General features: G+C 31.8%; 1 protein-coding gene and 1 long non-coding RNA gene across 2 annotated transcripts; both read right to left on the reverse strand.

The window, feature by feature from the left end:
* Positions 1 to 30,130: 30,130 nt before the first annotated feature.
* Positions 30,131 to 33,133, reverse strand: LOC18593098 (putative laccase-9). The gene is made up of 6 exons (XM_007020147.3): positions 32,975 to 33,133; positions 32,704 to 32,855; positions 32,363 to 32,607; positions 32,092 to 32,217; positions 30,501 to 31,448; positions 30,131 to 30,361 (listed from the first exon to the last, which is right to left on the reverse strand). The coding sequence occupies exons 1-6, from the start codon at positions 33,065 to 33,067 to the stop codon at positions 30,228 to 30,230; spliced, it is 1,698 nt and encodes a 565-aa protein (XP_007020209.3). The 5' UTR covers positions 33,068 to 33,133; the 3' UTR covers positions 30,131 to 30,227.
* A 7,301-nt stretch (positions 33,134 to 40,434) lies between these two features.
* LOC18593099 (uncharacterized) lies at positions 40,435 to 42,172 on the reverse strand. Its single transcript, XR_001928983.2, has 2 exons — positions 42,125 to 42,172; positions 40,435 to 41,103 (listed from the first exon to the last, which is right to left on the reverse strand). It is a non-coding gene; the product is annotated as an uncharacterized LOC18593099 (long non-coding RNA).
* Positions 42,173 to 72,089: the final 29,917 nt, after the last annotated feature.

Raw genomic sequence — 72,089 nt, forward strand, 5'->3', positions numbered from 1 at the left:
ACATAGTTGGGCTACCCTTGGGGTGAAGCAAAAATCTTGCATATTATGGCAACCCGTTAGCTATTGCCATCACCCATCGTCACAGACCGTTGCTCATCGACGTCGAAAAATTTCAAAATTTTACAAAAAATTCATCTCGATCTCCCCTACCCTTTTATCATATTACGTTTTACGAAATACTCTCTTTTTATCCTAGATCTAAGAAAAACGAAGCTAAAATTATTTTTGTTAGTTTTTTGTTTGTGGTAATTTGTTGCTAGATCTAAGTTGTATCATTTGTTTTCTCTTCTTCTTTTTTTGTTGTTGAGTTCTTTCTTTCTCTTTCCTTTTTTTTTGTTGCTCTATGTTCTTATTTATAGGCCGAATGAAGGTTTTGAAAACCTTCGTCCCACACCTACTACCATTGGCAGTGCCTTGGGTGCTACCAATTGTAGCATCCTTGTCACCAAACCCTTGTTTCTTTAAAAAATTTCCCTTCCTCTACAAATCGGGAAAGGTAAAATGGCAACGGTAAAAATGCTTGCTTGGAAATAGGTAAACTCTTCTTGGGGAAGAGGGAAGGCTGTCATGGAAGCCAGCTAAGTTGGCTGCCATGCCAAGCATGGCAACAAGGTCAAAGTCTTTAACATTTTCCTTTTTTTATTTGATTTTTTTATTTATTATTATTTTTAATATTTTTTTAAAAATTTTGATTTTTTTGGTATAAGGTCCTTTGGGTTTTAAAGGTTAATAGTGTCTAATTTAAAATCACACTTAGATTGATTTTGAGCTTCAAATGCTCAAAATGGCTCAATTTTAATTAGGTTTAAAACCAACTTGACCTAATAGCATATAGCATGATGTAAAATAAACTATATGAATGAAAATAAAATTGTTTAGACAAAATGAATTCTCTACACCTATCTTATACAACAAAATAAGCAAATGACTAACCCTCCTCATCTCGATTAAATGCAAAACTATACCTAAAATGGGGAGTTAACAAATCTATTTACAAAGAATTGGACAAATACTGATATGAATGATCAGTTGATATTTGTAGGAGAAACTACTAATTATCTTTTTCCAAGATAGTTGATAGGATTGTGAACTTATATGCACTAAATCATTCTGATTAGGTAGTGGTGTGATACAGCACAAATGAAAGCTGTCGTTTGAAAAAAAAAATTCAATGGGCTAAATTTTCCAACCTTAACGAATTTAGTGTTGGAGATGCCAATCATTGTGAGGGCATATAAAATGGTGGAAAAATTGAATGATAGGTGCTAGGATAGGCGATTAAAGGAAAGACAGGTAAGCTCGTAAGAATGGACAAAATGGTTGGATAAGACTAGAGAAATGGAGAAAGAGCCTCCATTCGATGTTTGTAGATAACTTGAGCCCAAGAGTTATGTTGAGGTAATTGAAAGAGATCTTTGATCAAGCAAGGGTGGTGGTGAATGTTTCCTTACCAAGGGCCCATCAGTAAAGGATGATTAACTTTTCTTTTATGAGTTGTAGATGAGGAGATGGATTGAGCTATATTCATATTGCATTGGAGGATAGTAGATGGTAAGAAAGCTGTGGTGAAAGTTGTTGATAAGCAGATAGGGAGAGATACATAAAGAGGTAAGTTAAGAAACTCACAACACGAGAAAGCATATAGAGTTTACAATGTTGGGTCTTTTAAAGATGTATTCTTGTGAGATAATCAGATTGATAATCAAATTGAGAAACTAGAATGTAATCGAAAAGTTGAGATTGGTGTGGGAAAGGAAAGGAGAATGGTCTTGAGAAGATGGAAAGTTCATATGGGAACAAAGGTTGTCGAAAAGAAAGGAAAAAAAGCATAAAGAGTGTAAAGAGTAAACAAAAAAAAAATTAAAGTTTGGATATCGAAATATGAAACTAGAGTGGCTTAATAGGAGTGCAATTGGAATTCTCCACGAAGTTTCCTTATTTAGACATGTGCAGAAGGGTCTAAAGAGGGAGGGCATGATGGCCCAAGTCATAATAGTAGGAGGGTTACATGTGTTGGTAACTTTCAAAGATAAAAAAAAGAGTAGACCTTCTATTATCCATTTAAAGAGAGATCTTTGATTTGTGGTTCAATGAAATTGAGCCATACAACTCACTTGAGAGTATTCGTGGTTTGGGTGAAACTTAAAAAGGTGTCGATACATATTTGGCATCGTTAACTCTTTAAGGTTGTGGGTGATAGTTGGGGTTAGCTCATAAAGATTGATAAGGATACAAAGGATAGTATAAGGTTAGATTAAGGGAAATTATAAGTGAGAATGGAGAGTCTAAGGAAAATCACGACATACACAGAGATTTAGGCAATGAGAGGTTTTTCTTTGTTAAAGCTTTCATTATCGAGGGAAAAAATATAGTGGTTCCAAAGTGTTAAGAAACCAAAGACTTAGGGGACAGTGCTAAGGTGTCTAACAACAACATATAGAGGTGGTGAAAAGAGGCTGAGGAGTACGACTCTCCATTGAAATGTGACGATGACCCTAAAAAAGTAGTATAGGAAAAGTTTAAAAAGTCAACATTGATGCAGGACTATGGAACAAGTTTAAGGCTCTTAAGTTCCACTTACAAGCTTTCTATCTCTAGCCATGCAAAGGGTGGGTCCATGGGAGACATGTCCAAATTTGGTGAAAGTGAAAGGTGGAGATGAAATGACAACTCTTGATATGAAAGGAAAGTCTTGTAATTCAAATGTGAATGTCAACATGCTTCAAATTGGGCCTAAGAAATGTATTGAAAAGCCTAAAGAGCCTGTGATGGGAGAGGAAAGTTTAAACAAAATAAAGGCAAGCCTAGAACTAATAGAAGTTTGGACAAAGATAAGGTTAATTGGAAAGAGCCAAGCCAATGAGTGTAATGGGGCAAAAGGGTGTGGTATTAGGCTTAATATTATTGGAAGTAGATGTAGGACCTCATTAAAGAGATTGGATAAGAGGCTTATTAATCAAAAGGAGGAAGCCCAGAAGAATGTAGGTTCAATAATGGGCTTACATGGTAGTAGGTAATAAGTAAGATGTGACGACCCGAACTCGAAAGTTCGTGACCAACCAACGAGACCCGAGCAAGCCTCAAAATTTCAAATCATACACACATAGCTAAGGGTTTCTAATCCACATATTCATATAATCTTTAAATTCAAATACATAAATGTTGCCCCTTGGCACAAAAGTTATACACTATTTAATACATTATCCATAAGGCCATACATTGGCCAATAAGTAGGTTTGTACTTTACAACCTTTAACACAAGTTCAAATGGCACGTCATGCCTACATACATAACAACTAAACTAAACTCCAAAGGCAAGAGTTCATGATAGACTCAGCGAAGTGGAAATGTCAGGATGGGAACTTGCCGAATGCCAAAATTGGTTTGTTGATGGACAACTTTTGCCACGCGATCTTGTGGCCTATTTATCTACACATGGTACAATAAGTGGATGAGTCATCTAATACTTAGTGAGGAGTGCAGATAAATCAAACAAATATATTAGACAAATATATATTTAATGCACTATCAGTGCAATCAAATATTTTAACAAACATCTCCAAGGTTAGGGGTATATCAATCATCCCTAAGGAGTCTTCACAAGTAGTGTATACCATTAGGCATATCTTCAAAGCCATTTAAAGTTATTCTCCATAGGCACACCGTAGTTTCCAGAGTATTATATCAAATTCAAATCAAATTTATTTAAGCCTATCCATGGCTATGTCATATCACTCATAAATTCAAACCATAATCATAAAGTGGGTCTCCACTAGACATCATCAAATCACATACAGTGACCAATCGGTGGAATAAAATCATGCTCAGGGCTAAGTTGCTGGCGAAGAATCAAATCACGTCCATGCCAAGGCAACGAACGAAGAATCAAAGTCATCATTCAAAGTAGTCTTAAACTGGTGGCATCATAAACATAGTCATCATTCGAAGTAATCTCAATAGATGGCATCAAAGGACTATAAGTGGGAATCATAGGTGGGACTAATATCATCGTCCCTATTTACCACCATCTTTGCAAGCACACATAGTCTCAGGGCGTAGGACTCCACTCAACCTCAAATTAAATCAATGTCTAGAATTCTCAACCTAGAATGGAACACAAATCCACAATAAGGCCATCATGCCTTAGATATCTCAAATCCCACAATTCACATCAAGGATTACTTTTATGGACTCTAAGCGTCTCTAGCTTAATATTTCATCTAGGAGTGCTTAACTCTTTAAGGCATCAAATATTTCTAACCCTTCATAGGGTTCAAAGTCTAGAGTGAGCTACTCTTAGACGTCCATCACATCCACTTGACCTCCTAGTCTAGGCTCGAACAATATAAGTCACTATGTGGCTTGCACTAAGGCACACAAATTCACATATATATTTGTTCTCTAACCTAGGCAGGTTCATCTAGGCAATTATATTCATATAGACTATTCTAGTACCACGACAGCACACTAACAATGCGATAAGTATCACATGCTTTTTAAACAAAACCCACTCACAAAGACAATCGAAGGCGCGTTCCACCACCAAGCTTTAATTCTTAGCCTCCAATTGTTTTTTAGCTCACCAACAACTTAGGTAGCTCCAATTTCCCCTTAAACACATCAAAACATCCAAATAATATTTATTTCCTAGCTTTCGAAAATATCTAGCTTAAAAAATAACCAAATTCAATATATGAGCTCAAATCTTTACCTTTGTGGCTAGGTTGTCCAAATCTCAACTCCAAATCCCCAGCAACTCAATGGAGAAAATCTCACCAAAGCTCGACGAAACTGATGCTAAGTTATTAACCAATTAAATTAAAAATTAATTTGTAAAAATGCTTAATCTTACTTCTAGAAGCATTTCTCAAGTTTCAATCTACGACAAATAGCTCCAAAAATTGATTTGAGAGGTTAGAGTTCAGGGTTTAGAGAGCAAGGGGTTTTTCTCTTTTGTTTTAAGGCAAATGACGCCTTCAACCCCTTTTATTTCATTTTGTTTTGTTTACAGAATCATTTATCGATAGATGAGAGGCATCTATCGATATATTCCTCTAACAATTTTAGGCGTTGACCTTCATCTATCGATAGATTGTGCTCTAAAAAATGAACTTGTTAAAAAGGGTATGTTGAGTGAAGTAATGCTATGTGCGTATTGAGTAAAGTGGGTTATGAAATTGTTGAACATCTTTTTTTTTTTCCATTTTAAAAAGTCTTGGAAAGGGGGGGCATGGTGTAGAGGGTGGAATGTAACTTGGAGTGCACTAAATGACTCCAAAACTTTTCTTGTGGCTTGGAATATAGCTTATTTAAATGAGGGTGATCAAAATATTTGGGACATGGCCTTTTATTCTTTGGTCTAGACGGTATGGTTGCTGCGTAATGAGATCATCTTTAAAGAAAAACAATGGTATGCAAGTCGAGCGATGGATTTGGTGAGGTTATAGGTAGCCAATTGGGAGAAAGCTGAGTGGCCAGATATGAGAGAACTTTGGCTAAGACATCGAAGAGAGTTAAGAAGACCAGGAGCAGTGTGGAGTGAAGCCCACCCATTGCGAAATGGATGAAATTCAACTTTGACACTACTATCAAATGATGCCCAAGGGTTGCCAATATCGGGGAGGGTGATGAGGAAGACTGTTTAGAGGTAAAAGCCACTTTTTCTAAATCAATTGGCCTTGAAGATGCTAATTTTGCTAAGCTAATATCCATTAATGAAGCCTTTACTATTTTTGTGGCTTCAAAATAGGATGAGACTCATGCAATCATGGTGGAAAGTGACTCCATGAATGTTGTCCAATGGGTTACATCACCTAAGTTAGCACCGTGGCAATACCGAACATTGATCTTAAAGGTAGAAAGTTCAAATAAGAGAGTTAAAGCATGGAATGTACAACATACACTTAGGGGTGCTAATCACTTGGTTGATGAATTGGATAAGGAAGGGGTTGGAAGGGAAACTTATCTACTTAATGTCTTTCCTTCAATGTATTTATGTTGGGATAGTGGCTGATGGTATCTTTTGTCATCTTTCTAGGCCATTAAAGCTCTTTTGTTATGGTGGAAAAGCTACACATCTATAAAAATGGTTATGTCTGAATCTTGGGATTATGTGGTGGTTGGTATTTAGCTGCCTTTGTTGAGGTGCAGGTGTGCACAAAAAAATGACTCTAGATACTAAAACTATGGTTAGTGGAATTAGAACTTTGTTGTTTTGGGTTATGCTGCTGTTTTTGAGTATGTCATTACTGCTGATTCATTACGAGTGCACTCATGGTGACAATTACTGGTACTTTGTTTCATGTTGGGAGGTGAGTAAGTTACTATTTTGCTGCTAGTTTATTATGTAGGAAAAAGTTTCCCCTTCTCATTGGGGTTTGTTATATAGATGCATAACTTGCTGTCGTAACGTGCGGGTTCGAGAACCCAACCGTCAGACATGAATGTGAAAACTCTAAAAAATTTAAAATTAGGAGTCGCCACCAATCTTTTTTACAAGGTGCAATTGGCCACCTATTGACTCGATTCTAATCAATGAAGTCTTAAATTAATTTTAAGCCCACCGAAAAGAATCTTAAACTGGTCTACATTTTTTTAGATCTAAGTTCGGGAGTACGGTTACACTCGGAGAAGGATTAGCACCCTTGGACGTTCGTTCTATGAACGGTACATTTTTTAGATTATCCTATTAGGCTTTAATTTTTAATTTCACTATACTTCCTTAGTTATTATTCTCTTATTTTATCTTTTATTTAACCTAAAATGAAATGCAAATGGGAGGCAAGATGAGATGCATGGCGTGAGATAAAAATGTTAGACGAATAACCTTTTGTTGAGGACGTTCTCTCGAATCCGCCCATCATACTGGTGGGATCCGGGGTGTTCTCTCATCTAGGGAATTATTCGAAAAATTCACCTTTGCAAACTCGACGAATAAATCCCGTCATCTGGGTCATCATACGTTTTCTTTTAAAATAATATTTTTGTGCATAATGAACCTAATACGAGCAAAAGCCTTTTATTAAAGATATTTCTCGAGCCCTCCCATCATACTGGTGGGACTCGGGGTATCTTTTCAGCTAGAAAACTTTTCGAAAAATACTCGCCTTCGCAAGATCTTCGAAAAATCCCATCATCGGGGTTTAAACTCGAAAACAGAAATATTTATATGCAATGATATGCATGATGCAATATATATGCTATGATAATACAATTATCTATTTTATTGTTATTTTTATTATTATTTTTTTGTCATTTTTATTATTTAATTATTATTATTATTTTATTTTATTCTTTATTATCATAGTTTCTTTTTATATTTCTAATTATTATTTTGTTTTATACTTTACATTTTTTATTCTAAGTTTCTCTTGTATTTCCCGTTTATAAATTATTTATGGTTCCATGTTATTTTAGTGGACAAAAATTTTATTATTTTTTACTATTCTTTATTGTCGTATTTTTATATTATTTGTTATTTTTATATTTTTTATATTTTGATTATTATATTATTATTATTATTTTTGTAAGCAATCTTTTATTCAAACCTCATACCTAAAGTTTTATATCTATGTTTAATTCCATTTTTTACTTTCTATTTTATTTCTTTTATATAACATTTTATTAATCCATAATTTATATCACTAGATATTTAATGTTTAACTTTGAAAATATTTATTGTTTTGGAATTTTCTTGTTGATAATTTATACTACTTGTCTATTTATTTAATGCCATGGATATTACCTTTTCATACAATTTATATATATATACATTTGAATCATTATTATTTTTTTTATTTTTTTATTATTATTTTTTTATTATATTTTTTAATATGATTTTTGTAGAGTTAAATTTACATATATAAAAATTTCGGGATCTTGAAATCGAGGCTCTCCCATCGTGCTGGTGGAACCTTGATTCGGATTCCGAACCTAGAGAAAATTGGCCCGGGATTGCGACTTCTCACGTCCCAACCGATCATCCCATCATCGGTGTTGTTTACTTGTCCTTAATGTCATGATATTTTTTAGGAGTTAATTCTCTAAGGTTGATTCTCTTACCTATCTTATTATAATTATCTATCTGATTCTTCCATTTTTAATACTTGACATAATATTTTTTATTATTTGTTTTAGTTAGCTAATTACTTTAAAGAAAAATCATACTATTATTCTCATCTTTGCATCTTTGTTCACACTAATTTTCCTAATCCTAAAATATAATTTGAAAATTCCAAAGCACTATACCATGATTGTTGAGCCTTGTTGCATATCATTAAATAATAGATTAAGCCCAATAAATTGAAAACACAATAAATTGCAAGAAAGAGGTTTAAATTTTACCTTGTTTGGGCTTAGAAGATAACCCAAGTGGTTTGTTGCAATCTACCGGAGTCCCTTTTTCCAATAGCACGGTTGGAAAATCAAAGGAGTGATTTTACTCCTCTTAAAAACGGCACCGTTTTGAGCTTTACTATCCTAAGAATAAAGCTTTCTCCCTTCCCCTTTACTCAGCTTTTCCTACTCTCTCAAAAGTTGTCGAACTCCTCTTTCTCTCTAAAACTCCAACGTTTCCTCTTTGCCGAATTTTTCACCCTCACACCGGCGAACTCCTCTTTGTCACCAATCTGCAGGTGGCCTCACGGGTTCCCCTTTGGCGTAACCAACCCACCCTTCGACTTTCCCTTTGGGCGCAGATCGGTTTTGTCTCTTCTCCCTCTCCCATTGCTCAACGACGGCACTACAACTCAGGCTCCCTAATCGATGACAGCAAAACCCTCAAGATTGGTCTCCTAACCGGCGATACCCCAAAAATCCCCTCCCTAGTCGACAGTAACAAAACCCCCCTAAAAAAATGAACCAAAAATTCACCAAAAAAATTCTCCCTCTCTCACTGTGTGTATCTTCCAAATTTTTTGGTATATATTTTGATATATTTCTTTGATTTTTGTGGATTGTTGTGGCTGCTAGGAAGCTTAGCTTAGGATTTTTGGGTGTACCGATTATTTGTTCTTGTGGCTAGGGATTTGTTGGCTGCTAGAGATTAGGAATTTTTTTTTTTTAAGGTTTGAATGCTCGTTTTTTTTTTTTGGCTTCCAATTGCTTTTGCTACAGTGGGGCTTTATACACTCGGCTTTTTAGCCGAGTGTAGTGCCTCCATTACCCTGCCAGACGTGAATTTTTTGCATCTGGCAGGGTGAGGGAGGTGCCTGGTAGGGTGCGTCCGCACCCTGCCAGTCTTACCCCTCTCTCCTTTTTTTTATTTTATTTTACTTGCTGTTCATTTTTTCATTTATTTTTAATTAATAAAATTTATTATGATTTTCTTTTTTTATAGTGTCTACACTTGCTGCTGGAACTAGCGAAACAACTAGTATGGTGTACTAGTTTTTCTCTCATGGGCTGGTTGTAGTATAGGATTAGATGGGATGGCTGTTTTTTTATCTGGTTTGGGGATATGCCAATAGTAGATAAGTGTTTCAGTATTTAGATACCATTGGTGGGAGGGTAATGCAATTGTAAATAATGATATTCATAAGGTATACTTGAAGTTTTGATGCCCATATACTATATTTTATGAGTTATAAAGGTTTCAAACCTTCTTTTTGTATATTCGGGGATTCTTTTCCTATTATCATTGAAATCTAAAACTTAAAAAAAAAAACATATACAATGGTGTAAACCAGGTCTATTCTTATTCAAAGGGTTAGAATTATATTTAGCATTTCTTTAATTAGTTCAAGTTTCTTTTCGTTTTTGATCTCCATTTCTTAATTTAATTAGTTTGTTTAAACAAGACTGATAACTAGAAATGATGGAAGAAAGTGGTGTTTATCTGTAAAGGCCAATATTAGTTGGATTAGAAGAAGGAAGTAGTTTTTATGAGTCTCTATGTGTTTCAATTTGGAGGAAATTATGAAAGATAACCTTCCTCATAAGCCCAATTCAAAAATATCATTTTTTATAATTTTAACTATTTTTAGCCAATTTTTGGCATGACTTAACAACAATACACTTTAAACAATTTCAGACAAATTAAAATAGTTTCAGTTTTCTCTATCCCGCCATCCAGACAAAAATTTCAAAATTAAATCTCGATTTCTCTCTCTGGTCAAATACTATCTATCTCACCATCTAAAGAGTAGAGATGACATCAAGCTATTTCTTATTTTGTTTTATTTTTTTAAATGGTGGATCTTGGAGTTCTCAAGGACAATGAACAACGATTTTGCTCTTCTATGGTGATTGCAAGCAGCATGATGGATGTGGTAACTAGATGCTTTCTGGTGATGACTTGCTTCGAAACGTGTGCTGCGATGGAGATGCATGTGTTGATGAGTTGGATCGGATTCGTTAAGATGATCTCCTCCAAAATGCTCAAAATACTTAAATGTTTTTCTTTCTGGTAAAAAATACTCCACAGATAAATCGTCTGGTGAGAAAAGTTTGAAGAATATGAGTCGGTTTGAAGTATAGACCTAAACATACTTGACCCGTTAATAAGTTTTGGGTTGAGATGAGAAGCCACATAAATGGGTCGATTTCATTAAAAGTAATTTTGTCCAAATTTTAATTCTCTTGGCTAAAAATAGTTAAAATTATAGGGAGGTCTATTGTCAGAAATACCTTATGTATGAGGCCCATTTAAAAAAAGAACCCTTCAATTTATCAGTCTATGTGCTTTAGTTTTATCAGTCGATATGTTTTAATTTCTTAGGGTTTATGTGTTAAAATTTATCAATTTATCAATCTCTATTTAAGGGATTCTGTTATCACGCTATCTATCCGTCTATGAAAAATGTTACATTTTAGTTTAACCAACTTCTATAACTAATGGACAATATTAGCTACTGAGTAACAAAAAAAAATTCATTATTGGAGTAAGGCATCCAAGTTGGACAGTAAACTGAGTCCGAAGAAAAAAGAAGCGCACCTAAACGACATCGGTTGGGGCGATTAAAAAGAAAAAAACCTAGTTTTGTTATTATTCAGGAGTTCTTAACCCAAATATTCTGCCAAGCTTTGTCTAACTATTTTTCTCTCTACTCTCAATCAATGAACAGAAGAGAAGGAAATTCAAAACAAGTGCCTAGGCAATAACAGCTCTAATTTTCATTAAGAAGCTATCTTGGGAGTCTACTCACTATCAAAATGATGGCTCTTTCTCGTACCTTTTCACGCCTGTATTAGCTAGATTTGTTGAAACAGCTGCCTATTCGTTTCCTACTGTTTTCAATTTATCATCATAACTGTTGGTTCTAGGAAGTCCTAAGTGTATCAGCGCAGTCTCCATCTTTAACAGGTCGAGGATATTGCTTTCTTCTGGAGAAAGAAAAGATGTGGAACCGCTATTAATTGCTTAGAACCTTTTTAAGGCTCTTCTGAGTGTTTGATTGCTTTAGACCGAATCTAGTTCTAAATATCACACGAGATCAATGTTGGATCAAGGGCATCCAGAGAAAAATATGGGCTTTGGTTGAGAAGTGGAGTCCTGCAGTAATGAGTCGAGAATACCATGTCCAAGGGACGAAAATATTAGGACAGTAAATGCAGGCACTGCCACTTATGGCTCACAAGATACGTCTTAGATTTCAAGCCCACTCCACTAAGTCAAATTGGTTTTTGAGATCCTGCAGGTGTTGGTGCTGGGCAATAGCTTGCATTATTAAGCTTGGAAATATCAGTGGTGGCATATTCCTTTTCGCACTGTTGCTTATAATTTATTTTATGCCTTGAAAATCACTTTATAAAATTTGGTCTCTCATTTAACTCTATAACCACAGCTTTTGAACTTTTTGAGCCCTTCCTTGTAAAATTTTTAAATCATTTCTTTACAAAAGATCCCATATATCATTTCATGATAAATTATTCTCAGCAGCATTCTATTGAAGTTTTACAATTTTATGTTATGCATTATGTTAAAGTGACGTTTGATGTCTTATAATATAATTACATTGTAGAAAATGTGATTACTGGGAAGATAATATTATAGCATTTGGTTTATAAATACTTTATTGAGAATATAATATTAATTTTTAAAATTACACTTATATATTAAAATACAAGTTTTATATACTTGTATGTTTTTTTTATTGTAATTTTTTATATGATATATGATATCATCTCTTAAATAAATTTTTAATCTCATATATTATCATTTTGAAAAATTACCCCTATGTATTATTATTTTGAAATTTTTTTATAAAATTAAAAATATTTTGAAAAAAATTAAAAAAATAAAAAAACGAAAAGATAATTTTTGAAAAAAAATTGAAAGTAAAAGAAATATTTTTTATTTTAAAATTTTTATTAAAAATTACAGAGAGGAAATAATTATTATAACTTTAAGAAAGTATGAGCACAAAAAATAATATCTTTTATTTTTCAAAAATTTTGAATATACTTTTTATTTTATGGATTTTCTAATTTTTAATAATTTCTTAAAAATCAAAATTATTTCTATTTTTTTATCAATCTAGAAACTTTTTAACAATTAAAAATTATTTTTAGATTTTTTAAAATTTTTTTGAATTTCTAAAAATAATATATTTTTAAAAAAAATTACAGATTTTTTTTCAAAAATTTAAAAATTATTTCTAATTTTTTTAAGTGATAAAATTAAGTTTTGAAATTTTATTAATTGATTTGCCTATTTTCTTATATAAATTGTAAATTTTTTTTTTTGGAAAAGTGATTTGTAATTTTTTTTTGAAAGGTCTGTAATTTTATTACTTTGAGCCATAGGCCAAATAACCATGAGCTTTATGGAGTATATAAGAAACATAAAATAAAAAGAGAAATCCCAATACAAATTAGGGCCCATTTTGGGGATAATTGGGTCCAGTTGGACTGTTAAACAAAACTCAGCCCTACCTCCTAATTTTGAAAACAACCAAGAGAATTAAGTAAATCCTCCCAGCTCTTATCAAATCATCTAAGGTGAAATAGAAGACCTAACAATAGAAATAATATTAAATATTCCTCTCTTCTACCTCTCTCTACAATGTTTACCAAAAATAAATAGAAGACCTAACAATAGAATAGTCATATATGAGATTTTTTTGTTCTTACAAAAATTAAGAGAAAATAAAACTCAAAATTCAAAATTACATTTAGATACTATTTAAAAGTTTTCTCTCTTCTTTACCAAAAAAAAAATTTAATATTAAATACATCATTTTCTTTTTTTTTTTTTAGGAAATTGAAGCATCATAATCTAATTGCTTGCTAGATCAACAAAAATCTAATTCTATTACTACCATACGAAGTTTGATAGCTGTTCTGTTTTTGTATAGATTTCTTTAATTTTAACATCTGAAATTATATATAAGCTTGAAGCAAACTTGTTTGACTTTGGTTTATTTGGTGATTGAAGATGACATGAATATCTTTTATAATAATTTTAACTAAAATTAGAGTTTATATAATTTATTTTTCCATACAGCTTACCAAACAGTTTTAACTTAATTTTAAAAACTATTATTTTTCATAAGAGCTTCATAATAGCTTTTAAACTAAAAAAAAAAAAGAAAACTAAGCCAAACAAGCTTTCAATCCTACTACTTGGATAAAATTTTACTCTCTTGAAATTCCATCCTTAGCTAAACCATCAACCAAACAATTAGATTCCCTTAAAATGCGATTCACCCGCCAATTACCAATGGATGATTAAAGGCAATCAATGTGAATCATTTTGTTTTTTCAAAACCTCTAAGGTTAATTAGAAGTATTATTAATCCACAACACTACATTTTGAGAATAAGACACAACCATAATTAAACATTTTCCTTCTTCAAAAATTTATTAAATAGGAAAAATGCTTCCTTAATAGCTATTACCTCAGCTTGATTAGCATCAGAGACTCCCACTGATATAGAAAACCACATTTTGATTCATCCCATAGGATCCCAAAGAATTGTGCCAATGCCAGCCTCTCTCGAGTTTCCAACTAGTGCTCCATCCACATTAAATTTTATCCATCTTGACTCTAGTGCCTTCCAATGCACTAATGGTCTATCAAGCTTCAATTTAATAGCAATTGAAACAACCTTCGGATTTTCAAAAATATCCTTAATTAATTCCATCAACTCTGGCCATTTAGATTTGCTCCAAATAGTTATTCACATTTTAATCATATCATAACACTACCTCATATCTTAAGCCTTGCCCTTGAAAACTATATCACTATAGAACACCCATATAAATCATGTAAAAGCATAGAAAGCCATGATCCAAATTTTCCATTTATCAACATAAGCACATATAGACCTCCACTCAAGAAAAATTCTCTCGGATTATTGGGAGAAATCCAATCAATCTCCCATTCAACAAACCACAACCCCCATACCCTTCAAATCTCCACACATGAAAAAAAACAAGTGATTAATACTCTCAATGCTTTGTTTTCATAACACATGTAAAGCTTATTCCTCTCTGATTAGTTGTCTTTTGGCTAGTTCAGATTTAACCGTAATTCTCTCCTACATTAATTGCCACACAAAACCTCCACCACATATGGAGCATATCATAACCAAATTTTCTTCCAACAAATTGAAGAATCAAAATAGCAAGCCAAACGGTAAAAAGATTTAGAAGTAAACCTGCCACTCAGAGTAGCCTTCCATATAAGCTCATCTTTAAAGCCATCTCTTAGAAAATATTCTCTTAAGTAGCTTCATAAACAAGAACATTGCTCAAATTCCCACTCCAACAATTGTCATCTAAGTTCAATCTTCCTTTGCCACCTATTGTCTGTCCATTTTCGTGTTCACATAGCTTGCCACCTTGATTTATAGCTAGAGCAAACAGCCTTGGGAAAGCCGTCTTTAACATCATATCCTCCAACCGCATATCATGCTAGAATAAAATTGACGAACCATCACCTACAATTACACCCAGATTAGCAATAACCTGTAAAAAAAACTTATTAGTAGGTACTAAACGAGATATGCTTTTTTTCCATAATTTAGAACAATTACGAGTAATAGCAACTTTAGGTAACAGAACATATAAATCATAGTTGTTCTTCGTTGCCATGATTCTTCTCCACAGGCCATCTTTTTCATTCCCATATCTCCACAACTATTTAGTAAGTAGTCCTCTATTTTTGATTTCCAGATCCACCAAACCCAATCCTCCATCTTCTTTATAACAACATACGTTCTCTCAACTAATAAAATGTATTCCCTTATTAGATTTACACCTTCCCACAAAAACTTATATTGAAGCCTATCCAACTCATCTTTAATCCCACATGGCAATATAAAGAGAGTTATAAAGAAAATGGGTAAACTATTAATTATTAACTTCAATAAGGTGACTCTAGCTCCATGAGATATGAATTTAGATTTCCATCCCTCCAATTTTTCCTCAACACAAGCCACTAAAGGCTTCCAAATTTTTAAAGATAATAAATTACAACCCAGTGGTGATCCTAGATAAGTAATAGGAAACATACCAACCTTGCAATTTTTTTGGCTGCCTAATGATTTAAATCATCATTATTAACACCAACACCAAATTGACAACTTTTCTGAAAATTAATTTTTAGCCCAAACTTATCTTAAAACATCTCCGACCATGTTTCATGTTTATCAATTCCTCGATATCTGGTTTACAGATCAACAAAATATCATCCATAAAGTGTAAATCTGTAAGATGAGAACCTTGAACACCAATAGGAACACCACAACAAACATTACTCACCTTAGCTTTCACCATCAAACAATTGAAAACTTCACCAACCAAATTAAACAAGAACGGGGAAAGGGGACATCCTTATCTCAAGCCCTTTTGCAATTTTATAGGTTTTGTGGGAGGCCCATTTATCAGAACAAAGACATAGGCCATTGTCAAGCATTCCATTATCCACCCATCTTCTACCAAAACCCATACTTTTCATAGTGGACTCTAGAAAATTCTAGCAAATACTATCATAGGCTTTTTCAAAGTCAACTTTTAGTAATAGTCCACCTTTATTGTTCTTGTTCATGGAATCCACTAATTCATTTGCAATTAATACTGAGTCTAGCAATTGCCTACTAGAAATGAAAGCAAATTGGTGCTCACCCACAACCTTACCAATTACCTTTCTCAATCTATTTCCCAATAACTTAGCCACAATTTTATAAACACAGCCCACTAAACTAATAGGTTTAATTCACCAATTTTATTAGGATTCTTCTTCTTTGGAACCAAAGTTATAAAACTTTCATTTGCACCACGATCCAAACAACCAGTATTATAAAATTGGTAATAAAAGCCATTACTCCCCTATCACAACCAGCCATTTAGTCTTGAAAAAGTTTAGATTGAAGCCATTCGGACCAAGTGCTTTATTCCCATCACACTCATTTAGTACCTCCCATACTTCAAACTCAAGAAAAAAGGCTTTCAACTCAAGCACTGGTTGTTCGTTCAGAGATTTGATTCCACACTGAAAATCTACACTCTTACAATTCTTCTATTAGAAAAATGTTTTTGAAAGTATTTGTCAACTTTTTTTTTTTATTAACACAAGTTTTTCAATTACAATATTCTTCACCATAATGGTTTCAAGTTTATTAGAATGCTTTCTTTTTGAAGCCATACCAAGAAAATATTTCATATTCCAATCCCCTTTAGAAACCCACTTAATCTTCTACTGCTATTTCCATTATCGTTCATCCATTTTGTATAGTTCCCATAAATCTACCTATTTTTTAGAACCTTATCTTTATTGCCCACATCACTAGAGTTACTCGCCCAATCAACCTCTATCTCTTGAATATTTTCTTCTAGAACCTCATGAGAACTCTATTATATAGAGTTATTTAGCCACATTTTGGATAATAAAATAGCTAAGTCCTTTTGTTTTAAGTCGATTTTAAATAGTTTTTATGTTTTTAGTTAATGAGTTTAAAGCATGTTAACTTGTTTCAATTCAAGTAATTCTTGTTCATTTTCATGTTTAAAGTCTTAATTTAAGCCACTATTGATTTAGTCCTTGTCTTTGCAGGTTTTCAAATGCATAAAGTTAAATGGTGATGAACTATGCAACGGAGACTAAGTGTAGATTTCCACTAAACATGATGCCGTAATTTTAGCATAACGCGAGCTATAGAGTTTCAATCAAGGTGATGCTTAGACCATTGAAAAGCTAAGAGGCAAGCCTACAATGTTCATATTTACTATTTTTCCCAAATCAGCCTCAAGTAGGAGACAATCGTGTTGCAAGATGAGGTACTATAATAGTTTCTACACCAAGGCAGCATAAAGAAGTAGTGCCACGGCCTTAAAGGACTCAAGGTCACAATGCCCAAAGGAGCAACATTGCTTCCATCAAATTCCCAAGAACTCAACATCACGACAGCCATGAAGAAGGGCCACGGTGCTGGTTGAAAGTCTAAAGAAAAAAAACAAAAGAAGTGCAGAGCGCCACAGCGCTCAAAGAGGAAAGGCACAGTGCTCTGACATGTTTTACTAAAACATAATCATTCAGGATTTTATTTTTAGGGTTTTTTTTTTTGCTATAAATATGTGATTTTCAGCAACTGAAAAAAGAAGTCTTAGAGGGAAACAAATGACAATTTAGAGAGAAAGAAAAAAAGTTTTACAAAAGAGGAAACTAGAAAAAAATGAAGACGATTGAAGATTAGAATCGATGGCAACCTTGTTCTTTATTTTAGTTTTTCATGTCTTTCCTATTCATTTATTGTAGAAATGATTTATTCACTTGAAATTGTGATGTTTTCTGAAGAAATGATGATGAACTAAAGTCTTTTTCTAGGATTATGGTTTATTTCAATATGTAGTTTGAATCTATGATTTTTCTTTGCTTAGTATTAATGGGTATTGTATGGTTTATTCAAATCTATATGCAATGTTTTTACTGCTTGATCACCAGTTGAAATAATTAGGTTCTCTAAATGCAACTTGACAAAGAGAGTTTAAAGTAGACCATTGATTAGAATAGTTTAAGTTTGATTCACTTAGAGATTAAGTGATAGATTCATATTTGGGACAAGCATATACCTAAATATCGTAGGTAGCTAAATTAGAACATAAACTTAATAAGCTTTTCTTAACTAATATGCATAGACATATGGGATTAATTTTGAAAGGTATGTGTGCCAGAATCTTGACAGAGACTCGTACATAAAATCGAATTCTAGGTTAGCTGTTCACCCCATTAATCTAAGTTTAAAGGAAAAGATTAAATTGAAATGAAATATTGAGAGACGCCATGACCCTAGGTTTTTAAAGTAATAGTTTTTTTAGTAAAATTAAAATTTATATCCTTAGCTTAGTTTTAGTAGTAAATTTTACATTAACTAAGTATTCAAAATCGAGTTGCTAGGATAGGATAAATTTTGTTAAAATTTAATACCTAGTAAAAGTTTAAGGGTAAATCTCTCTGGGATACGATACTTGACTTACTTTTATATTACTTGTATGATACAAAAACTTGTGTGCACAAAATGGACAACAAGTTCTTGGTGTCGTTGCTAGGGTTCGCATTTCCTATTTATTTTGTTGATATTAAATTAAACAAAATTGTCTTATTTCAAGTTTTTCCTTGTTTTGTGCGTGTTTTTCAGGTGCGCCTTAGCATTGTATGAGAAGAACAAGAAATTTGGAAATTATCTCTTATGAGTCAGAAATCGAAAGAACATTTCGAAGACTTACTCGAAAGAAAAATTTACAAGGTTCTGGTTCTCTTAATATAATGGCTGAACAACAGGGACAACGACAAGTCCAAAAGAGAGTAGTTGAAGAAAATCGCTAGGTGAGACACTATGTTGTTCCTTTGGTAGAAGGTTAACCATCAAACATCAGAAGGCCAACCATTCAAGCACATAATTTCGAGATCAAGCCGGCCACCATCACTATGATCTAGACATTGATTCAATTTAGAGGTTTTCCAAATGATGATCAAAACGCTCATATATCAAACTTCCTAGAGATATGTGATACATTTAAGCACAACAGAGTTACAGATGATGCGATTCACTTAAGACTATTCCTTTTCTCATTGTTGGACAAGGCGAAGGTGTGGTTAAACTCGTTACCAACTGGCTCAATTATAATATGGGATGACCTTGCTTAGAAATCACTTGCCAAATTCTTTCCTCCAGTAAAGACAACAAAAAATGAGGAATGATATTACTTTGTTTACACAATTTAATGGTGAGTCGTTGTACGGAGCCTGGGAAAGATACAAAAACCTACTTAGGCGCTATCCTCATTATGGTATTCCAAAGTGGCTCAAAGTGCAAACGTTTTACAATGGATTAAGTGGTCAAGTGCAAACCACCATTGATGCTGCTACTGGAAGAGCTCTCATGGCGAAGTCCATTGATGACGCATACAACCTAATGGAAGAGATGACATCAAACAACTACCAATGGCCATCAGAGTGATCTATGCATAAGAAAGTAGCTGAAGTTCTCGAAGTGGATGCCATCATGGCATTAACTCACAAGTAACTGCTATAACTTAAAAATTCAATTCTTTTGGCACTAATCTCATTCAAAGTCCTTTTGTAGTTTATGAATATTATGAAGATGGACATACTAGTGATTAGTGTCCAGGTAGCAACACAAAATGCTCCATTTGTGTGGAACTGACAACAACACAACCCCTTCTCCAACACCTATAATCCCGGATGAAAAAACCATCCAAACTTCTAATGGGGAAACAATCAAGGAGCATCAACTTCAAGGTCGAACATTCTTCCTGGTTTTCAACAGCAATCAAGAGCCTCCATTCTGGATAAAAGACCATCAATGAAGGAGTTATTGGTGTAGTACATGGCCAAAACAAACTCCCTAATTTAGAGTCAAGTAGCCGCGTTAAGAAACCTTGATATGCAAGTTGGACAATTGGCAAGCTCAATAAGCAACAGAGCTCAGGGGACTTTGCTTAGTGATACAAAGGTAAATCCAAGGAAGGAAAGTAAGGAACATGTCGAGGCCATCACTCTGAGAATTGGTAAAGAAGTTGAAAGTAATTCCAAGCAAGTTGAACAACTAGACAAGTCTGATGAGAAAGAAACAGAGATAGTGATTTCCTACAAGTAGAGTCAGGACAATAATGCAAAGGCAAACCTACCACCACCACCCTTTTGTCAACACATTCAGAAACAAATGCTTGATAGGCACTTCCAAAATTTTTTCAAGGTATTCAAAAAGCTTCACATCAACATTCCTTTCACTAAAGCTTTAGAGCAAATGCTTTCATATGTTAAGTTTTTAAAGGACATATTGACAAAGAAGAGGAAATTAGAAGATTTTAAGATAGTTGAACTTACTGAGTAGTGCAGCACTATAATCCAGAACAAGTTTCCACCAACGCTTAAAGACTTAGAGAGTTTTTCTATCCCTTGCTTAATTGGTAATTTTAATTTTTTTGAAAGCATTATGTGATTTAGGTGCTAGTGTCTCAATTATTCTTTTGTCTAATGTTAGAAAACTTGGACTGAAAGAGATTCAACCTACTACAGTCACCATGCAGCTAGCAAACAGGACAATAAGGCACCCATTTGGGCTTATAAAGGATGTCTTGATTAAAATGGGGAAATTGTACATTCTAGTGGGCTTTCTTGTACTAGAGATGGAAGAGGATTGAAAGGTTCCAATCATACTGTGACGTCCATTCTTGGCCACCGTAGGCTCATTCATCGATGTAAAATAAGGTAGAATAACTTTTAGAATTAGAAAAGAGGTCGTTGAATTTACTATTTTCAATGCAACTAAGTACCCTTCCTTTATAGCTCATTGTTATAGAGTAGACTTAACCAATAAAGGTAAAGGTAAGATTACTCCACCACTGCCACTTGAGTGAGCACCAAGCATTAGTGCTGAACTAGCACCTTCAACCTATCTTGATTCTGAGGTTGGGCAACAAGTCTTGTTACTTTCTAAGTCCCACTTCAAGCTTTTTCCATGGAAACATAAAACAATATGGTTAGGCTCTTTTAAATTGACTAAGGTCTATCTTTGTGGGATAATGGAAATTGAGAATGTTGCTACTGGAGCATTCATGGTCAATGGATTAAGCCTCAAATCGTTTGTTGTGGATAATGAAATACCAAATAGGGTGAGAGTTTAGCTAAAGATGATAAAGAAAACATTGCTTGTGAAAACAATCTAAGTTTTCTACACTTAGATAATTCTTACTTATTCAATTTTTTTTAGTGGACTTTTATTTTTAGTTTTATTGTATTTTCATTATTGTTTATAAATTTTATTGTCTTTTTCGTGTTTTTTTAGGTTTTTTTTCTTTTTATTTTTGCTTAGTATTTAAAAAAAATTAAAGCCAGCACTGCAACGTTGGAGTAGCACTCTAGTTCCATAATGGAACCCAACGCTGGAGTGCTGCAACACTATCCATGGAACGTTGCAGCACTATACATTTAAAAAAAAATGGTAAAAGGCAAAGGGCTTGGAGAAGCGCCACAATGCACCAAGTCCGACGCCTTGGCATTGTGTTGAGCCCATGGCCTTATAAAAACCCCCTTTGCTCCATTTTTTAACCCTAGCCTCAGATTTTTCAACCATTCTCTCCCAATTTGCAAAACCTTGACCCCTTCAACACCCACCCACTCCAAAACAACTTCAAAACATCAATTTCCTTGCATTATAACTCAAGTTTGGAGGATTTTAGAGTATTTGTCCTTCTTCAAAGTCCTTAAAGTGCAAAAAAATTTTGTAGGTACTTTGTTAATAATATGGATTGCAGTGGGAATGGCATCTCCCGATACATACAACGGGACATTTGATGGGTGTAATAGAGCTTTTGCTACAACTAGAATATGTTGATGCTTCCTTCAACAACTTCATTTTGTTGTGGAGTATCTATATAGGATAAATGATGAATTATTCTAATTTTGCATAAAAATTAGTTAACCTAAACTCTTGTTCGTTATCAGACCTACGACACTTAATGGAAGCATTAAATTGCCTTTGAACCAGATTGCTAAACATCGGTATAATTCTTGAAACCTCTTACTTATTTTTCATTAGAAAAATCCATATAAAATTAGTGTAGTCATCAACAATTGTCAAAAAATACCTTTGACCAAATAAAGTAGTGGTTTCATATAGACCCCAAATGCCCATATGAACTAATTCAAAAGTTGTTTTTGAGCTTTGCACATGAAAAAGAAAAAAAAAAAATAAAGCTTTCTTTGCTTAGCCAAAGGGCCAATTTCGTATAACAAATCATTTGTGCATTTAATATCTTGAAAAGTTTGATGAATTACATTAATTCTCTCCATAGAAGCATGTCCTAGCCTAAAATGCCAAAGATCAAAATCTCTATGTCTTGGCTTAGAGGAATTAGCAAAAAAACTATAAGGAAACTTGACAAGTTTTTCAAAACAGAATTATGAAGGATCTTAAACATCTTTGATATCCTGCATTAGATACAAGCTTGGAGATACTCTAACAACCCTAGTCACTATCCAAGTGGCAATATCTTAAATAATACAATGTGTGTCAGTGAAAAGAGTACATGTTTTCTTTGATTTAGTCAACTCACCTACTGAGACAAGGTTAAATTTAAAGACAAGAACACACAAGACATTTTGAAAAGTTAAGAGAAGACTCAATCTAATTGTTCCTATATGAGGAATAGTAGCTTTACCATTGTTTGGTAGTTGTACAAAATAGTTTTTCACAAGTCTAGTTGAAATGAAACTACTCAAGGAATGAGAGTTAAGATTAGTTACTCTTGAGTCCATGATCCAATTATCTTGTTTTATCATGAGACTATTTGTATTCTTAAATCTAGGTGGCATATTATTTGAAGTATTGAAGCATGGATGGTTTGAAATAATACCTGCAAATGCTAAATTTACAGAGAATGTTTGGCTTGTTGGTTGTTTGGTGAAGTATTTTTACCATCAATGCAATTAATAACATTCTCAAAATAAATAAACAAATATTAAGGAAATATAAGAATAAAATCAAAAGTTAAGGTTAACATAGGATAACACATGAATAAATGGTACTGTTCGTGGAACGGGCGTCACTGAGGGTGTTAATCCTTCCCCATGCATAATCGAACTCTCAAACTAACTCTAAAAATTTACAGACCAGACTATTGTTCTTTAGACGGACCTAAAATCAATTTAAAACTTTGTCGAATTGAATAAATTTAATAGGTGGCCAATCGCACCTAAACAAAAAAGATTGGTGGCGACTTCTAAATCTCTACGTCTAGCAGTCGAGTTCTTAAACCTGCACGTTACGACACTTTTATTCTTCCATTACTTTCAATCAAACTCTTATATTTTTATTTTAGATTAAATAAACCCTTATGACTAATGGTTGACTACTTGTTATTAATCAAAATATCACTTGTCATTTTATACTCATATAATGCTAACATGGAAAATGAAAAATATTGTATAACCATGTCAACATATCACATCAACATTGCACGTTATCATCTATTATGATATGTCAACGTACCACATCAATACCACGTGACATAAAATGATAAATGACATTTTGACTAATAATTAGTCAAAATCTAATTATAAAAGTTTATTTAAATCAAAATAAAAATATAAGAGCTTGATTAAATATAATAAAAGAATAAAAATTTATTTAAATTTTTTAAATAATTTAAAAAATTTTTAAAATATTATAACTAAAAAAATTTTAGCTTTGAGCGTGGGATACACGGGAGAAAAACCTTGAATGACACTTTTCCGCCATGTACCAGAAAATGTTAAATGGGACAAAGGCTAAAAACAGTCTTTATGTAAATTCGTGCACCTTAATATAATTTATTTTTGGCCGACATGCACCTAATACACTTAATATTCCTAGTTGAGTCTATTCAACATGCACATGCATAACGTGTCGCATCAATAATTGCTAATCTTTCGTCCTTATGCAAACAAATAGAGTATAATCCTGTATTAAAGACAAGTCAACAACATAGAGACAGTTTTATGCTACATTATATAATGTTCCCACGTTTTTATTACCTTCTGCACTTGTATTTAAATCGTAGTAGTGCCGGGCTGGTAAAGAAAAACGAAGGGGCGGCCATAATTAGTTATGCGAAATATGGAAAATTAATTAATAGGCGTTTTCAATGTGAAATAGAACTTCTAATTTTAAATCTCTTTTTCTTCGCAAGAGATGAGAGGTTAAATAGGATAGGTCTAGATACTAAGTAGAGATGTCCACATGTCAAGTTTTTCGTCTCTGTTGTCTGGTCTATAAGCTCGGCCTAACTAAAGTTACATTTGGGTATCAATTTTTCAGATCTAGATCAACCAGGTCCACCTCGATGAGATTATTTTATTAATAAATAATAATATTTTTATTGATTAAATTTTAAAATATATTTACAATTAAGTACAATATTTGAATAATTTTTTAAACTATTTAAAAAAATTAAATAAACTCTTATTCGTTTATTATATTCAATTAGATTCATGTATTTTTATTTTAAGTCAAATAAACTCTTATAATTAACGGTTAACTAATCATTATTAATTCAAATATCACTTGAGGCTAACATGACATTGACGTGACAGTAATGTGAAAGGTGAAAATACCGCATGATTATATTATCATATTATATTAACATACCATATTATCATCTATTATGACATGTCAACGTTACATGTTATATAATAACAAGTGTATCATATAATGACAAGTGACATTTTAACTAATAATCATTAATTAATCATTATTTATAATAGTTTATTTAGCTTCAAATAAAACTACAATGGTTTAATTTAACGCGATTAAAAAATAAAGATTAATTTAAATTTTTTGTAAATAGTTTAAAGTTTTTTTAGATATTACATATTAATATAAAAGTATTATATTATAATTTTAATAATAAAATAATATGTAAATGAATTAGATCTGAATCAAGCTTAAATTATTAAAAGGGAAGCTTGATAAACCTAAGGACACCTCTACTGAGCTAAGGGTTTATCCTACTTTTAAATATTATTCGATAGATTATAAGTTAATAATCTATTTTTACTATATGTCAAGCCCCACTAAGGTTTTGAATTTCACAATAAAAAGCTAGGTCCTCTTCATTTTTATAAACCATTCCTCTTGTTTCAAGTTTGAAGTTTAAGATCTCGAATATAGAGTGTCAAACTGTAATACTGGTTGAGGGATGCATATCCGTTTGTAAGTCACCATAAATCAATAATAGTTATTGTTATATTATTCTCTAAATCTAATTTTATAATAAATTCTAAAATAGTATAAGAATTGTTTGGAAAACTATTTAGAGATATTTTAATGTATTTTTAATTTTTCAATAATAAGAGAATTGTTTCACTCCATAAACACATGAAAGAAGTCAAACCATATAACTTGTGTTTTTCTGATTACTTGATTTTTTAATAATGAGAATTTTTTTTGGATAATTTTTATATAATTTTGCACTAAAATAGCATAATTGTCATGTGGATTGGCCTTTATAGCCATATTCATTCAAATTTCAAACGCAACCTAGTTTTTTTATTTCTTTTAAGTGCCTAAATAGCTCTAATTAGCCACGGATAGTGGTTCTTTTCTCGTCTTTAATATTAGAAATTACTTCAATTATGGTGTGAGTGTTTATGGACTAGACCTGTCCATCACCTGATTACCCTCCAAGGGCCAAGCCCTTTGCGCCATATTTGGGCTTGGAATTCAATCTGAATCTGACCCAACCATACCCAATATTATCATTTAACTAAATAAAATTCATGTTCCCAAATCTCAACTCTTTTACATTTTGTTTGTTTATTTTTTTAGATATCTAAATCTATATTTTTTTAAACACTTAATATTTTAAAATTATCTTGTATAATTTTTTTAACTCTTTAACATTAAAAGTCGTAAAGAATCAAATTTATAAAAGAATTAAAATTATAAAAGAATTAAAATTTTAACATAAATATAATAAAATTAATTTTTTTCTTGAATTTGGCAAAAATCAAATAGTGGAAATAAGTTTAAGTAAAAAGAAAACTGCATAGATACACAAAGCTGAATGAACTGATAGATTTCCTCAAAAATAAAGTGTGAATTTAAATTATTTATTTTGTTTTATTTTTTATCAAAAAACAGTTTAAGTTTGTTTCATTTTGATATAGTGATAATTTTATAGTCTCTAATATGATTTAATTAAGTGGATTAGGCTTCAATATTAAATATGAATTTAAAAATGTAATCTTAAGGTAAAACCTTAAATTCCGTAATAGATAAAATTGAAGATTTCCCGTATAAAAGAAATGTTAAGTTTCCCCTCTTATTTACAATAATACAAAATTATCATCCATGAAATATTTACCAAAAAAAAAAAGAAAAATCATAGTACACTAAATACCCTACAGTTAATCTAATCAACACTATTTTTGTTATCAAAACTCAAAATAATAAATCAGAAATTAAATATGTTTTGTATTTTAAAATTTCACTATAAAAATTTTGAATAAAATATAAATTATTTGTAAATATAAACCGTAGATGTAAAGTGGGTCGTAGATGAGCACCTCAAACGTGGACAAGAAAAGTAACTCAACATCACTATTATTGGCATTTAATGAGATAGCATCAGCTATCAATGACAAGATGTCAGTTGCGGGTCCAAGTCACTGGCCATGTTCAACATCTTACCCAAAGGGAAAGGTAGGTTGGAAAAGGTCGTGGTAGGTTTTGTCTTCACATGCTCACCGGTGAAAATCTCGCTTCAATTAATGCTTTGATTGTGCCCATTATATTTAATATAAGGTGAATCTGTGTTTTTTTTTTATTTAAAAAAGGTAGATTTAAATTTTATTTTTTAAATATATAATTATATATCAATTAATAAATTAATACTTGATCTTTTGCTTTTTCTCTTTTCTTTTCTTCTTTCCATTAATTTTGGACACGCCTGTGGAAGGATGCAAAAGTAAGGGAAGAACAATTTTCGCGGTTTTGCCGTATGAGACGTGGGACTTCATGGTTAAGATTTTCAATCACTAATCTCCACTTCCTTGCCTTAACAAATATTCTACACTCCCACTAAATTGGAGTAAAATTTTGTTAAAATCAACTTAATCAAATTAATGGATAAAATTTGGTTAATTCGTATAATTTAAATTGATAAAAAAATTTGATTAAATCGGATTGATTTGATTGAAAAATTTTAAAATCGATTAATCAATTTGACTTTAAATTTAATATATTTTAAAGAATTGTCTTACATGTATGCACTTAAGGATTTGGACAAATATATATTTATAGATATATAACATAATCTCATTAATATTTAATTTTTTTATTTTTTTTGTATATAAATATTTAATCCATGTCTATATTTAAATTTTCAATAAAAAAGATCAATTTGTATTATAAAATCTTCATTTAGATATTAATATTATTGATATAATCATATAAAACATCTATATAAAATTAAACATAATGAAAATTATATAAAAATTTTAAGTTATTAATATATTATTATAACTTATTATATTGTAAATGTTGTATTGAGAAACTATAGGTTGTTATCAATATATTAATATAACTTCTTAGTGGGGTAAGAGACATTATTGTCATTGTTGCAGTTTTCACATTTACAATAGGGTAACGATTTATAGTTTCTCAATTCCTGTCACAAGGCATTTAATTTTGTGAAAAATTCATCAATTGACTATTCCCTCGTGAAATGTTACATAGTGATAATTGAAAATTACAAATCCTTGCATCATCCGATTATGAAAACTTTTTTTGGAGATTCTCAAATCTGTGATGTTGAATTCATATAAAAAAAATAATCGCAATTGGTGGGATGAATTCCAACAATCATGCTACCACCAAGTTTTTAATTATACCTTCAAGGTACATTCAAATCGTCTATAGCCCTAGGCTCTTGAATTGAGCATGCATAAACCCAAACTTAATCGTAATTGAGAGAGCCAGAAAAAATGATCAACTCCATGCAACATAATTAGTCAAGTTGAGTTTAGGTTTGACTAACACAAGTACACTGATATGTATGGTGAAGGAAATAAAGGGAATGAGGATCTTCTAGTGGAGAATTGATTGATCTTAAGTAATTAAACTAGAATGAAGAACAAAAGAATAATTAACTAATTTATCATTAACCTGCCTAACCAACCATCATTAGGACGTGTAAATCATTTTCCATTCTTCTTATAGTCTTTATCAAAATTAACTTTCCACATCATTCCAAAATTCCACACTCCCTACTTTTTTTTCAAGAAAATTAAACTAAATTACTTTTTTTTATCAAAAAAAAAAGGGAAAGAAAACATGCCAATTCCACACTAACCCAACAAATTAAATCGACTTTTGTCTTAAAAATGGATAAAATTTTAATCTCAAAATAGGTAAATTTCAATCTTTATCTAAAACAAGATACTTTACAATACATGAGGACCATGTTGTAATTTAGGCATAGCTATCATATGGCTTGCGTCAAAGGCAAAACCGTCCCCTACGTGCCATTGGTCATCAAGAAAGTCATGTGAATAAAAAATAAACGACTACTTTATTTACTTTTGTAGCATTAAACGACACCAAGAAATTGCTATATTACATTACTATGATCTGTAACCTTCTCTACAACTTTACTGGCCTGCCTATATGGGAAACCGCGTTGCATAAATCAAAAGCAATGGAAACCAATGACCCTTTAAGCCACATATATATATATATATATATATATATATATATATATATATATATATATATATATCTATATACACACACTATTACCAATAGAAAAAAAAAGTTGGGATAAGGAAAGAATATTTAAACCATGTATCCTAGTTGAAAATTTTTATTTAGGTGCTGTATGGGTTATGAGTTGTAACCCAAAATTTGATAAATCAAAAGCAATGGAAATCAATGACTCTTTAAGCCATATATATAAATACACACACACTATTACCAATAAAAAAAGAGTTGGGATAAGGAAAGAATATTTAAATCATGTATCCTAGTTGAAAATTTTTATTTAGGTGCTGTATGGGTTATGAGTTGTAACCCAAAATTTGAAGTCATTTTTCTAGTTTAAGCTGGTTAAATGCTTTTCACTTGGCATTAAGATTATGGAGTAAAAAGGTTTCAACTCTTAGCCCCTTTCAAATTTATATTTATATCCTTTCTTTTTAAATTTAGAAATACTTAAAGTAAAAGTTTCAATAAAAAATAGAAAGGAAAGAGAAATGGATAATAGCATATCAGCATTCATATAAATACTAACTAAATATATTTGCATAATATCTACAAAAATTCCTAAATTATTTTTAAAAAATTCTCTTTTATTGTATTTAATTAAATCTTTATACTTTTATTTTAATTCAAATAAATTTTTATAATTAACGAATGATTAATTATCATTAGTCAAAATATCACTTTGTTGACATGTCATTGTAGATAATAATGCGGCATGCTAGTGTGAGATGATGACATGATTGTATGATATTTTTTACTTTTCATGTGAACATTATATATGTATAAAATGACAAGTGACATGTTGATCCATTAATTATAAAAATTTATTTCGTATAAAATAAAAATATATAAACTTGATTGAACATAATAAAGGTTTATTAAATTTTTTTAATAATTTTTTAATTTTTCAAATATTATGTATTTTTAAAAATATTTGAATTTAAATATTTTTTTTTCAAATAATAAGAAGGCGAATAATGCATGTGATCATACAGCAGAGTGCCAACAGCATTAGGTACAAAAAAAAAAAAATGAAGCCCCTGAAAAGTAAACAGCTACATCATAGATATTAAAAATGGTACCAAAAAATGTAGCATCATCATTTCATTCCTCGGAATAAAAACAAAAACCTAGATACCAATTCTAATCCGAAAGCCACGGTTCTTATGTCAACATCTTGTCAAGTCTATGTGCCCCTTTGTAAGATTTATTCTTGTCTAGAAAAGCCATTGCTAGCTTAACTTTTTTTGATTCTTGGGAAATACTAGCCTAAGTGCTAGCTTATAACTTTCGTATTCTTTCTGAAGTAAAAACATTAGATTTAATTCAAAGCTTCCTCCTTTAGCATCTTGCAAAGGAATGGACAAGTCTTTCGCTCTTAGCCAAAGCCATTTTAAGATAGGTTTTGTTAAACAATGGACGAATAATTAAATTCAGAAAATTTTATTTCAAACTCAGTAAGACTTTTATTGAAGCCATGCACTCCATGTTAACAACCCAATGTACTGAACTGAAGAAAAATTAAGAACAAGGAGGCATATAGGAAGGTGGTGGACGCATGCTTGTTTCCTTGGTGCCTCCATTCTTCACTATAACAGCAGTGCTCATTCCCCAAGTCGTATGCCGCTCGAAATGGCAGTGCATGAACCACACCCCTGATACAAAAGAAAAATTAATAAACATGGGGTTATTGCATAAATCAAATATGTTATGTTATGTGTAAGTATATAAGTTGCTTTTAAAGGAAAATGTGTAAGTATATAAGTAGGAAGAGAGAAGAGAAGAAATATATACCAGGATTGTCAGCTTTAAATCTAATAGCAGACCATCCTTTTCTAGGGACTGCAATGGTGTTGACTTCTGGTGGATCAACCAAATTAAACCTGCCTGGGTCAGTGCCATTGTCAAAATCTGCGGAACCCGTTCCAACCAAGTAAAAGCTGTAGCCATGAAGATGCATGGGATGATTCTGCGTGGCTCCTATATTCGTCCCTTGGAACACAATTTCCACATCATCACCATAATTCAATGTTATCACCTGCGTTCCTTCCTCTGTAAATGCAGACATGTTCGCCACTGTCGTGTAGTTAAAGGGAGTGGGCGGCTTATTTGGCAAATCATCAACAAGATGGTTCAAATTGTAGTTGTTGTTATAATATTCTTGCAGCAGAGCGGTTGATGGCATCACAAAGCTATTGTTGTTCAAGCTTGCTGCCAGCTTATTATTGCCATCAACGGTACAACCTGTTGAATTGGGGCAAGCAAATAGATTCACAGATACTGTCATGAAGATTTGTCTAGTGATGTTTTTGGGGACATTGATTGGGTGAGCTTTATCTGCTAAACTCTTCAAGCGAACAACGAAGAGTTGTGCAGATATTGAGTCACTGATATTAGGAAACGTTGGAGTAGGAATTGTGCTTGGCGTTGTATAATTTCCACTATATTTGATGAGAGCCCTAGAGGTGGTGTTGTCATATGAAGAGTCAGTATCAAGAAAAGGAGTAAGAACCATGTAGTAGTGACTTGCTGCTTGGTTTGCTGTAACCAAAACGTCCATTGTTTGGCCTGGGGTTATGAACAAATAATCAGTGGAAAAGGGTTTGACATATGCTCCATCGGATCCGACAACCGTCATGTTGTGGTTTGCAATCGCGAAGAACATTTCTTCATTCAGGATAGAGTTGACAATGCGGAGGAGATAAGTCTTGCCAGTCTTAACCAACAAAGTGTACATTGTTTCTGCAACCAGAGACGAATCGTATTGGCATTAATTCTAATTTGAGCCAAATTCAAATAGTAGAAAATGAAGGATGCTATCCCTGCATCAAGTTGACTGTTAGGTAGTGCCTTTTTGAACTTGAATTAACTTCTAGCAAAATCTTGATAATTAAAATTATGAATCTAGCTTGACCAAAATCACTACTCATGCCAAAAGTATTATAATTGGATAGTTAGATGAAACTAGATTACCAGAACTGGAGATTTTAAAAGTAAGATGGATCCAGGTCGACACAAGTTGTATATCTTAACCACAATACTATACATAGACTCTGATAACGGTAAGCTGATTTTTCCGTAGTAAAATGCATTTTATGCAAAAATTTAAAGAGTGCCATATGACCCAACCACCCATCAGCTTAGTAATAACCAGCCAGTTGTAGTAGGTACAGTCTACACAGTTCTAGGTCCAAGAATCTCTCTATTCCTCCCTAATTCGCCATTAATTATCTGACAATAGTACTGTCATGTTTAAAGTCATACTAATATTAACTTGTGAGGACTCAAAAGCAGAGATAATCCTGAGAGGAAAATCATGGATATAAGAAGAAACATATATGATTCTCCTTGTTCGGATTGTTTTGATTTATATATATATATATACCATTAGAGCAGTCGTACAAGTCTCCAGGTTCACCGTTGATAGTGTAAGCATCTGAAACGTTCGGATCACCGCCGGTTGACAGAGCTTCGTCTAATACATCCATCACTTTCGATTTGTACCATGAGGCTGCCATCAAGAACAAGGTGTTGATTAACAGTTAGCAACAAACACCACGCTATCAACAAAAACAGAATTGATAGGGAAAAACTTTTCATTAATTTAAACTTATCAGCAGGCTCTGAATCATGCTGATCATCAGTCTTTCACCTACAGAATATGATTGTTTGGTCTCCATCAGGATTACGGAAGGGATAACTGGTTCCCTTGGCCGGAAAAATTTTGATGGCACCATGAACCGTGGCTCTCGACCAGTCACTATGGGCATGCCACCAGAGTGTTCCTTCCTCTGTAGACAAATTGATCTCCTGTGTGAAATTTCCTCCAGGTTTTATTGGGCATTGTGTAATGTACTCTGGACCATCTGACCATGGATTCCTCGGCATTTTAACTCCATGCCTGCAGATATCAAAATTTTCTCAATCTGGTAAACTTTTTCTTTTTTCTTTTTGAATTTAAACATAAGAGATTGTTTGAGAGAAAATATCAATATACCAATGAATAGTGATACCATATGGTCCGCTATTCTGAACAGTGACAAAAACGGTATCACCTTTCTTAGCATGAATCTCTGGCCCTGGAAATCTGTCGTTCACAGTAAGAACTGTGGATGTTTCACACAGCTTTGTAAAATTAGTCTCCTTCACCTGCAAGTATTATTCCCCCACAGATTATCAAACCCAACTTTGTATTAGATTCTAGGACTTTGCTGTGATCCAAACGTGACAAAAATAAATACTAGCATCTTGAGTAGCTATATACTTACAACCCAGTGATAGCTACGAATAGCACCCTCAGCATTGCTGAAAAGCAGAGAAGCAAGAAACATAAACCCTAGAACCCCCGAGATTAAACCCATCTTTGGTGAACTGTAACCTACGGTTTGTGTTAATCTCCAGCTTACTTGTATGAGCTATTTATAGAAAAAGTTTGATGCTTATTATCATTTTTTTATAGTTGGGGTTGGGGAAACACAATAGTAATTAAATCTTCCAACAAAAAAATATCATGAAAACATTGGACCGACATTACGCAACGTCCCATTCCATTTTTAATAAGAGAACATGTTCTAATAATTATCGATATTTTCATATGGATGAATGACAAGAAAAAAACTCTTATATTTTGAAGTTGTGTATATTACATAGGTGAGTGAGGTGTATATATAAAGCTAATCATATTCGTAATTTATATTCTAATTAACTAACAGTAATGTAATATAATTCTTAATTAGATATTGTAATTTAAATAAATAATAATATTGTTCTGCAGCAAATTTAACTGAGTTGGACATCAGGGCCCTGTAACTTTGACATTGAATACAGGGATAAATTGTCAAAAAGATGGCCCAATGTACGTTGGTTTCATTACTTTTTTCATCTTTTTCCAGTTTACACGTGAAAAGTCTACGCGAAATAATCATCTTGCTTTCTATAAAATAAGCTCTAATTACCTCGAAGTTTCAATTTGAAACAAGCAAATAAAATATTATAAATTCCAAACCGTGTTAAAGGCTACATTTTTCTGGTGTGAACTTAAGCAGGAAACCAGCTAGCTCTCCGCGTACAAGTTAAACTTGAGCAATTCCTGTTTACTCGAAGTCGCTTCCTGCGAGGTTCAAGAGAAAGTCCATCACTGTAGTTTCCATGGAGAATCCCTGAAAGAAAATTAATTTCTTTGGTAATGCTTTTACGGTGTGAACTTGAAGAGGAGACTTGCTCTGCCTACAAGTCAACTCAAGCAAATAACTGTAATTCTAAGTAACTTCATGTGTGAGGTGAAAGACAAGTCATTCACTTGAGATTCTTCTCAAGATGCTGAATCCCTTCTATATAATTAATAACTCTACCTATCTGAACCATTTGTTTATCATAAAAATAGCATTATGATTTGAACTTTCACCTATTGCCACTTGCATAACTTGAGCCAAAAGGCCATCTGAAGCGCATTAATTGCATCTCCACTCTTTCTCACCTAGAGGGGATTTAGATATTTAACTTCGGGCCTTGGGGCAAAGTGCAATAGTGGGAAAATGTTGTTGAATCCATTGATGAAATTTTAATTTCCTTAGTTTTTTCCTCCCACTACATATACTCATCAATTCCAACCCCATTTTTTCTCACCCACTGAAACAGCCAGTCATTTAATTGTTAATTTTTTGGTTCATATATAGACCTAAATTCTTGAGTGTTAGACCTCGAGATTTTTGACATATTATCAGTGATTTTTTCTCATCATTTATCATTTCAAATTTTTTCCGGTATAGGCCAATCTTAAATTGTCATTTTATTTTAATTCGTTCAATTTTATTATTATACTTTCAATTTCGTTAATTTTTTTATAAAAAATAATGAATCAATTGAAATTTGCAATTTGCATGAATGAAATATTCCATAAAATATTTTCATTCAATTATTTTTTGTCCAAAAATGAATGATATTGAATGTATAGTGACAAAATTCAACATTAAACTATAATATAATGAAAAATCTTCAATTTAATCCATAAACTAAGTTTTTGGACAAAATGTTTTTGCCAAGATTTATTAGTTAAATATACAAAGAATCTGCAAATTGAGACGTAATTGTAATGTGGCTACGAGTCTATAACTACTCGTTAATGGAAGCAAACTCAAATTGGTACTTATGTATTTAGTATCAGTAATCAATCAAATTATACTTTTCAAATATTAAATCTTATTTTTGAGAAATGATAGTGATGGTAACTGCAATATTACTAATTGTTTCTTTTTTTTGTTGTTAGTTAAGGAAGAAGAGAGAATCCAACATATTCCATCATAAAATATTATCTCTTGGCGGTTGTCATTGCACCTTGGTCTTATGTTTTATCATTATCTCTCCATGGATTTGTAAATGTCATTGAGTGTGAGCGTATGGTATTTCCTTTATTTTTGTATAAAAAAAATGAGGGATTCAAATTTAAGTTCTTTAATTAGGAGATACATGTACAATTTTATCATTAAAACAAATATTTAAGTACATCTTCTTTTCTCTTATTCAAAAGAATATATATATATATATATATATATATATATATTAATATAAACAATATTTTATTTATTCATTTTTTGAAAAGCATACGAAATTTTATTAAAAAATAAATTTATAAAAATTATTTGAAAAACGATAGTGATGGTGCACTGCTAAAGAATGGACATAAGACTCCCTTCTTTGCTTGACCTGCAATATATACAACAAATAATAAATCAATCCGATTGCAATGAAAGCAATCCGATTTAAAAAAAAAAAAAACTCAAAGAACAAATTGAATCATCTCACCATAATCGAAGTTTTTTAATTGGAAGAAGGAAATTTGAATTCTATTTTTTAAACAAGAGATCGTATATCAATCAATGAGTTAAATGCTCAAATGCATAACCATAATCAGAGTTGAATCTTGTTTACATCAAGACACCGTAACAAAAACGTGTCCCCTATTCCCTTTGTCAGACACCCATACAATTCAGCATCCAGTAAAACCAACCAGTCGCCAGACAGACAGACTTCATCCCCAATCTCACAATGAAACACATACCACGACACACCAATTTAACATTAGACTTCTGTAGCATAAGAAGGGTAGCCAACTTTCCAAACACATGCAGTGCATGCCACCGACGAAAGTCCCATTGATGTTACTATTATCACATAAAATATAATTATTATTCTTGAGATTTGATTTATTTATAATTTATGTCATGCTTCTAGTTGGACACAATGCTGCCATCATAAATGTAAGACAAATTAACACGACTCAAAACATATTTCTTATTAAAAATTCACTACTTCCCTCTTTTCCAAAATTGAATATCCACTTTCACTTTTTTTTCCAATCAAACAAAAATAACTTTGACCATTATTTATTATAATTTTATTGGTAATTAAAATTTTTAGAAGTAAGTTTTTAAAACTTCTAAACTCAAAATTTTCAAATCTTAATTATTTTTTGAACTTTCAATTCCAAAACTGTAATATAAAAAATTGTTGTCAAATTGGTTAAGTTTGAATTAAAAACTTGTGAAGTGGATATTAAATCTGAAATGGAAGGAGTATTATATATTTTATAACGGAGAATAATTTGGATTTGATGCCTCAAGTTTAAATAAAAGATCTTAAGGTGATGAAGGGTCCAACAAACAAGTGTTTATAATGCTGTTTATAGATAGTTAAAAATATTATTTTAAAAAGTATTTTTTTCATTTCATATTATATATATTTCAAATATCATCTTAATTAGAATTAGTGGCGAAGTCAGGATTTTATGGTTGAGGGGTGAAGACAATGTCTATAAAATAGTTATATTAGAAGTTCAAACATATAAAATAACTTAAATGGAAAAAATTCATTTGAAAATTATAGAAATAATTCCAACTACGTGTTAAGCACAAAATGAAGACATTTTTTTAACAACTATTGCAAGCTAAGATTAGGCATCTTTAATTGAGTTTGACGATCTTTCATAGAGTTGAAGGCATCTATCACTGAATCAATATCAAAACCTTAAATGATTTCCTTTTCAATGAGAATGAGTAACAAATTTTTAAGAAAATCATCAGACATTTTATTACAAGTCTCGTTTTTAACGACTTTTATAACTAAAAATGCACGCTCTGATGTTATAGTGGAAACTAGAATAGTCAAGACAAGTTGGATTAATCTGTCAATAAGTAAGTAAACTTTTTATATTCTCGTCTTCTTTAATACTTGACATAACTTAGAAAGTATAGATACATCTTTCAAAGTATGATTATGAAGAATGTCAAGTTTGAATAAATCCAATTGATAGCTTAGATACATTTTATCACACTCAATAAAGCCATTAAGGTAATATTTATTTGGAAAATTGCAAATACTTCTAACATCAAACAATTTGAAATCATTATGAGGGTCCAAAGATGTGCTAAGAGTGAGCAACTTCATCACATTCTCATTAAATCTGAAATTCAATTCTTGCAAGAGTGAGTCAATGGCAATTAGAAGTAAGTCAACTTGGTAAAAGTGCTCAATTGTGGCATGATCCTTTTAAAAACAAACTTTACCTAATTTATATCTAGCCCTCACATCAAAAATCTCAAGTTCATATTTCTCACAAAACTTCTTCATTGACACAAGCAAAGGTTCCCATCCATTTTCTCTCAATGGTTGGAGATGCTTTTTAGTAAGTGATTCTAAACAAATTACATTTAGTATGTCTTGGCACTTAAGTTGTAAAGCTTTTGAGGAGTCATTTGTTATCTCTAACAACTTCTTCGTAAGATGCAAGATAAATACAAATTCAACTGACATATTAGTATGTTATAAAAATTATAAAATAAGGAATAAAATTATAAAATTATTGTAGCGGTAAAATTATAAAATTCTAAAAAATAAGGATATGCTATAAAATAATTGTAGGTAAAAAATTATAGAATTAAAAAAAAAGAATTATAAAAATTTAAAAATTTTTAGTGGGCGAGGGCTCCTAATAGCACCCTCCCCTCTGCCTCTGACTATAACGTAGTGACACTTCTCATACCCAGCAAATAATGAAATAAATAATATGTTCTGTGGTTGTCAGTTTAGTGAATCTTCTACATTAAAAACCTCATGAAATTAATTACAAAGCACAATATCGCTATAGAAAAAGTATTGTAACAAGGTTCACTATAACATATTATTATAACATGACTATATAGTTTCATAAAAGTCAAGTTTTAATTGGATTGTGTTTTAAAGAAGACTTTGAAAATTAGAAATCGATTAAAATACTTCGATTTATATTTAGTGTTATGGATTACTTGCCTATGATATCTTTTTGTGGTCGTAATTATCCTATTATTGGCAATAAAAAAACTTAAGGGAGCGGGAGGCATAAATACTAAATATAAATAATAATATAAATAAAAAAAAGAAAGATAGAAAAAATTTTACCTCTTTGTAATTTTCAATAAAAGGATAAAAGAGAAGAGAAAGATAAAAAGAGAAAGATGGAAAGAAGTATAAAGAAATTTAAAAAAAATTATAAAAAATTTAAGAATTACAGTAAAATTAAATGAGTTTATAAGGTCATTCTATTAATTTTTATTTGTGTTAATAATTTAATAAAACATTATTTTAAAGGCTCATTAAAAAACATATATAATATATAAAAATTTTTAAAATTAGTGGCCGCGGTTGTGAAGGGATGCTTCGTCCCTGAAAATACGTACAAATATGTATTTAGAGATATATATAGAAAGAGACAGATGTCAGTAAGTAGGTTATGTTAACTGGTTCGATCGGCTTTCTTACCTGGACCTAGTCGGGAAGAGATATCGATAATAGTGACCCATCACTATGATAGCAACATGTGACATGTTTTGTCATATTAAACATACGTAGATGCATCATCGCTATGTACTAAAACCCAAAAGTAGAATGAAATTGTTCACTTTCTCTCATTTGCATGGTAATGGCTACTGCTAAAAGTTGCCTCTGTTCTTCCTCTTCTATTTTGGCCTTTTCATCCACTTATTAAATTTGTTTCTTATGAGCCTTGCAATCTCGTTCCAGCCAAAACCTTCCTATCTTATTATAGTTTCCAAGATTACATCACGGAAACTTATCCAAAGCCAGCATTTTTGTTCCATATGATGTTTCAAATCAAAATTAAATCAAATTTGTTCATAAATGATTAATCTATATATTACCATTCTTAGTTAATACGTGATGTTGTTTATACCATTTGTGCATTTGTGTACAAAAACCCTAAATCTTTGACATAGAAATAGTTTCTGAATGTATTTTGAATCATTGCCTTGCTCTATGAAACATATTTCATACATAGTTTATCAACTAAATAAAATAGAAAGATGAATTGAAGTGGTATAGATGAAAATTGATAGGTAGTTGAGGTGACAATGTAAGATAAACTGTATCTTAATTTGTTTTATATACAAAAATTCATGTGACATGAACAATCTATCAAATAACTTGTGTACGTAAAAATGTTTTATATTTATAAAAGAAAACTTAATTTAGGATTTATATATCAAGTCCACAGGAATTAGCAAGCTCTCATCTAAACTCGACTATTTTGTTCATTGTATGGGAAACTCTATTTATTTTTGACTCTTTATGTTAGAGAGAAAATGATAGTTTGTATTTTTATCTCCTGGACAGGCATAAATCTTTTTATTCTTTGTTGATCATGCTCTCTTGATCAGTTACTGTATCTGTTTGATACTTAATAAAATCACAATTGATTGAGTAAAACAAGCTCTCAGAATTGATTTTCGAATTGAATAGTGACTTCGGGATCAGATTAGAAAATGCATCTCCAATAAAGGTTTTTTTTTAAAGTGAATTTATTGGCTTCCATAATCAAGTGCCATTCCAGTCTCATACTTGTTTAGCATAAGACTTTCCATGGCACAGAAACTTGGTACGGGCTTTCATGCCATTTATCTCAAAACCACATGGTTGCATTTTAAATAATGTAAAAAATTTTCAATTTTATTATGAATGCTAAAGAAAGAATCCAAAGGTTTGCACAACAAAAAGGAAGCTTCTGTCCCCTCTTTACTATTTTAAATAATCAATCCCTATTGAATTTAGCTATCACCCATGTGATGAATTAGATCTCCATAATAATTGAAATGGCAAATCACGTGTCAATTATCTAACCTAATTCATGTGCCCTCCACTTCTTGTTCTTTAATCATCTCCTACGCATTGGCCCCCAACAGCCATTAGTACAATGACAATGCACGCTTAATTTGTACATGCAATAATGCATATATAAAGATCTCCCTTACAACTTTCCTAAATATATTACAAGACATAATTGCGTTCTTAAACTATCAACTTACTTTATTAAAAAATCATTTTATGGTTATATAAAAAATTTAAAGTGAATATAACTTTTGTCAAAAAAAAAAGGGTTTTTTTTTGTATGAACAAAAATAACATTTATTTTATAAAAAATCACATTCACGTTAAATTAAATCTTAAATTTCAATGTCACTTATTTTTTAAAAGCATTGTATTCTGTATTAATTGGTTAATAGGACTCACAGTGAAAATGTCGACATAATTGATCCTATCTCGATATATATATTTCACTATCACTCTATTGAAATAATTTGACACCTGTAACATCCCTTTGCTATCAAATCCCACTAGCATAGACAAGCCATTGAATGTAATAAAAGCAGGAAACAGACAGGAAAATGTATCAGGAAACGTATTGGTAAGAAAAGTTTCCCTGCATTTAATTTTGGGGTCCACAGAAACACAGGCACATGACAATTTAGTTGAATATTGCAGAGCCAGCAGAGATGAGCCCATACAAAATTTTACCACTTTCCTCTAATCCTCTTAGAGAATCCAGAGAGAGAAATTGTACTTGTCTTTTTGATTGACAGCAGCTTGGGATGCTCCCATACGTTGATGGAATTGCTTTACAACTCATAATGCAGAGGGAAGAGATCATGGCTTGACTCGTACCCAATTAGCATTGATAACGCAAGAGACAAGTTAAATTAATCCCTGTTTAATTAGAACCTAAAAGTTTTGGCATTTCTTCATGATCAGCAATTGTATTCAGAAAGGACATGTGAATAATTATATACCTCACAAAAAAATATTACTATATTTGCTTATCAGATTATATAACTGAAAAATTCAATATAAAATTGATCAAACTCTCACTGGATGAGTTTGTTTCTAAAGGTTTTTACTGTTTAAGATTTGTGATTGAGACAGTAAAACAATAATTTTGTATTATTTTCTGTTTCTCATTGCAACCAAGCAAAAGGAAATAAACCAGAGTTTACGAGGGAAGCCGCTCCAAATTGGCATCCTTAGACTATTGCTTCACCCAATTGCTTGGTTTGTTGTAAGAGCAACATCGATTCTGTAAAAAAAAAAAAGGAAAAAAAATTCCTTTCGTCATACAAAAAATTATTAAAGAAAAAAATGAACCACCTGACTATATCAATCAAGGTACATAATTTGTTCATTTTTTTGGTTTTATTTATTTGGAGTTTTCCTCCTTTTAGTTAGAATTGACTAAACTATTCCAAAAGAATTGCTATTAAAAAAACTATACCAAAAGAATAATTGGCTTAAGAAGTTTATCATAATTAACTTAATTGTTTATCAAAATTAAAGTCATATGATCAAAAGAAATAAACAAAGCTGACCAACGTGAATAATTCAAATTTAATTTAATGATTGTTAACATTTTTATAAAAAAATAAAGTTTAAAGATCGAATCCTGCTTTTACTTTATACTCTTATACGTATTGAAAAGACAAATGATCAAAATGGGGTCACATGATGGTGCACAAAATCAATTACTGTAAAAATTATAACATTATAAGACCATAAATTCTAATAATAATAATAATAATAATAATAATAATCTTTGGCTCAACCAAAAAAAAATACATATATAGGTCTTTTACGAGACTCCTCTTTCAAACTATGCACCACGGATATATACAATATTTTATTTGTTTATTTACCTTTTTACACAAAGAAAGGTGACAGCACACACTTTTGAATTTTAACAGGTTGCAAATAAAAGCTCTCATCTATCTGTCTTAGAAACTTAAAAAAGTAAAATTTTAATAAATTAGCTCTACCTGATTGATGCCTTTACTTTTTATTTTGCATAAAAAAATAAAGTAAAAAATAAAAATAAATGAAAAATAAATAATAAAAATTAAAAATTTTTAAAAAACGAAAGTATAAACCATTCCGAATGAAGCGTTAATAAGTAATAAACAAATAAACAAACCAAACTTGATTTGAGAGATTAATGAGACAGAAAACACACGAGACAATTTCTTCATTCATTTGTAAGAAGGCATGACAGGGGAACAAGAAACAAAGAAAATGTAATTTAATTCGCAAATCAGTGAGACGAAAACCTGTGAGAATTTAGGTGCTGGAGGAGATAAGGCTTAGATGAATGTTCAATTGTTTTTGCTAGGCAAGCTCACATGAATTTATAGTTAGGATTTGTTCTTGCAGTACATAAACTGAAGTACAAGCTTTTGTACTGCAAGCCCTTCTCTTGCTTTCCTTATTTCTTCTAAAACTAAACTGCGACGGGTCGTTTTGCATAAGAAAACAGAAAAGTTCATCATAAGTGTCTAGGGAGGCATTATTAATTTTTTTTGGAAGTAATATCCAATTAAAATAAATATGTTTAAACCCTATTTTCATATTTTACCATCGTTAATAATTAGACTGATAGTGTTTTTTTTAGAATTACCTAATTTTATTGTTAATTGTCGACGATAAAACTTTAAACTTATTTTTGCATGGAATAAAAAATAATAGTTAAAAAAAGAGAAAAATAACCCCTAAGTTCATAGTGTTTAAATATAGGGATATCTAAACTTTAAATGAGACCTAACCAATCAAGGCCGTAAATAAAATCTGAAATCATCTATTTCTCTCATCCCGCACAGACATAAGGTCTTCATTAATTTACCAAATCCTTTGATCTTTAGACCAAAATTCCACGTTTAATGGAATCAATGTCCAAGTCAATCAAAGAATAAACTTGTCCAAACGCAATGCTGTCCAAGCAATAATAAATCCACAAATCTCGCCTAGGGCATGGTAATGAATCTGCGCTCAATTTGTGAGAATCCACATATCTTAAATTGCCATCAACTAAGTAATTTGGCTATTTTGCTTCCTCTATAAAAAAAAATTGCCATCAACTAAGCAATTTAAATAAATTTTGAATTAGGACTCCTCCAAAGATAAGGCAGGCACTCAGCTCCCCACAATAACCGCCTCCTTAGACAACAGGATCTTCACCCCCACAAGAACTCTATTCACACCTTGAGTCCTACTACAGTACTTCAACTTCTGTATGAGAGATATCCACCCAGTATGCGTCCGCCAAACACCAGTCAGCCTATTCATAAAATTGTAATAAAAATCCACACTTCCATGTATCCCATCTTTTGCAAGCTCATCAGTCAAATCATTGACTTCACGCAGTACATGTGTAATCTTCCAATAATCAAGTTTACTTTGAAAAGTTTTCCATGCAAATAATTTACTGTTTATATTTTCATGGAGCTTCCTAATGATTATTGGATCATAAAACTACATTTGCTGAATCACTTTCAACCCATAATTGTGAAGGATTATTCAATAGATGATTGTTAATGATACTAAAAGCTTCACGTATTGCTAACACTGCTACCGAATTAGAATCTCCCATCCCCAACGCCTTAGAAAATTTAACTTTGATTATACTTTGGTTATCGTGGAGAACACCACCAATCCCAACTAATCCAGAACTACTCAAATAAGCACCATCAATACTAAATTTCCACCATCTCATAGGAGGAGCCTCCCACACAACATTCAACCTACTGTTTACACAATGCCGAGCCCTATAGGTCTTTTTAGGACACCGAATTAAGTCTTGAATGGAGTTCATTAAATGTGACCATTTAGACTTGAACCACACATCTACTCTCAACTTGATGATATCCAAAAGTTGATTGGCATCCCATTTTTTACCATTAAATATCATACCATTTTGAAATTTCCAAATAGATCAAATAATGGCATAAAAGGATAATAACCATACATTACCTCTATCTCCCCCCAAGATCAAAGCCCTCGAAAGCATGAAAAAGTTACGTGGATCGTTGTGGTACACCCATTGAATTTCCCACTATTGACACCATAGGCACAAAATTTTCCTAGAGTCATTGCATGAGAAGGACAAGTGACATACCGTTTCTCTATAAGAATTACAAAAAACACACATTGTTTTATCTTCTGCAATAAGACCTCTGATTGCTAACTCATCCTTCACTGCAACTTTTTTCCACGTAGACTCATATTGTTAATTTTAAAAAATACAAGAATTAAATTTTTATAAATTATTATATAAAAATTAAATTCACCAGTTTAATAGTTTACAAAGACTAAATATATAATTTAACTTACATTCATCATCCTCATTTTTTTTTAAAAACTGCACTTTGAGTTCATATGGTTTTCAAAATTTTTCATTTTATCCGCAATATGAATTTTTTTTTCATCTTTTAAATTCATTGTAAACCCTTTCATCTTTTGGTGATAAGTGTCACTCATTTTTTATATAGAATATGTCAATAGATGGATAGGATCCAGCTATATTGATAGTAAACTCCACTAAAACAAGTTTTTGAAACATGATAACATGGGTATTACAAAATAATAAAAAGGAATCAAATCCCTTAAAAATTACTGAATGAAATCTCTGACTAATTAATGATCAACTTTAAGAAAGATTCAAAGGAAATATTTTACATAAGCATGTAAGTATCCTCCCCAATGGTTACCAAGGCGTCGGTTAGTACGAAAGTATAAAATAAGCAGCAAGTTTTCTTTAATTCCTTTCCACTGTCTCATCAGTCTCACGTGTTTCATCTTGTCATCTCATGTTACTTCTAATCCATTGGTTCATTTCATTGTGTTGTTATGTGATCACCTACCTAATCCTTTGAGAACTATGATATATTCAAATCCAAGTTGAAGCACGTCCACCGGTTTTGTTCTTAATTAAGATGTTAACATCATGGAATGTGGATTACCACGACTTCAGTTTAATCAAATCCCATAATCTTTTATTTTATTTCGTCAGTAGTATTGCAAAATTATTTTAATCACCGTTGTAGAGTTCTTAAACTTTATAAATGAAATTAGAGGTCACATGTCTAATATTAAATTTTATATTTTAAAAACTTAGTAAATTAATGTAATAACTATTTCTTATTCTTCTTTGGATGCTTCCAAACCAGAATCTATTGGAGCAAGTAGAATATATTGCCACTTAATTTTATTTGTTTATCATAAAAATAGCATTATGATTTGAACCTTCACCTGTTGCCATTTGATAGCTTGAAAATAGCACAATTTTTTTTCTTTTACATATGAATATTTATTGTTTTTTTCATATGAAAACTTATTGAGTCTTTACTTTTCCAATGAGAAATTATTATTACTTCTTTTTCCATATGAACTTTATCTCTATCCATAAAATTTGAACTTCAAAATAGAGATACTTTGCTGGCAGATTTTAAGGGGAAGATTGGTAGTTAAAGCTACGTTGGCAAATAGGGGCATCATTAGTTTAGAAGTTGCTATATGTCTCCTTTGTCGTGATTGGTTAGAGACGGTGAGCCATCGCTTCTTTGGTTGTCCCAAGTCTTAGATATTGTGGCACAAGTGGTGTGGTTTATGGAATATTCATTGGGTAGTCCATAAAGACCCTTTGATTTGCTTTCTTTCATGGATTAAGTTTGCTTGCTCCCTTAACAATGGGTTGGTGTGGAAAATGGTGTGGTATACTATAATTTGGGTCATTTGGGCTTCTAGGAATGATGTCATTTTTAATGGTAAGATTTAGGACGGTAAGCAAATCTTTGAGCTCTTGAAAGTTAGGGTCGCTTGGTGGATGCATGCGAAATGGCCCGACCACTTTTCACCTATCATTGATCTTGCATGATTCCCTAATGAAGGTACTCTACCTACTTTGATAAGGAAAAGTAAAAGTACTGTGCCTTGGTCAAAGCCAAGTGAAGGGAGTCTCAACTGACGAGTCCTTTAGAGGATGCCCAAGTGACTCAAGCTTTGGTGGTGTCTTGAGGAATGAGTTTGAAGATGTTCTTGCTTTATTCTTCAAATTGGTTGGCATTATTGACTCCAACAAGGCGGAATTGTTAGTGGTTAAAGAGGTTGCCGGTATTTATGCTGCTTCCAAGTGGTGCTCCTCCCACTTACTTATTCTTGAATGTGAAAGTTGTAATGTTGTCAAGTGGCTTTCAAAGCCCAATGATGTGCCCTAGACATTGAGTGTCCTTCAAACTTTGTTCCATTCTTCCCAGGATTGATAGATGGTCTTATTAAAAATGTTAGCTCAATGAATAACCAACAATAATGTCTAAGAGGGGGGTGAATTAGACTTTTAAAAATTTGCTTTGAACTTAAGGAATTAGAATCTATATTACTTGTTTGATATGTATATTTGCATGTGCAATTTTGACAACAAAATGTCAAATAATCAAGAGGGAGGAATAAATAGTTAAGCACATTAATCATAATCTTACCTTCCCTTTGATAATCATTTCAAACATATTAGGGACAAATCATGATCATATAATATATGAGTATTTAAGTGACTAATCAACATGGTAATCAAATACTCAAGTATTCAATAAACTAAAAGGGCATGAACATTTAAATAAATATTCAGTATGTGCTTCAAATGCTCATAATTCCAAGAATATATGCACATTAGTTCCAATGTATGTCCAAGATATCATCAAGCATTAATTTTCAATTTCATCATACATTGTCCAAACATTATCAATCAATCATTTTGAAAGAATGCTCTAATCCATATATGAATAATAATCCAAGAGAGAATTTCTTCAATAAAAGTATATCATCAATTGTCAAAATGATATCTTCATTAAGTACCTTTGGCTAGCATATTTTTCAATTTCATAAGACATGTATCAAATCAAGTATATAATGATTGATAATCAAAATTGTATGTGCCATACCTCAATAATCTTCATCACCAATGAATGATTTAATTCACCACTTTCTTGTGTTATTGGCTTAGATCATTTATGCTCTTCCTATAAAAAGAAAACTCAAACTTTTGTTTTTGGTACCTAAATTTTCTTGAGTCCTTTATGGTTAGTAACCTTGGTTCTTTTGTGAACCTTATCAATTCTTATCACTCCACCATGAGTAGGATTGGTTTCTTTTGAACCCATGTATGCTTTACAACTTTGTCTCCGTGTGAGACAACTCTCAATGGGCAAGATAGAATGGGATGTCCAAATTTAAAAAAATAAAGACATCTAGAGGATCTATCATACTTCTCATTTTCTTTAACAAAGAAATTTTTAAGATGGGTTTCTTTTTATGTAAAGTTATAGCCTAGCCTTTCTCTGTTAAAGAAGGCTCTTTCTAACTCCAACATGTCATTCAATTTTTGTTGGCTATCCTGAAATCTCGAGAATGCATCATGCAAACTTTTGTCTTTCTTTTTCATCTCATTCATTTCAACTTGCATGTTTTTCACATTGTTCTCCAACTCAATCCTAGTTTTAACTAGGTTCTCATTTTCAACCTTAAGCTTTGCTATGATGCCTTTATATTTCAACATTTTCTCTTCAAACTCAAACATAAGATCATCATAAGCATCTTGCAATTCATCAAAGGTGTATTCACTTTCATCATGATCTTAATAATCAATGTTTTGAGGAGTAGGATATACCTATAGTCATCAATGTTGGAATAGGATCTTAATGGATTAATGTGATTGTGTAAAGCATGGATTTCAAAAATTTCTTTAACAATGGAAGCAAGCAATCCAATTACACAAGCGAAAACACACATTATTATTATTGCAAGTAATATAATCACATCCAAAAAAAAATTAAAATAAGAATCTATTAAGTAAGAAAACCATACCTTTATTTTGAGATTCTTATTTTCTGACAACACCACACCAATAAATGATTTCTTGACCAAATAAGTTTACCACTTATTCTTCAAGAATACTTTCAACTTGAACCTTGAGCGGACAAGGTGTGGAATGTAAGGCTACAAGATGACAATTAAGTTTATTCTCTTTTCTTTGGAAAAGCTTGGAGGAGGAGAAGAGATGGCTGAAACTTTTTTTAAGAAAAAGTACGTTCTATTCTTTTCTTCCAATCTCTTCTCTTTTTATTAAAACTCTTGCTTCAAAGGTTTAATCAAAATGAAACACCTTTGAATCAATCTTGACCATCCATTCAGAGTTATGGAAGCATCAAATATGCTCCATAATTATCAAAATAAAAATTAAAAAATAAATAATTTAATTCTTTAATTATCATTTAGAGTTCTTGATAAAATAAAACTTTTTATTGAATAATAACTCTTATTTTATTATTATCCATATTTATTTAAAAAGAATTAATAATAAATAAAAGAGTAATAGTCAAATATGGAGTCTCTTTTTATCAACATGGATGTCTAGATTCATTTTGCAATAATCCTCCTAAAATTATCTTAATTTAAGACAACTTTTGTCTGTAATTAAAACAAAAAAATATTTTATCTTGTCTAAATTAAGGCAAATATGTTTTGTTGACTAAATTAAGACAAAAAATATTTTCTTGTCTAAATTAAGACCAAACATATTTTATTGTCTAAATTAAGACAAACATGTCAAAGCTGCCAATTTTGTACACAATTTAATTAAACAAATTAAAACATGCATTCTGTCACGACCCAGAACTCCCATCGAGCCCATGACAACAGCCACGATGTCTCGATTGACATTCATTACTCGGAATGCTAACCGAAACCTTGCAAGGCTTTCGCATCAGTTTTACTTCTCCCTTGTGAGCAACAGTTATTAAATACCATGTTTTAAAGAAATATAGACCAATTTCAAATAAAAAACAATCAAAAAGTAATTTCTACTGCACAGGGGTATTTTGGTCATTTTACCCAAAAATTTCGAAACCTGTTAGAAATATAATATATAAATGAAAAATATACATTTTATATCTAAAAATAAGTTTAGTTATCTAAATCATCCATTTGAAGTGAAATTGTCACGACCCAAAACTCCCATCGGGCCAGTGACAATCGTCGTGACGTCTCGATAGACACTCATTATCTCGAATGCCGATCGAAACCTCGCAAGGCTTAGCATCAGCTTCCGCATCTCCCCGGTGAGCGATAGTTATTAAATCTCGCATTTCAAGAAATCATAAGTCGTTTCCAAATCAAAACAATAAAATATTATTTTTTAGCTCATAGAGGTATTTTCGTCATTTTTCTTCAAAAATATTGAAACCTGCCAAAAACATGGTGTAAAAGATAAATATGTTCATACATACTTTAAATCAGACAACTGAACTATAAAATTACTTTTACAGTGACACGTGGGCCCCCAACTGACCAAGAAGGTATAGAACTACGAACCCTTACTTTCTAGGATGCAATTCTGAGATTAATTCTCGTCTTAATCAACTTTCAACAAACTTCCTGAGCTTGAAAAATGGATAGGAAGAGGGGTGAGATTATGATTATATAATCCCAGTGAGTAAACAGACACCATCTAAACTATCTAAAGGCGAGTAAAGGGAGACAATTAAAAATAATTTATTTTAGTAAATTTTTTACAACACGAATATTCATTTCAACCAAATAATCAATATGGCTCGTGAATTTCTCAAAACTTGGCTCATGCCAAATCCTGTACTCGGGGACACCTAGACTAAGGGTATCCAACCGAGTCCACCAAGGTTGTGATAAATTTTATATAATCATAAAACTTGTTTTTAGTTTGAAAAAAAGCAGTCGTTCCTTGGCGTTGATTGAGTCTCACTTCACGTGGCGGTTAACGTGAAGTGCACTCAAAAAGCCCACCTCAGGAGATACCCTACGCGCATTTACGACTGAGGTGAGAATATAAAGGAGTTTACCATGCCCCTCTAATAGGTTGATCCACAGAACCCCGCCACTGCAGTAGCTAATCTTTATTTTATCTACCACCTGATTTATAAAATCTTATTCTGCATGATATGTCAATTTATCGCAATCTAACCTCTCAAGGCTGAATACATAGTATATATAATTTTGATACAAATACCGACTTTGCCATTTATACTCACATATTGTTATAAGCCATATAATTTAAAACACAATTTATAACACAAGCAGGCAGTCTCCAATTACTCTATTTTCAAAACCAGTATTCAATTTTTTAGAAAATTTATAAAATCATTTTATAAAATCATAATTTCTCCTAAAACATAGCAATTTACCATTTAAACCCATTTTCTATAAAATCACACAATTGTATAAAACTACTCTAGATAATTAAGACGATAATAAGTTTACTCATAATTCTAGGAGTTGATGTACTCCTAATCTTAGTCTCCAAGCACAATCTTTGTACTTTTATCAATGTAATTTACTCACCACCTATCCACAATGTACAATACATAATTTACCACATCAATGCTTGACCATTATAAAATCAATTCAGGCTCGGTGTAGATGCATGATATGATATGCAACTTATCCGACTACCGCTTAAATGCGGTGCTGACCTAATTCAGCCTATTACTTGATTAAATGACAATTGTGTTCGATTTGGCTCCAAATTGCTACATTTCATTTCTAATATTTCAATTCACTAAATACAATTCCAATAATCTAAAATTCAGCCTAACAACCCTCACAATTCTTCTTGAAAATTTCGACCATTGTGGTGCACTATCACTAAATATTTTCTCATTCCATTTTCTCACCATAAATCATCATTTCATCAATTTTTCAACTAATTCACTTGATCACAAAATCAATTCATTACTTCTACACTTCACATAGGGTTCGGCCATTGAAGGTTCATGGGAAAAATGGATTCTTTTCTTGTTGTTTTGTTTTTAAACATGCTTAACTAACTAAAAACACTAACATAACTTAGAATCAAATCAATCTAACATCATTCTCTCTCCATACCCATTCCAACCAGCCATGAATTCATCATGAAAACATGTAATTTAACCATGGAAATTAAGGGAAAATGCATGGGTAAGGTAAATCACTAGCAAAATCAAAGAAATTTTACCTTTGCTTGATCAAATTCTTGAATTCCAACACTTTCTCTTTGATTTTTTCCACCTAGGGTTTGTTCTTCCTTGGTTTCTCTTCTCTTCTGGTTTGGCTAATCACTATGGGAGAAATGTGCTGATTTTTTGCCTTTTTGTAAAGAAATAATAAAATAATAAAAACATGACACATGGCATTTTCTTATTGGTTCAAATTTTAAATATTTGACTTTTAATTCTTTAATTCTCCACCACACATTTCTCATGTTTATCCATTTCCATGATGAATAAAATCTCTTGGTCTTGACAAGTGTCGGGGGTGAAAATTTATCGATTTTCCCTCGGGGTGGTAAAATTACCATTTCGCTCCTATACTCCAAATTATACCGAAATTAAAATTTTTCACTTCTAAACTTCAAATCATACTCCAATACTCAAATCATACTCCAATAAGTCAAATGGGACCAAAAAAATCTTTTCTAAAAATTTTCATTTTGTCTCCAAGTGACAAATGACCATTTTACCCTTGGATAGTGAAAATTTCGGTTTGACTCCAAATTGATCCTCGAACTTTGAATTACCATTTTGAGTCATCCATGAACTGTGAAACTCTTAATTTCACCTTAAAATTCCTATTTGAACTAGTTCGAGGCTTAATCGACTTAATGGTACCATTAGGGGCAATATCGTCTTTTAACGATTCCTCGAACTTCCTAAATATGCAAACATTCAATTGAGCATGTAAATGACGTTGTAATTATTTTATAGAACAGGGTTTGACAGAAATTATGGCTAATCAAACTAAATAAAATATTAAATAAAAATATTCCATTTTCTTATAAAATAATATTTATAGAACTTTGAGTAAATAATTTTTGTAGCGTAAAAGCAAAATAAATTCATACATACAGTGGCACACGCAGCCAGGTATACAAAATATTATACAATGACATGTGGGCCCCAAAATAAACATATATGTACAAGACTATAGACCTTCGATTTCTAAGAGTGCAAACCCAAAAGCAAACTCTCGACATAATCAGCGATTTACAGACTGCCCTGAGCCTGAAATGGGTGAAAAGAATGGGTGAGTTTTTATAAACCCAGTGAGTAAGCAAACATCATCTAAAATATCTAAAGTCGAGTAAATGGAGACAATTTAAAATAGTTCATTGTACTATGATTCATAATGTTTCAAACTCATTTCAACTAAATAAAATAATTTCATTTCACTCAAATAATCAACATGGCGTATGAATTTCTTAAAAATTTGGTTCATGCCAAAACTCATTCTCGGGGATACCTTGGCCAGGGCATCCAATCGAGTCCACCAAGGCTGTTAAAGAAAAGTTCATATACGCATAAAACACATTTTTACGTTTAAAAGCATAGCCATTCATTGGCGTTGGTTGAGTTCACCCTCACGTGGTGGTTTAGCGTGTAGTGAACTCTAAAGCTTTACCTCAGGAGATACCCTCCGCGTCTCTCATTTCGAGGTAAAATATAACCAGGTTTACCGTGCCCCTCTCTAATAGGCTGATCCACGGAAACCCGCCACTGTAGTGACTAATCAATATCCCACCAAATCAATAAAAGTTTCGACAGCATGACATGGCAATTATATTACTACCTAGCCTGTTAAGGCAAAACAAACAGCTCAAACAATTTCAACACAATTTCCAATTCAACCATTCATGCCAATATCACCATAAGCCATTCAATTCAAACCATAAATTTACAACACAATCAAACAGTCTCCAATTACTCAATTTCTAAAATCATCATTCAATTTCAAAATGATTTATAAAACTCATTTCATTTAATCACATTTTACTTATAAAACATAAAGATTTACCATTTAAACTCATTTTTCTATAAAATCACAAAAACGAATAAAACTACTTTAGATAATTAAGATGATAATAAGGTTACTCACAATATCGGGAGTCGAAGTACTCCTAGTCCCGGTCTTCAGGTACAATCTCTTTACCCTTATCGGAAGTTTCACCACCTAAACATAATGCACAATAAGCAATTTACTATATTTGTACTAAACTGTTCTAAAACTAATTTAAGCTCTATATGAACGCATAAAATGGGATGCGAAATGTTTAGATTATTATTTAAATATGGTGTTTTACGTAGCTTTAATTATATATCGAAATAAAATGGTATTGGCCTAATTCGATCTATACACCGATTAATTGGCCAATATATCCAATTTAACTCCAAAAAACTTGATTCCACTTCCAACACTCCAAGTCATCAATTACAAGTTAAATAATATGTAATATCACAAAAATCCATCATCAATATCTTCTTTGTAAAATTCAGCCATTGAAGGTTTAGTGTAGAACATGTAATTTTCATGCTTGATGTTTACACCTTACATCATAAAACAACTAAAAACACCTAAATAGCATGAAATTCATCAAAGTCCATTATCCAATTTCTCTCTTGAAAATTTCAGCCAAGGAGTGTGGGTGAAGGGCATGAAATTTCTTGCTTGTTTTTCATGCTAAATATCACAAAACAACTAAAAACACTAAGATACCTTGAAATCTAACCAAATAAATCATCAAATTTTCTCTCTCTAAATTTGATCAACCATGAATCCTTCATGAGATCTTGAATTTTAACTATGGTAATTGAAAAAGAATGCATAGGAAAGGTAGATCACAAGCTAGAATTAAGAAATTTTACCTTTACTTGCTTAATTCCTTGAAATCCAATGAGTTTTCTCTTGATTTTCTTCTCTAGGGTTTGTTCTATGCTTTTTCCCTTTTGTTCTTGCCTTGGCTGGCCAAGAGAAATGAGATGGGAGAGTTTTAATTGTGTTTATAAAGGAAAATATAATAATATTAAAGCTTGACACTTGTCACCATGTGATAGGTCCATACATAAAACTTAATAATTAAACATTTCTTCTCCACCACATAAAATCTCTCAATTATCCAAAGTATAAAATGAATTTCATGGGTTTGACAAGTGTCAAGGTGGTGTAAAATTCCAAAAATTTTAATTACGTCCCCGTGGACACCTAAAATGATCGTTTTGCCCCTATGTTTGAAAAAATGTCGAAATTGAAAATTTTCACTTCTCAAATTCAAATAATGCTCTAATTAATCAAATTTAGTCAAAATATCATCCAACATTCTAATTTTGCCCCTACGTTATGAAAATTCCAATTTAACTCCAAATCAATCCCCGAATTCTGAATCACCATATTAAGTCATTCTAAGATTCAATAACTCTTAATTGCATCTTAAAATCTTTATTTGAACTAGTTCGAGGCTTAAATCAACTTAGTTGTACTATTAGTTACACTACTGACTTTTGATGATTTTTTCGAGGTATTCAAGTATGCAAGCATGTTGTCAAATACATGAATGACATGGCAAGTATATTATAGGGTTGGGCTTGACACATTCCAACTTAAACAAGTTAAATTCTACGAAGCTAGGTGGGGAATCTATTTGGACATAGATATTCCAAGCTCCAATAAACTTAGAATTATTCTTAATCTCATTAAAAATTATTCAAGCTTATTAACCATGAAATCACTCCACCATAGAGTCATGGTTGCATCTTGGATTAATGATAATTACAAGAAATAATTCAATATTTGATATTAATTATTAGTTGTCCAATTGCAAGCCTTATATTATGAACCCTCATAACCATCCAATGATAAAAGGTGAAATTATCGTTTTACCCTTTATGTCAATTTTGTTCCATAGTCTCAAATTTCATCCAATTAGTGATTCAATACTTTAGATCTAATCTTTTGAGTATCCAGATGTGATGAGTAACTAATTCGTCAATCCACTGGGCCTAGATTAATCACCAATCTTCTTGAAGTCACTAGAAGTAATGTTAATGTTATGAACTCCATTATCTGGATATATGTTCCCAAATGTTCATCTTAATTATAATCCCAAAATACGGAGTCTAGATCAACGCTTTATGATGATCATACTCATGGTAAATCAAAGATTATAAGGAGATTAAACACGAGTCCACTATCCATCAGGATTTTGGTTCTACTATAAGCAAATGCATAAGTGCGAGATCAAGATTCAAGTAACGGTAAAACTTAAATTTGATTCTCACATGATTCCAGTTCATGTTATAGTGTGATTACTCGAAGTCAACCATTTTGATGATTTAAGACTCATTATTCCCTTGAAATGAATCGCATTCGTTTCGTTGGAAGTAATCTGGACGCTACAGCCTTAACATAATAAAGTGACCAGCTTTATTATATGGTTGTGAACAATTTTTAGATTCAATTAAAATACATTTCTCATATGTATAACTCTTCATACAAATGTATTTTAATATCTCAATAGAATCTTGGTACCTTAATAACTAGGTAATGAATGCTTACTAAAACAAACTCTTCGTCTTATTATCAAAATGTACTTTCATTACAAATAAATTCAATGAATTTAAACATGAGAATATACTTGCTTTCCAAGGCACCATATTCTCAAAATTCCTAACAATCTTTGACTTGCCTTAAAGCAAGTATGACATATCCCTCATTCCAAGACCTTCTAAGTGATGATCGAAACTCTTTTGTGTTAGAGTCTTTGTGAATGGATCGACAAGGTTTTGCTTTGTTGGAATTTTCTTCACAAGTACTTCTCCATGTTGTATGATCTCTCGAATGAGATGATACTTTTTTTCAATATGTTTTGCTACTTTATGATTCTGCGGTTCTTTTGAGTTAGCCACTGCTCCACTGTTATCACAATAGAGTGTAATAGGCTTGTCCGCATTTGGAATTACTTCAAGGTCCATAAGGAACTTACGAAGCCATACATCTTCCTTTGTTGCTTCATAAGCCGTAACATACTCTGCTTTCATAGTAGAGTCTGCAATACAAGATTGCTTTACACTCCTCAAAACTATGGCTCCTCCTTCAATGGTGAAAACAGATCCTGATGTTGATTTTCTAGAATCAACATCAGATTGAAAATCTGAATCAGTGTACCTTGTCACTATAAGGTCACTTCCAGAATATACAAGCATGTAATTCTTCATTCTACAAAGATATTTAAAAGTGCACTTGATTGCAGTCCAGTGCTCCACACCTGGTTTTGATTGAAATCTGCTAACTAATTCAATTGCATAGCAAATATCTAGCCCAGTGCATAGCATAGCATACATGAGACTTCCAACGACAGATGCATATGGAATTCGTCTCATGTATTCAACTTCTTTTGGAGTTTTAGGTGACATTTCCTTAGAAAGTTTGATTGCATGTCTAGAGGGCATAAAACCCTTCTTGGAATCTTGCATAGCAAACTTGGCCAAAATCTTGTCCATGTAGTATGCTTGAGATAATGCCATCTGCTTGTTCTTACAATCCCTTATAAGTTTGATCCCTAGAACATAGGTAGCTTCTCCCAAATCCTTCATATTGAATTGATGGTTCAGTCAACCTTTAACTGTTGATAACATTCCTATATCATTCCTAATGAGTAGAATGTCATCAGCATAAAGGAATAGGAAAATAACCTTTTTATCTTGTATCTTTTTATAGACACAAGGTTCGTCAACATTTAACTGAAAATCGTATGATTTGATAGCAGTATTAAATCTTATGATCCAAGACCTAAATGCTTACTCAAGTCCATAAATGGACCTGTGCAATTCACAAACTTTATGCTTGTGGCCCTTTTTTAATGAAACCTTCTAGTTGAGCCATATAAATGCACTATTTAAGATCTCCATTTAAAATGCGATCTTGACATCCATTTGCCATATCTCATAATCAAGATGTGCGCTATCAATAAGAGGATCCTGATGGATTTAAGTATAGCAACTGGCAAGAAGGTTTCCTCATAGTCAATCTATTCTCTTTGGGTAAAACCCTTGGCCATTAGTCTAGCCTTGAAGGTCTTTACCTTCCCATCACTTCCTCTTTTTCTTTTGTAAATCCATTTGCACCCTATAGGTTTTATCCCTTCAGGTGGATCTACTAAAGTCCAAACTTTATTATAATCCATGGAGTCTAACTCAGATTTCATTACCTTATGCCATTCTTCAGCATCAACATCATTAATAGCTTCCTTATGTGTAATAGGATCATATTCATGTTCGTTTAATACTGCAATCATGTTTTCTCCTAAACCCATGTATCTTTCTGGTTGTCTTACAACCCTCCCACTACGTCGAGGCACCATTATTTAATGTTCAGGTTGTGTTTCTGTTTTAACCCTTGAATCAGACTGTGTTATGACATCTTCAGAATTAACTCTTAAATTTGCAAGATCAGACAATTCTTCTAACACAATTTCATTTCTAGGTTTATGATTTCTCACAAACTCTTCCTCTAAGAAAGTGGCATTCATACTAACAAAAACTTTCTTATCTTGAGGACTATAGAACTAATAACCTCTTGTTCCTTTTGGATATCCTACAAACAAGCACACCTCAGTCTTTGGTTCCATCTTTGTGGACTCTGGCTTTAAAACATGTGCAGGACATCCCCAAGTTCGTAAATGACGTATAGATGATTTACGCCCTATCCACAACTCCCTTGGTGTCTTAGGCACAACCTTAGATGGAGCAAAATTGAGCAAGTACTGAGCAGTTTGCATACAATATCCCTAGAATGAGATTGGAAGGTTAGCATAGGACATCATTGATCTAACCATTTCTAAAAGAGTCCTATTTTTTCCTTTAGCTACACCATTATGTTGAGGTGTTCTTGGTGTTGACAAATTGGAAATTATCCCATTGTCAGTGAGATATTGTTGAAATTCATCTGATAAATACTCACCCCCCAATCTGATTGAAGTTGTTTCAATGGCTGGCCTAGTTGCTTTTCAACTTCGGCTTTAAATTCTTTGAACTTTTCAAAGGATTCACTTTTTTTGTACATTAAATACACAAAGCCATGTCTCGAGTAATCATCAATAAAAGTTATGAAATATTCATAACCTCATCTAGCTTCTACGTTCATTGGTCCACACACATCTGTGTGCACTAAGTCTAGAACGTTTGGCATTTTGTTATCTTTTGCCTTGAAAGGCCCTTTAGTCATTTTAGATTCAATATAAGACTCACATACTGGCAAAGGACACTCAACCATGTCTTGTAAAGTACCATCCTTTATAAGCCTATTGAGTCTATTTTGATTGATATGACCTAAACACAAATGCCAAAGATAATTTTGATTTATACTATATTCTTTGACTCTTTTAGTTTCAAATCATATTACTTCTATAGCATTTGTAGAATAAGTCGTAGGCTCAAGGAAATAAAGATTATATCTTACAATTCCAAAACAAATAAAATCTTTATTCAAATAAATAGTGAGTGTCTCACTAAAATAAACTGAATATCCAGACTTTATTAGACAAAAAACAGAAATCATATTTCTATAAGTCTCTAGAATGTAATAAACATTTTCCAAAACTAAGCTACGACCATAAGGAAATTGAAGAATAATGGCTCTCACTGCTAATGTTGAAACGAACGTGCCATTTGCCATCCTCATCCGAAACTGCCCTTTACTCAATTTTCTCCTTTGTTGAAACCCTTGTAAAGAATTGCAAACATGGTAGTGGCTCATAATCTACTATCCAAGTATCTATAGAATCAACCACTAAATAGGCTTCTAACATATTTAGAAAACCCATACCTTGTTTATTCTTCTAGATTTCTTCAAGGTAGACCTTGCAATTTCGCTTCCAATGTCCTTGCACACCATAATGGAAACATTTTCCTTTGGTGTTGTCTTTTGAAGCAGTCTTTCTCTTCATGGGCTTTTTCTTTGCTCCCACTAAGCCCTTAGAAATCTTTTTATTTCTAGTTATCTTTTTTTACCCTTGGGTTTAGGCTTAGAAGTGGAAATTGCATGTGCTTCAGGTTTCTTTTTCAAATCAAGAACCTCCTCCACATTTTGAAGATCATTCATTAGCCCATTTAGGGTGTAATCCCTAGTGTGCAGTTCATAATCCAATTTGAACCATGAAAATGACGAATTCAAGCAATGAATGATCATTGATATTTACGTTTCCGCATCTATCTCAGCACCATTTAGTTCTGCTCATTGAGACAAGAGATCACTTTTAGCATGTAATCTCTAACTAGCTCCCCAAGTTTCTGCTTAAGGTCCTTAAAAGCATTGATTGCTTTCACCTTAGCAGATCTAGTTTTCGTACCAAACATCTCATGTAGGTGTAACATTATGTTAGCAGCATTACCCATGCCTTTGTGCTGCTTTTGTAATATACTGTTCATAGAGGCTAATATATAGCATTTAGACAGCTCATTTGCATCATGCCACTTCTTATGATATTCAATATCTTATGGAGTTGACTGGGGAGTCAGTGCTTCAAGCTCATGGTCAGAAAGAACCCATGTGATCTTGTCATAATTAAGGACAATATTAAGGTTTCTTTTCCATTCAGAGTAGTTATCACCATTCAAAGTGCATTTGTTCAGCAAAATTGAATGTGTATTCATAGTTGTGATGCAGATATGTTTTTGAAAGTACATTTGAAATTATGTAAGCAGACTAGTTATTCATAGACTTTGAACATTTCATGATGCATGTATGCATGATGACAATATATAAAACCCTATAAATTATATTATTAGTTTGACGATCATCTATCTTTCTGTAATAAATTAACCGACTATGGGCCGTGAGAATTTGCTACTAGGTAAACTAAGACCCTCCCACTTAACTATGTTGCCTAGTATCTTCATACTTAACATGGTTAAGGAGCGTCTTCATTTGGTCCATGAAGTTTACTAACAGAGCTACTGTAGGCAGGTTAATAGTAAATTCATGTTGAGTGTAATAACCATTGTTTCATTCTTTTAAGCTCCTTACTTAGTGAGCTTCTATGGGAGGTCTCACTTCATAATCCACCTAAAAGGATTTATCCTTTTGGAGACCCAGTCCATCATGTTCTAGATTCATGTCCGCTTGTAGGGAGTGACAGGTTTCGCATGCCAATGGGCCAACAATGGAGACCGTAGACTTTAGGATTACTAGCATCCTCTCCCACTCAATATTTTTATATTAAGGGTTTTGATTGACTTTTTACCAGATTTTCTAGATGCTTATTTAGAATATCTTAAGTCAAATTATAGGCTTGGTTGTGTTTCCAACTAAACACTTTTAGTATATAACTAAGTCTATATTACCATCTTGTCTAGATGTGATTTATTTTCCTATATTTATTATGTATCTGATAGTATAAAATTCCTTTTAAACTAAAATACATAATATATGCATGGCATTCCTTAAGAGATGTTGACACCTTAATTCTAGATGACATGTTTTCAAGCATACAAATAATATCTAATATCACTCATACATATAAATATATATATATATAATAAGTCACATTAATGTCCATCCTAGGAAAAATAAAATAAAATTACAACTTGTAATTCTCTTAGATCTTGCTTGCTTCCGTTGCTTGTTAGGATCACATTCATTTGGCACTCTTTTGAATTTTATGACTAAAAAAAAATCTTTAATTTTAATTTTAACTGTAACTCAATTTGAGAATATAATTTTATTTTGTCCAATTAATTAATCTCATTAATTAATTCCAAAATAAATTATATATATATTTTTAATTCAAGGATAAAATTAATTTTTTCAAAAAAAAAAATGAAAATTTTTTAAGAATATATATTTTTAAAAATATATATTTTTAAAATAATTTTATTATTAAAAAAAATTAAAAAGGGCCCACCCTAACGGGCTGTTGCCCAAGAGCTCAAGGGTGGGCTGCTGCCTTGTGGCAGCACTTGCTGCTGCACCTGGCAATAGCTTGTGTTGCTGTTCGGCAGCATGTGCTGCTGTCCAGCAGCAACACACAACAGTGTGCTGTGTGCTATCAAACGGCACACAACAGGGGCTGTGTGCTGCCTGGTAGCACACTTCACCCCTATTTTCCCTTCTCCATTTTTTTTAATAAAAAAAACTTTAATAAAAAATATATTTTTTGTAATAACAGAATTTTAATATAAGAAAAACTCTTTTTCTTTAAAAAAAATAAATACAAGAAAAACTCCTTTTTTCAAAAAAAATAGTCATAAAAAAAATTAAAGAGACCAAATGTTACCTAATTATCTTTTTCCTTTTGGCTTTGAACTTCCTTCTCCATGGATGCACCAAATACACCAAGAAATATTAAAATTACATGGGTTTTCTTAGTTACATAAATCTAAAGAAAAAAAATCAAGAAGGAAACATGGCGATGATAGGCCACCCTTCGTGTTACATAACCAAAAGAAAAATGTTACATGTAAAATTTTATAGGACAATTAATGTGGCAAAAACTTTGAATCATGCATCATAACATACAACCATACATTGATCACATCAAAATAGTTAAACATATGCAAAGGTGCCAACCATGCAAAATAAATATAAGAAACAAACTTGCAATAAACCCTGGTTTGATACCAATTGTTAGAATAGGATCTTAATGGATTAATGTGATTGTGTAAAGCATAGATTTCAAAAATTTCTTTAACAATGGAAGCAAGCAATCCAATTACACAAGCGAAAACACACATTATTATTATTGTAAGTAATATAATCACATCAAAAAAAATTAAAATAAGATTCTATTAAGTAAGAAAACCATACCTTTATTTTGAGATTCTTATTTTCTGATAACACCACACCAATGAATGATTTCTTGACCAAATAAGTTTACCACTTATTCTTCAAGAATACTTTCAACTTGAACCTTGAGTGGACAAGGTGTGGAATGCAAGGCTACAAGATGGCAACTAAGTTTATTCTCTTTTCTTTGGAAAAGCTTGGAAGAGGAGAAGAGAAAATATGGCTGAAACTTTTTTTAAGAAAAAGTACGTTCTATTCTTTTTTTCCAATCTCTTCTCTTTTTATTAAAACTCTTGCTTTAAAGGTTTAATCAAAATGAAACACCTTTGAATCAATCTTGACCATCCATTCAGAGTTATGGAAGCATCAAACATGCTCCATAATTATCAAAATAAAAATTAAAGAATAAATAATTTAATTCTTTAATTATCATTTAGAGTTCTTGATAAAAAAAAACTCTTTATTGTATAACAACTCTTATTTTATTATTATCCATCTTTATTTAAAAAGAATTAATAATAAATAAAAGAGTAATAGTCAAATATGGAGTCTCTTTTTTATCAACGTGGATGTCTAGATTCATTTTGCAAGAATCCTCCTAAAATTATCTTAATTTAAGACAACTCTTGTCTGTAATTAAGACGAAAAAAAATTTTATCTTGTCTAAATTAAGACAATTATATTTTCTTGACTAAATTAAGACAAAAAATATTTTTCTTATCTTAAATTAAGGTAAACATATTTTCTTGTCTAAATTAAGACCAAACATGTTTTCTTGTCTAAATTAATAAAAACATGTCAAAGCTGCCAATTTTGTACACAATTTAATTAAACAAATTAAGACATGCATTCCAACTTAAACAAGTTGAATTCTACGAAGCTAAGTGGGGAATCTATTTGGACATAGGTATTCCAAGCTCCAATAAACTTAGAATTATTCTTAATCTCATTAAAAATAATTCAAGCTTATTAACCATGAAATCAATCCACCATAGATTCATGGTTGCATCTTGGATTAACTATAATTACAAGAAATAATTCAATATTTGATATTAATTATTAGTTGTCCAATTGTAAGCCTTATATTGTGAACCCTCATAACCATCCAATGACAAAAGGTGAAATTATCAGTTTACCTTTATGTCAATTTTGTCCCCTAGTCTCAAATTTCATCTAATTAGTGATTCAATACTTTAGATCTAATCTTTTGAGTATCCAGATGTGATGAGTAGCTAATTCATCAATCCACTAGGCCCAGATTAATCACCAATCTTCTTGAAATTATTAGAAGTGATGTTAATGTTATGAACTCCATTATCTGGATATATGTTCCCAAATGTTCATCTCAATTATAATCCCAAAATACGAAGTCTAGATCAACGCTTTATGATGATCATGCTCATGGTAAATCAAAGATTATAAGGAGATTAAGCACGAGTCCACTATCTATCAGGATTTCGGTTCTACTACAAGCAAATGCATAAGTGCGAGATCAAGATTTAGGTAACGATAAAACTTAAATTTGATTCTCACATGATTCCAGTTCATGTTATTGTGTGATTACTCGAAGTCAACCATTTCGATGATTTGAGACTCATCATTCCCTTGAAATGAATCGCATTCGTTTCGTTGGAAGTAATCTGGACATTACAGCCTTAACATAATAAAGTGACCAACTTTATTATATGGTTGTAAATAATTTTTAGATTTAATTAAAATACATGTCTCCTATGTATGACTCTTCATGCAAATGTATTTTAATATCTCAATAGAATCTTGGTAACTTAATAACTAGATAATGAATGCTTACTAAAACAAACTCTTCGTCTTATTATCAAAATGTACTTTCATTACAAATAAATTCAATGAATTTAAACATGAGAATATACTTGCCTTCTAGAGCACCGTATTCTCAAAATTCCTTTCAATCAAGTGCCATGAGACAAAGATTTGCAATTTCATCATCTTCCTCATTTTGTGAATCCTCACTATTACGTTAAGTTGCAATCACTTTTTTCTTTTGAAGTTTATCCAAGTCCTTCTTTTGTTAGGGCATTCATACTTGTTGTGATTGGGCTTCTTGCAATCAAAGCAATTAAGTGGTCTTTTGAATACTCTTCCTTAGCCACATCCTTCTTTGTAGGTTTTCTAGTTCTAAAGGTTTTTTTCATGAACCTATCGAGTTTTCTTGCTAACGTAGCCATATCTTCTTCATTTTCACTTTCACTTTTAATGCTTCACTTATCCTCCTCAATTAAAGATTTAAGGGCTAAACCCTTTTGCTTGATCTCTTCATTCTTAGGTTCTCTTCTCTCTTTCTCATGTTTAAGTGTCATCTCATACGTAAAAAAAAAAAAAAAAACCTATGAGCTCTTTTAGTTTAAAATCATTTAGATTTCTAACCTTTTTTTATAGCCGTGACTTTAGGTCATTAAGACTTTGGTAGGTTATAAAGGATTTTCTTTACGAGTTGTGTATTGGGGAAATCCTTTCTTAAGGCTTTTAGACCTTTAACTATATTGATGAATCTCTCAAATATTTCATTAATTGATTCACCATTTTTCATCCTAAAAAGCTCATAATCATGTGTAAGCAATCCAATTTTGGATTCTTTAACTTGGTTTGTTCCCTCATATGTAGTCTCTAAGTGTCCCAAACTTGTTTTGCATTTTCACACATAGATGCTTTGTTAAGCCACTAACATCTAGAGAGCAAAGAAAAACGTTATATGCTCTACAATTGATTTGAATCAACTTCTTTTCTTTGTCATTCCACTCTTTTCTAGACTTAATCATTATCTTGTTATCTACCTCCTTATAAGGCACATATGGACCATCTAATATGACATTCCAAACATCTAACTCTGTAGATTGTACAAACATTTCCATACATTTCTTCCAATAGGGGTAGTTAGTACCTACAAAAAGAGGTGACCTTTGGATTGATTGCCTTTTACCAAGCATGGTTGCTGTAACCTCTATTTGATGATTTTGAGCTTCTATTACAAATCACTCAATGCTATTAAACCTATAAAATTAAGCCCTAGCTCTGATACTACTTGTTAGTAATATAAGCTCAAAGCAAAATATACTAAGAGGGGGTGAATTAGTATTTAAGAAAAATCCTTTTAAAACAAGCATAAAAATCAAATCCTTTGGCAACTAAAAGATTCTTTTTGTGTCAAAACAAAATAAAGATTATTCTAAGGCAAATGCAAGCAATAAACCACAATGCAGAAAATTATAATCAAGACACATAAATTATATAGTGGTTTGATAACTCTATGATATAGAGTTATTTTCCCACATTTTGATTATTAAAAATAGCCAAATCTTTACGTTTTTATGTAATTGTAGGTAGTTTTTATGCTTTTTGTTATTAAGTTTAATACATTTTGGATTATTTTAATTTTAGTAATCTTAGCCCATTTTTATGTTAAAAGTCCTAATTTGATCCATCACTAATTTTTCTTTTTTTGTTTTGAAGGTGTGCAAGTGCATAAAACTTCGTGGAGGTGAACTAAGCAAGGATGATTAAGTGTAGAATTTTCTTAACATGTTATGGTATTTTGATCATAACTATCTTTACAAAACTCCAAATGATGTGATTATTAGACCAGTGAAAAGCTAAGAGACAGGTCTATAGCTTCTATATTTACCACTTCACGCATTTCTGATAAAAAAGGTGGTCAAAACACTTGTCAAAGTTAAAGTATTGCACCACAACCTAAGAAAACAAGGCAGAATAAGTGAGGGCTGCGACCCTCAAGGAGTTTTTCCAAAGATAAAGATCTTACGAGATTTTGGAAGGTAGGGCTTTTGAAGGCTATTTAAGGGGCCTTTTTCAAAGGTTTTTGGAGGAAGTAGTAGGCAATTTCTCTAGAGAAAAAGAGTAAAAAACAAAGCAAAAGAATTTGAGAGAGAATCAAGATCCCAATGCTTTAACTATTAGTTTTCTCTCTCTAATTTTTTATTTTTCTTATTTTTTTGAATTGGATTAATGGCTAATTTTCTTTTGATGAAGTTTTTAGTAGATATTATGAGCTAAACTATTTTTCTAGGATTGTAGTGGATTTCAACATGTAATTTGAATATTTGTTTCTCTTTTATTTACTGTGAATGGGTATAGATTTGCTTATTCAAATATGCTCTTAATGCTTTTAATTGTCAGATCAACAATAAACTAATTTTTGAATCTAATTAAGATTTGACAAAGCGATTTTAGTTTCGACTAAGATTTGAATAGTGTATGTTCATGTCACTTAAGTGATTTGAGTTGCTATTTGGGTAGACATACGTTAATTGCTATACATAGGCAAATTAGAACACTCACTTAATAAACCTTATTTAATTGATTCTATGAAATCCCACCTTGAGTAAGAAGATAAGTTAGAAAAATCTTAGGTGAGCATATAGATTACATGTTTTAAACATCAAACTTAAATTGAACCTTCAAAAGAATTATTTACACTTTTTGTTATCTGTCACTTTTGAAGCAAAAAAATTTCTAAGTATGGAAGGGGTCAAAATATATGATTTTTTTATAAAATAGTCTTTTTGAAATAAAAAATGACGGTAATGATTCCTTTAATTTTTATGTAATCAAAAATGATTTTTCCATAATTTTTTAAGCACATTTGCTAGGGTGAATGGGAACCGTAAATTTAATTTCAGTCGAACTTCTTCAATTTTGTTCTTGAAACCAAAAATTAGATTTTGATTTTTTTGATATTTTTATTAAATCCAAATGGGGGGTTGTTTGCTTGTTTACATTAAATATCTTAAGTAAATAAAGAGTAAAAAGTCAAGAGGATATTTACTTAAATAGTATTTAATGTAAATAAGCTGTGCAGGTTTTTATAGGCAATCTGCCTTAGAAACTGTATTCTATCTCAAATTTATCGATATATGTTCATGATGTATCGATACATTTTGCCCATAATGGGTTTCTGATGAACATGTATCGATACATGTTCAAAATGTATCAATACATTTTCCCCAAAACCAAATGCATCGATACATTTCATTGATTTTAGAAAAATAAAAAAGGTAAAAATGTATTTTTACACCCTAACCTATAAATATGTTACATTTTTAGAGGGTTGGCAACCCTTAGCCATATTAGCAAGGTAAAACACCTATTCTTAAGCTCTTCCAACTCATTTTTAACCCAAAATTTCATTTTTATGATTTTTAAAGCTTAGTTTTAGGTTTTTATGGAAAAAGATGACATTTTTAGCTTTTAAATCTTTTGGCTTTGGATTTTCAGAATTTAAATAGCTGTGTTATTGCTAAGATTTTTTTATTGGTGATTAAAGTTTAAAGGTTTTATGATTTGCTTAAGCATTTAAGCTCATCTAAGGTAAGGATGGAAGATTTATGGGTTTCTAAGCATGGGTTTTAGCTAGAAAATTAGTTTAGCCAAAGTCAGGCAGTTTCAAAAGTACCTAGAATGATTATTAATAAATTCTTATTCTAAGAAATGATTGTGATGATTGTTGTATGATAAGAACACTTGAAAACTCCATGGATAATACCAAAAAGGAGTTGTGATTGGAACTAGGAATCGACTCTCTAATTAGGTGAGTGGATACACCACTTTCAAGTTATTCTAATATGTAAAGCTAGCCTGATTTCGATGAAAAGGATTCTTTATGTATGTTGAAATTATATCTCTAAATTGGTTATCAAAGGATTTGAGATTTTAGAATGAAAATGATTTTCTAAGAAAATAAATTGATAATTATTGTGATGTGATTTACTCAATGGTTTTAAAAATGTTTATAAATATACTATGTATGTAAATACTCTACTATGTATTAGTTTTCAACAAGGGGGGACAAGCACCTTGTGTTTGAAGACCACTCAATTACTTCAGTTTTCAGACTAGTGTGAGTACGAGATATTGTATGTTTAATTATAGATGTTATGATGTGCATGTTTGGTATGATGAATGCCATAAGATTATGTATATGATGTAAATTCTATATACTATATGAGATGATCAAGTATGCATGATGTATACTATAAGATTTTGTATATGATGTAGATTTCATATACCATACGAGGTGAGTAAGTGTGCATGATTAATGCCATGAGATTATGTATATGATGTAAATTCCACATACTACATGAGATGATTGAGCAAGCATGATAAATGCCATGAGATTATGTATATGATGAGAATTTCATATACCGTATGAGATGAGTAAGCATGTATGTGAAAGACATTCCACATACCACATACTATGAGCATGAGACTCAAAGTGTCACGATCCGGTACTCCCCTCGAGCCCATGACAATGGCCGCGGTGTCCCGATCGATATTCATTACTCTAAATGCCAACCCGGAACCTTGCAAGGCTTTAATATCAGTTTCATATTTCCCCTGTGAGCAACCATTGCCAAATATCATGTTCTAAAAGATTTTAAACTATTTTCAAATCAAAACAATAGAAAAATAATTTTTTTCTCACAGGGGCATTCTGATCATTTTCCCCTAAAATTTCGAAACTAGCTAAAAATGTAGTATGCGAGTATAAAACACATAATTCATAATCAAAAATAAGTTTAAATGTCTAAAACCTTCATTTAAAATGAAATTATGACTATTTGAATATAATAAAAATATTCAATAAAATATTCTATTTTCTTATAAAACAATATTTATAAAGTTACCGGTAAATAATTTTTGTAACGTAAAAGCTAAATAAATTCATACATACTGTAATACAGATAACCAAAGCATAAGATTTAATTTACAATGACATGTGGGCCCACGAACGACTGAAAGTATCAAAAGCGGTAAACCTACAGTTTTTTAGGATGCAAGTCCAACTGTAGCCCTCAACGAAATGAGCTATTTGCCGACTATCTTAAGCCTAAAATGGGTGGAAAGGAGGGTGGTGAGATTATATAATCCCAGTGAGTAAACAAATATCATCTAAAATATCTAAAGCTGAGTAAATGAAGACAGATAAAATAGATTAGCATAAAAATGATTCATAACATATCGAACTCATTTTAATAAGATAAAATAGATTCATTTCACCCAAATAAACAACGAGGCTTATGATTTCCTGAAAAGTTTGGCTTGTGCCAAAATCATTCTCATACTCAGTTATCAGGGATACCTTGGCCTGGGGCTATCCCAACAGAGTTCGCCAAGGCTGTTAAAAAGTTATGTACGCATAAATTATTTTTTTGTTTTGAAAACATAGTCATTCCTTGACGTTGGTTGAGTTCACCTTCACGTGGTGGTTTTGCGTGAAGTGAACTCTAAAGTTGTACCTCAGGAGTTACCTTACACACCTCTCCGATTGAGGTAAGAATATAACTAGATTCCGTGCCCCTCAAAAAGGCTGGTCCATAGAACCCGTCCATTGCAGCAAGCTAAACCCACCATATAATAAAATTTGCGATAGCATGACATGGCAATTAGTTTATTTTATAGCCTCTCAAGGCAAATCAACAGTTCATACATTTTCAGCACATTTACCAATTCAACCATTCATGCCAATATTGTCATAAGCCATTCAGTTCAAACCATGATTTATAACATATCAATTAGTCTCTAATTATTCCATTTTCAAAACCATCTTTCAATTTTAAGACAATTTTATAAAATCATTTCATTTAATCACATTTTGCTTATAAAACATAAAGATTTACCATTTAAACTCATTTTTCTATCAAATCACAAAAATGAATAAAAACTACTTTAGATAATTCAGACGATAATAAGGTTACTCATTATTTCGGGAATCGAATTTCGAGTACTCCAATTCTTGACCCTTGGGTACTATCTCTTGACTTTTGCCAGAAAGCTCACCACCTAAACATAATGCACAATAAGCCATTTACTACATTTGTGCTAAATTGTTATAAATCTAATTCAAGCTCTATACTAATGCATGAAATGGGATGTAAATTGTTAGGATTATCGTCTAAACACGGTGTTCTACACAAATTCAATTGTGTACCTAAATAAAATGGTATTGGCCTAATTCGATCTATCACCCGATTAATTGGTCAATACGTCCAATTCAACTCCAAATAATTCTATTTTTCTCCCAATACTCCAAATCATCAAACAAAAATTAAATAACTTGAAATATGGCAAAATCATCCTCACATTTTCTCTTAGAAAATTCGGCCATGGAGGGTTCACTAACAATATAATTTTTCAAGCTTGATTCTCACACCATAAATCACTAATTCTTAACCAAATCACTTGAAATAAAATCAAAATCATCATCAATATTCCACATGGAGAATTCAGCCAATGATGGGTTATGGAAGAACATGAATTTTTCTTGCTTGATTTTCATGCTACACATCACCAATCAACTAAAAACACTAAAATATCTTAAAATCTATCTAAATCATCATCAAATTCTCTCTCTTAGGGTTTGATTAGCACATTATCCTTCATGATATCTTGTGACTCAACCATGAAAAATGCAAAATAATGCATAGGAAAGATAGATCACAAGCTAGAGTTAAGAAATTTCACCTTTGATGGCTTGATTACTTGAAATCCATCAATTTTCTCTTGAATTTTCACTCTAGGGTTTTTGTTCTTCCTTTTCTTCCTTTGTTCTTGCTTTGGCCGACCATAAGAATGAGAAATGAGCTGATTTTGTGCTAATTTATAAGGAAAATAATAAAGAAATAAAAGCTTGACACTTGTCACCATTCCATTGGTCCATTTTTAAATTCTTAACTATTAAGCTTTCTTTCTCCACCACATAAAATCCTTAAATTATCCATAATAATAATGGGTGAAATTCATGTGTTGGACAAGTGTTGGGTGTGTAAAATTACAATTTTGCCCTTGGAGTGGCAAAATGACTATTTTGCCCTTATGCTCGAAAAAATGTCGAAATTAAAAATTTTCACTTCTCAAACTCAAATTATGCTCTAAATAGTCAATCTTGAGAAAAAAAAAAAAACTTCTTCCAACATTCCAATTTTAACCTCAAGTGGTAAAATGACCATTTTGCCCCTAGGTCATGAAAATTCTAATTTGACTCCAAATCGATCCTCGAACTCTGAATTACTATTTTAAGTCATTCTGGGGTTTTAAAATTCTCAATTTCATCTTAAAATCTCTATTTAAACTAGTTCGAGGCTTAAATCAACTTAGTTGTACCATTTGGTACATTATCGTCCTTTAACGATTTTCAAGGTACCCAAGTAAGCAAACATGCATTCTTATGTAGGAATGGCATAATAAACATATTGTAGAGCTGGGCTTGACACAAAAAGTGCAATTAATACCACTCTCACGGCGTTTAAGTGATGACTTCACTCTTATGATGCATCCTAAAATGCCCAAGGTGCAATGGCAATGTACGTTGCCAGCCCAAGGTTGATGGGGGTCAAACCATCACACTGTGTGAGTTTTAATGCTAATGAAGTGATTATGGTTGTTATGTTTATGGTATGTTGTATGTTGAGTTCATATGAGTAGTGTTTATGGTTTATACCTTATAATGGCATGAGAATGTGCTTAGTGAGAAGAATTGAGCCTTAAAGATAGTTCCCGAGATGTAAGAGGACTTAAAGAATGGCAAAAAATGTTGAAATTGTCCAAACACTTGGTCTCTATGTTCAAAGTATCGATGCATTTGGAGCATGTATCGATACATTCTAAACAGATTGCCATAAGAGACTTTTTGTGTGAAATGTATCGATACATTTTACCAATGTATCAATATGCTTGAAAGTATTGATAGATTCAATAATGTATCAATAGATATGATACAGAAAAGGATGTTTGAGTGAATTTGATGAGGATTTTAAAGGTAAAGGATTTCTAAAGGTTTATATAAGTTTGTTTTCAAACGAAAGGTATTTAAATGAGTTTAAATGACATGTATAATGAATTTTATAATTAGGAAGTTATGAACAGCATGAGTTCTAAATGCATGGTTATGAAATACTCTTATGCCTTGGCTTGTCCCTTTCCCGTCTCCACTCACAAAGTCTTTGTGACTCACACGTTATTTTTCCCCATTTATTTTGTTGTAGATCAATGATAGCGTCTGATAGCAGCCAATGTCATGAATACCAATGTTCGGTCTTCATTCCATAGTAGGTGTCTAGTAGCCACTTGATGCCTAAAAGGTCGGTCACGTTCTGCTGATGAGTTGGTCTTTACTTTATGTTTTGTTTACAAACTATGAATATGTTTATGTTGATATCGCCAATGTTTGGGCATCTTATATGCATAATGTTATGTATGAGATCATGATCATAGTTCAAGAGCTTATATAGACACCCGAGGGTGCTGCTGATGTTTAATGTTTATATTATTGTGCACTATAGTAGTGGCACTTGTTAATACACATATAGATGTATTAAGTTGATCTTACACAATTAAGTTGAGAAATTTCTTTATTGTGTAATAAGTTTTAAGAATGTATGTATTACAATTATATACGTTAATGGATGTGATATGACGCTTCCGCATGTGATGATGAATGTTTGATGATGTTATGATAAGAGGCTTGCTTGGGCTTAATGGGTTATGCTCGTTTGGGTCCATGCGCAGGTCACAATTCTTCCAAGAAATGGGATGTGATAGATTTTTATAGATATATAGTGACCCAATTAAGTTCGGTAT

The sequence above is a fragment of the Theobroma cacao genome, chromosome 8 (genome assembly GCF_053813885.1).
Source record: "Theobroma cacao isolate CCN51 chromosome 8, ASM5381388v1, whole genome shotgun sequence".
Lineage (NCBI taxonomy): Eukaryota > Viridiplantae > Streptophyta > Magnoliopsida > Malvales > Malvaceae > Theobroma > Theobroma cacao.

Coding starts and splice junctions, on each gene's coding strand:
- LOC18593098 (XM_007020147.3), bottom strand. CDS start 33,067: ATGGGTTTAATCTCGGGGGTTCTAGGGTTTATGTTTCTTGCTTCTCTG. Junction 31,449..32,091: donor CTTGTACGACTGCTCTAATG/GTATATATATAT, acceptor CTCTGGTTGCAG/AAACAATGTACACTTTGTTG. Junction 30,362..30,500: donor ATTTAAAGCTGACAATCCTG/GTATATATTTCT, acceptor CTTTTGTATCAG/GGGTGTGGTTCATGCACTGC.